Source organism: Calliphora vicina, chromosome 4 (genome assembly GCF_958450345.1).
Source record: "Calliphora vicina chromosome 4, idCalVici1.1, whole genome shotgun sequence".
NCBI classification, from domain to species: Eukaryota; Metazoa; Arthropoda; class Insecta; order Diptera; family Calliphoridae; genus Calliphora; species Calliphora vicina.
In genome coordinates, this window is record NC_088783.1 from 91,363,102 (window position 1) to 91,435,190 (window position 72,089).

The window sequence follows — 72,089 nt, forward strand, 5'->3', positions numbered from 1 at the left end:
GAGCAACAAGTTCCTACGTATAGCAATAATATAGCTCCTGCGCGAAATCTTCCGCCTAGCAATTCCAATATTCCAACCCCTTACGTGAATCCACGCTTACATTCTCAAAGTACTCAGTTTATGAACCAAACTCGACCACCAATGGCTAGCGACCAATGGAATCAGCATTCTTTTCAGACAAACAGTTTTCAAAATAGATTTCCCAACCATGCCTTCGACTTCTCTAAAGGAATTGAAAAGTGGGGTTTAGAATTTGACGGCACGACAAGAACACCTAGCGTAGAAGACTTTGTATTTAGAGTTGAAACATTACAGTCCTTTTTTAGAGTTTCATGGACGGACGTACTAAGAAACATGCATCACTTTCTGAAAACAACTGCTCACGACTGGTTGGGGGATTTTAGAAGAATGAACCCTAACATAAATGATTGGACGATTTTCAAGAAAGCCCTAGTGTCATATTTTCACCGATTTGAGAGTGATTTCGATATACAACGAACAATTTTAGACAGACGACAACTAGAAAATGAAACCTTTGACGAATTCTATAATGCAGTCGTACATCTGAGAAACCAACAAACTTATCCTATTAAGGAACAGGACTTAGTGGAAATAATGAAAGGAAATCTCAAACAATCTATGATACAACTATTATTTGCTGTTAGACCAGTAGGATTAGATCAATTTAAGACATGTTACGGGACCTTAACTGCACTTGTATGATATCTCCGACTAGCTCTTATGATTTCAGAGACATTTACGGGTCTGGTTCTCAACCCTCATCCAAGCCTAGGGACCTGTACCAATTTTATAAATACAAAAAAACTGTCTCTAATCTTAAATGAACACCTCATACTAGGGAAAAGAGATGAATCTCCCAATCGCCCGAATCCCTACCATGGTCATTTATGTATCCCATAAGTCTGCAAATGACCCCTTTCATTGCATACACACACACATTTACCTACCTTATGGTCCTCTACCCCTTAAGAAGAAAGTTACTCAGACATAATGGCCCATAATCATAGTCAAACACTAAAGTCGGTTCTTTTTAGAAACAACTTTAAAATAAAAACCTGCTTTTAATTATTTTGCAACTATAGTCAGAATTAAAGTATGTTTTAAATTGAACCGACTTTAACTGGGTGCCACCGCAAATGTAGAAAATTTTTTCATACAATATACAACAAAATACAGACAAGTGGCAACGCTGAACAGCTGACATACAAAATTAAAAAAAAAAACTAAAACGGTAAACAATAAAAGTAACTGGGACAACTAAAGAAAAAAAGTTGTTTGTTGTGGAAAAATAAAATATATAAGATGAATATCATAATTAGAATATTTTGGTACTAATTTTATTGATAACTGTTCAATAATTGCAAAATCTCTACCAATATCTTGTAACTTAAACATTTTTTACTTTCTGCGGAACTTTTTTACTTGGTGAAGAACAGCTGATGCTGTTGTTAAACGAGTTAATAACAGCTTCAGCTAGTTTTATATTTAAAGTCGACTTCAACGTCAGAAGCATACTTTAACTTGTCTATGATAGACCTAAAGTCCACTCTAGAGTAAAGTCGAGTTTAATTCTCTTAAAGTATTCTTTATTTCTGACTATGATTATGGGCCAATGATTTTTAATTCTTATCATAATTTACATTTTTTATTGACTTAATTCGCATATTAAAGACACTAAAACTATACAAAATTCATGATTATCTAGACTTATTTTTACAAAGAAAACTTATAATTAACAATAAAACAAACTTCCCTTGACAAAACAAATCTGTTATAATTACTATTATATTACTAATAATCATTTACGCATTTATTCACACTCCCTAGATAATTAGATCTTCACTTCACTGCGTGATAATTGCCTATTCATTTATCTGCCTCTAAGGTATCATTAAATGTCTGCAACTATATTCTTTCGCAACTAAAAGCTTTCCAATATATAAGGAGGTTTGAAATATACTATTTTACTAATTATTTGATTCTATATTTCACACATTTATTCTCTCAACCAAGCAAACAAATATTTTCTTACACTAACTTATAAATATACTAGTAATTAAATTTTAATAATACATTAATAACATGAATACACAAAATTTATTTAATTATTTATATTTATAAAACAAAATGTTCTTATATTTGTAGATTTGTGATTTTTCCTCTACGACTTCTTCTTGGCTGGCTTACAAAACAATTTCTTCACTGGGACTATGTTGGATTTGACGACATCTCAAGGTCGAACTGTTCAGCACTTGCAACAAGTTTTAAATCGAATGACGAGCACGCTCAATTTTACTTGCGACAAAAATCAATTTTATTTTCAATTAAAATTTTTGATTTGAATTTTATACTTTAAGTTCTTATTATTCGTATTATATTGTTTATATTATTAAGACTTTATTTTTATTTATTTTTCTTGTTCATAAATTTTAACTTTTACACTTTTGATTTTGCTAGTTGCTTGTGGTTGTTTTAGTTGCCTTTCTTTAAGAATTTTCAATATGTATGTTCATATATTTAGTCTTTTTATACACCATAATTCATCAGTTATAATTCACTTAATATGTTATTAATAAATATTTTTAATGTTAATATTGCAACTTATTCTCTTTATTTAACCATTTTCTTCATAGGTCTAATTTTATTAATTTTGTAAAAAGTTATTAATAAGCAAGTTTTAACATTTTTGTTTCAAAAAAATTCTTCTGCGCAGCCGTCGCGGTTTCAACTCAAAAGCCTCTCGTTACCTCTTTTCTTTCACCTTTTATAATCTCGTTTTCTTTCCAAATTCTAGATTTATTCCAAGTACCTAATGTATGTATACTGAGATTGCCCCTTAAATTTCTTTACTCCGTCCACCATCTTTATTAAATTCCCTCCCAAATTATACATAATATTCCATTATGGCTCCTACCCAGTCCTATCCCATTCCTCCATATTGTCCTGTATTATAATTTAACAGGAGCTCATAAAAATTAAATAGTAATTTTGATCCATTCAAAAACACAAATAAAACCGTAAAATTTGAATATTACTATACAGTACCAACAACAAACGTCCCTGTATTTTACGCAACTTCATTGCGTTGCCAACCCTACTACTACTTCATTCATTAAACGTACCACATACATTGAATCGAACAGCTGAAAAATTGTAAACAAAACAATCATACACATGTAGGTAAGTGCAACAAGCAAGTTTTAATTTGTTTTAATTATTATTTATTTTTTTATTTACTTTCTTTTCAGGATATCTTCATGGAACTTATGGACAATCTGGTAAAGGTAATGTATCGTTCCTCACTATTTTAATATCATATTAACATATTTCTTTTTTCAGATAAAAAAATTGACCATCGCAAAAAATTCGGTCATGCTCAGCCGCCAACATAATAAATTGGCCGTAACATGGTTCCACTGCGGAAGGCCTCCCGCATGCACAAGGTGGACCATATAGTAATAAATAAAATAACACTCTAATACAAACAAAACTAACATACTAACAACTAACTATAAAAAAATATAATTTGAACTGGGACTTGGGCTGGAGAGTGGTTCCTCCAAGTGGTAAAAGGCCCCTCACCAATTAATATATGAGGGACTCGAGGCAATAGGTGTTTTAGTCCTCCTCCCGGCGGTTCACCTAAGGGGACGCTACGCAAAATTTTTACTGACCTCGACTTAGAAAAAATTCGTAGAACACCGCAACAAAACACCAGGTATGGCACGTAGGAGACATAATTGGTGTGCGTGGGCTTTACTTATGGACCATTCCACACGTGGGGAACTCCCACACCCTGAGTCATAAGCCGGGCATTATTGTTACAATATGTAAAGTTAAAAAAAAATTATTTCTTTTCTTATACATTTGTATGTAATGATTAATACAATAATTTTTTTCTTTTCAGATTACAATTTGGGGATGTTAATAAAGGAATCAAATTATAATAGGACTAGATATTGCACAGGAAACGGGTAAGTGTTATTGCCATGTTTTATTATATATTAATATAAAGAGAATCGTAGAAAAATCAGGTACTTTAAATAATATTAGGACGGCACAAACAAATATCTTAAACTAGCTAGCGTATAAATCTTTTTAATAATTAAGTTTGTGTTTCTTATCCTAATATTGCACATTGTTCCGATTTTATCACATATTCAACGTTTATATTGCACTTTTTTACATTTTTATATCTTTGGCATGAAAAACACCTATAGTCTTTCCCTGTAAGTCCTCTAGTTCATACATATTATTACCAATAGGTCTCAGTATACGACATTTTAAAAATTTTCTACAGAACATTGCATTTCTATTCTTTTCAGAATTGCTTAGTATCATGTTCCTTCGATAGACTTCCTGACCAGGTACAAATTTTATGTTTCTAGCTCGTTTATTGTAACGTTCTGCTGAACGAGTATAAGCTTCATGCATATTATGTCGTATTTTCTCTCTGATTAAGAAAAGTTTATCGTTATTAGGTAGGCTATCAATTTCATGTTCAGATATTGAAAGCAGTTTTCTTGCTAGTTTATAATCTGTTCCACTAGTGAACATATGGTATCCAAACAAAGCAAAGAATGGCGTGACACCAGTTGCCGAATGTACAGAATTTCTTAAGGCGCATTCTATTTCCGAAATATAAAGGTCCCAATTACGGTGATCATCCTCCAAATAGGCTCTTATCGCTGCGAGAACTGACTGGTTAACTCGTTCTGATGCGTTAGCCTGTGGAGAATACACAGCGGTTCTCATATGTTTTATTTTATATATTTCAATCATATTTGAAAAAGTCTTGAAGACAAATTGTGAACCGTTGTCACTATGAATTATTTCAGGGACACCAAATTTATGAAAGATTTCATGAATTAAAAATTGGACAACATTATTTGTAGTCGCTTCGCGCATTGCTTTTAAAAAAGTGAATTTTGAAAAGTGATCTACCACTATAAATATGTAGCTATTTCCACTTTTAGACCTTGGGTATTTACCTAAGAAATCAATGTATAATTTTTGGAATGGTCTTTCGGTAACTACTTCCTGGCCTATACTTGGCATTAAATTTTGATTCGCTGGTTTTGTTTCCTTACATACTTTACAGTTCCTAATATATTCCCTTATCTGTATCGTCATTCGTGGCCAATAATATAATCTTTTTAACTTTTCAATGGTCTTTGTAATTCCACAGTGGGCCGAGATATTATCTCAATGTGCCTTTTCAATCAATCTTTTCGTTAAATTTGATGGTACCCATAATTTCCACTTAATATTTTCCTCTGCATCCTGTTCAAAGCATAATTTCTTAAAAATCAAGCCATCTTGGACTTTCAAATCAGGTAATTCAGTTTGATTTTCGGTAATTTGTTTCTTCAACTCAGAGTATTCGTTGTTATCAAACTCTCCTGTTTCATTATCCAGTAATTGCTCCAACTCTAACTCATTGACTGTATTATCTGATGGGCACCGGGACAACATGTCTGCGACAACATTTTCCGAACCTTTTCGGTGTTCGATATTGAAATTATAGGCCTGCAATTGCAGAGACCAACGAGCAAGTCTCCCAGTAAGATCTTTCAAATTCATCAGCCACTTCAGACTGGCGTGGTCAGTAATTACAGTAAATGGCTTTAATTCAACGTAGGGCCTAAACTTTTTCACTGCCATTACTGCTGCCAAACACTCTTTTTCCGTAACACTATAGTTTTTCTGACATGAATTTAACTTTTGCGAATATTGAAATAAAACTGCGCCAATCCCATAATCTGAGCGTCGCATTGTATATAGAAATGTTTCGAAAAATCAGCATGTTTTAGCACAGGTGGAGAAGTTAGAGCCTTTTTAAGTTGCTCAAATGCATGAATAGCCTCGGGTGTTATTATACATTTTTTTGATTTTTTTAAGGTATCTGTAAGCGGGGCAGATATTGTTGCCTATACCATCCGGCAGTTCCTAGAAAACTGCGAACTTCTCGCGTAGTTTTAGGTAGTTTTATGTTTTTAATGGCCTCAATTTTGTCAGGATCGGTTTTTAAAACACCACTTCCTATAATAAATCCTAAATACTTCAACTCTTGGAAGCAAAATTGGGATTTCTTAAGACCTATGGTCAAATTTGCTTGTTTCAAGCATTCCGCAACTTCACGTAATAACCTCATGTGCTCATCAAACTCACTTGATATTACTAGGAGGTCATCCAAATAAACAAACACATTAGTTTTTAACCTATTCGGAACCACTCTATCCATTAACCTACATAAACGTTGAGCGGCGTTGCAAAGGCGAAAGGCATAACACGGAATTGATATAGAGGCCTGACAGCTACAGTAAATGCAATATAAGGTTTGCTCTATTCATCGAGTTCTATCTGCCAGAAGGCATATTTCAAATCCACACTGCTTATGTAGTGTGTTTCATCTATCCGGCTGAGGATTCCATTTATGTTTTTGAGTGGATAGGCATCTTTTATGGTCAAAGCATTAAATTTTCGGCCATCTAAGCAAAAACGATTCTTCCCTGGTTTTCTAACTACTGTTGTGCGATTGCTCCATGGACTTTCACTTTCCTCAATTACTCCTAGTTTCAGCATATTATCTATTTCATGATAGGTTATTTCTTGAACTGCAGGCGAAATAGGGTAATATTTATCCTTAACCGGGACCGCTCCTTCAACTTATTTTATAGTGTGTTTCTGTTTTGGTACACCCTAATACCTTTTCCTCAAACGTATCAAACATTTTTATTACTTCTTCTAACTGTTTTTGTTGATTTTCTTCTAACGCATGTGGTTTTAATCTATGTTATTTTCCCTTATAATTAAAATCTTGTTGAATTTTCTCTATATTTACTTCTGCCAGTTCCATAACTTGTGGAGATAATTCAAATAGTTTAAAAAATCTACTCCCAAATACAGATCTTGTTCTAAATCTGGGCATAAATATAAAAGCAATTCATGTTCTTGCCCTTTAAATTTTACTATTGTGTTTATTTTGCCTAAAATCCTATACTGTTCACCGCCAGCGGTTTTTATTGAGGTCCACATTGGAATAATATTAATATTTGCATCCTGAACAAATTCGCTACAGTTCTTTCCCAGTATACTCACTGTTGCACCTGTTTTTCAGCTTCTATAAAAATTCTAGGATCATCCTTATTCTCATGGGCTCTATTAATAGATTCAATAATAAATCTTCTTCTTTTTCGACGTTCTGAAAATTGTAACTTTATCATAATTTTGTTTTCTTATTTCTATTGGCAAATAATGTCTTAATTGTGGATTATATTCATTAATATTATTAACTTTTGAAACAATATTTCTAATATTGAGCTTATCACTTCCGGTTTTACTATTTTGATCTAATTTCTCGGGTCTTGTGAGTGACCGTCATTCCCATGCCTCTCCTGTGGTTTCCCTGGTTTCAATCGGTACATTTTGGAGTGATAACATTTGGCCTCCCACATCGGTAGCAAAACAATTTTCGCTCTAATGATTCGCACTCTCTGAAACCATGACCAACTGATTGACAGTTCCAACAAATGATCGCTTGTCTTTGTTGATTTTCTCTTATAGCAGCTATTTCTTCTAAAGATTGAATATTATGAATTTCTGGGTTTTCTGCATTTTCAAAATATACCTCATTTACTGCCCTAATAGGTCTTTGCATTCTAGGGTTCCTACGCGGGAAAAATTTCCCGGGAATATTTATGTGTTAATTTTCGGGAAATGTTTGTCGGGAATTTTCGGGAATTTCTTCATAAGTTTTCTTCTAAAAGTTACTATATTCAGATACGTTTTAATGGCCAAATTTTTTGATAATTGAATTATTCTATTATATCCATAGATTTTTTCGGTTCTAACAACAGATAGTCAGTTGGCAAAGAAGTATTACTTTTGAAATAACGGAATTTTTTCATTCAATTCAAGCCACAGCAGAAAAATTTGGTTATTAAGAATGAATAAAATTTAAAATTGATGCTCATAAACGAATTATTAAGATGCCTGACATTACATCTTTTAGGGATATTCAATGATTATTATTCATATTTAGAGAAACTAATAACAATAGTGGTTAAAATTTGTTTATCTACAATCAGGTTTGAAAAATGTCTCTAACTACGCATGTTTTGTAGATTTAACATGGTCGAAATTCTTAAGTTTTTTAATTAAACAATAAATTTATTGATTTCATACTGACTAAAACTATGACTGTGGCAATACCGATCAAATGTCACTATTAAATCAGAAACCCTTATAGAGGCTGGACCTACATTTGGTTGTTATTTATACTTCTTTTAAAACCCTGGTAAAATTATAGGTCAAATTATTCGAAAAAATTTTCTGGTAAAAAATACCCGGGAATTCCCGGGAATGAAACGATTTTTTAATTTCCTCCCGGGAAAGAAAAAAGTCCGGGAAATTAGGAACCCTATTGCATTCCCATCGGATTTCTTATTTCCTTTCTAGGAAAGTTTCGCTCGGCTTCGAGGCATTCCATTCGAAGCTGCTCTACTGATGATACTGAAATATACTATCCTCTTTTATATTTCTTTTCATTATTTTAATCATGTCGAACTCTGGGATGGGCTGCACTAGCTTGGAACGTAATTTGTTCATGATGTAAAAGAATTATCGATTGTCTCATTGTTTCCTCTCTACTAAATCGCGCATAATTTCAAATTTCGAAGTATTGGTTCTATATTGGTTCAGTAGTTCGCATCGAAGTGTTGGCCACTTCATTCCACCATGCGTACGGATAATTAGCCAATACCAGTCCTTTGCGGGGCCAGTTACCAGCATATGAAAATATCTAAGGATTTCATCCCAAAGTACATCATAATGGGACAGTAAATGTTCCAGTCGGAATATGAAATCCTCTACACTCAGGTGAGCATTGTTACCGTCAAATATCAAACCCCATTTATCAACACTTATTACTATTTTCTCAACAGGACGAGTATTATGAAAACCATTTGCTTAATTTTGAGCTATTACCGGCGTATCAACGCTTCGAATTATGGTCGTAGCAGAACTAACAGCAACTGGTTCTGTTGGAAATTGTGATCCAGCGTTTAATCTGTTATTTGGTAAGATATTGCTACTTTCAAAAATTAATGGACGTCTTGAATTTTGGTTGTACCAATTTGTATCCTGTGGTCTTGTAGGTGCATGAAAAGCAAAACGATTACTTCCATTGCCCCTATTCCCATTCACCTCGCCACCAACATTCGATTGAGGTTTTACTTTTGCTAAATCTCTTACAGCTGTGGTTAATTCCCCCACCACTTTTCTTATGTCCCTCATTTTATCCTGAATCATATTCTTCATTCTCACTTCTAATGCTCTCTGCACACTTAATGTCTCATCGACTACTAAGTCCCTAACTTCCGGATCTATACCCGCTGTAGAACCTGTAGCTACACCCTCTTATCCTTGAATAATCCCTGGTACGTTACCAGATGTACTTGTCTGTTGTGTACGCATATTGGTGGTGTCAGACATATCAATAAAGTTTGGATCAGTACTATTTTTCGACATTTTTAGAGCACTAACTTTCCTTTGTTTCGGAGGAATTCGATAGGATAAACTAGTGTTAATGTCAGATTGTGGTTGCCTCTCTAGTTTCCTACTTGCTGATTTTAATCTAGTCTCTCTGTTCATCACTTTTCGACCAGAAATTATTATTTTTACTATTATAGTATAGAAATCATAGATTTGAATAAACGACGAACAAGCAAAACCAAAACTGTTAAAATTAAATAAATACGCAATGAAAAAAATTTGACAATAATAACTAAATTTACAAACGAATAAATAATTATAATAAATAATCAAATATAATAATAAACAGACATAAACTAAATAATCAAATATAACTAATAATAAAACAAAAACTAAATAATCACATATAATAAATAATAACATATAATAATAATCAAACATAAACTAAATATTCAACCGATATAAATAATAGTAAAAATAAAAAAATAAATAATCAAACATAAACTAAATAATCACATATAACAAATAATAAAATATAATAAATAATCAAATATAATAAATCTTGAATAACAGATATTTAATAATTCAAATACAATTACTATTTGTTCGAAATAACCTGAATCATAATAAATATTTTCTAAATCCCTTGTTTTCTTTTCGGGGTTTTGTTGACGCTTTCGGTGGTGTTTTTTTTTTGTTTTTTTAGTTGTGACAATAATATACTAATACATATTGTATTAGTATTAATTATGTTATGTTGATGTATTGACTTTTGTAACTGCACGTTACAGTTGTTTAACTTTTGATTCTCCTTTTAAAGGAGCTAATATGTAAGTGTTCTAATCATCTAACGAAAAAAATTTAATGTGGTGGATTCGTCCGTACGATTATAATAACTGTCTCACAAAATTGAGACAAGTAGGTAGTACAATTAGATCAGCCTTCTTCATTTCTCTAAGGACTTTTCCTACATTCTCATTGAATAATTTGTTCATAATATCTAACATACTCTAAACACCAAGGCAAGTACTCGTACATCGGACTTCCAGTTAATTTCTGAAACGGTTACGAAACATGAAAGGTTCTTTGTAATTAGGTTAAGATATCGTTAGGTCTATTTCTGTCATTTAATATTCTATTGCATGGTATTTTGATGTTTTACACTAATATCTATTATTAATATCCATGTATTTACATGGACTTATTTTCCGTTGGGCGCCATATTGTTACGGGACTTTATCAGCACTTGGATGATATCTCCGACTAGCTCTCATGATTTCAGAGACATTTACGGGTCTGGTTCTCAACCCTCATCCAAGCCTAGGGACCTGTACCAATTTTATAAATACAAAAAAAAACTGTCTCTAATCTTAAATGAACACCTCATACTAGGGGAAAGAGATGAATCTCCCAATCGCCCGAATCCCTACCATGGTCATTTATGTATCCCATAAGTCTGCAAATGACCCCTTTCATTGTATACACACACACATTTACCTACCTTATGGTCCTCTACCCCTTAACAAGAAAGTTACTCAGACATAATGATTTTTAATTCTTATCATAATTTACATTTTTTATTGACTTAATTCGCATATTAAAGACACTAAAACTATACAAAATTCATGATTATCTAGACTTATTTTTACAAAGAAAACTTATAATTAACAATAAAACAAACTTCCCTTGACAAAACAAATCTGTTATAATTACTATTATATTACTAATAATCATTTACGCATTTATTCACACTCCCTAGATAATTAGATCTTCACTTCATTGCGTGATAATTGCCTATTCATTTATCTGCCTGAAGGAGCTCCCTAAGGTATCATTAAATGTCTGCAACTATATTCTTTCGCAACTAAAAGCTTTCCAATATATAAGGAGATTTGAAATATACTATTTTTTTACTAATTATTTGATTCTATATTTCACACATTTATTCTCTCAACCAAGCAAACAAATATTTTCTTACACTAACTTATAAATATACTAGTAATTAAATTTTAATAATACATTAACAACATGAATACACAAAATTTATTTAATTATTTATATTTATAAAAAAAATGTTTTTATCTTATATTTGTAGATTTGTGATTTTTCCTCTACGACTTCTTCTTGGCTGGCTTACAAAACAATTTCTTCACAGGGACTATGTTGGATTTGACGACATCTCAAGGTCGAACTGTTCAGCACTTGCAACAAGTTTTAAATCGAATGACGAGCACGCTCAATTTTACTTGCGACAAAAATCAATTTTATTTTCAATTAAAATTTTTGATTTGAATTTTATACTTTAAGTTCTTATTATTCGTATTATATTGTTTATATTATTAAGACTTTATTTTTATTTATTTTTCTTGTTCATAAATTTTAACTTTTACACTTTTGATTTTGCTAGTTGCTTGTGGTTGTTTTAGTTGCCTTTCTTTAAGAATTTTCAATATGTATGTTCATATATTTAGTCTTTTTATACACCATAATTCATCAGTTATAATTCACTTAATATGTTATTAATAAATATTTTTAATGTTAATATTGCAACTTATTCTCTTTATTTAACCATTTTCTTCATAGGTCTAATTTTATTAATTTTGTAAAAAGTTATTAATAAGCAAGTTTTAACATTTTTGTTTCAAAAAAATTCTTCTGCGCAGCCGTCGCGGTTTCAACTCAAAAGCCTCTCGTTACCTCTTTTCTTTCACCTTTTATAATCTCGTTTTCTTTCCAAATTCTAGATTTATTCCAAGTACCTAATGTATGTATACTGAGATTGCCCCTTAAATTTCTTTACTCCGTCCACCATCTTTATTAAATTCCCTCCCAAATTATACATAATATTCCATTATGGCTCCTACCCAGTCCTATCCCATTCCTCCATATTGTCCTGTATTATAATTTAACAGGAGCTCATAAAAATTAAATAGTAATTTTGATCCATTCAAAAACACAAATAAAACCGTAAAATTTGAATATTACTATACAGTACCAACAACAAACGTCCCTGTATTTTACGCAACTTCATTGCGTTGCCAACCCTACTACTACTTCATTCATTAAACGTACCACATACATTGAATCGAACAGCTGAAAAATTGTAAACAAAACAATCATACACATGTAGGTAAGTGCAACAAGCAAGTTTTAATTTGTTTTAATTATTATTTATTTTTTTATTTACTTTCTTTTCAGGATATCTTCATGGAACTTATGGACAATCTGGTAAAGGTAATGTATCGTTCCTCACTATTTTAATATCATATTAACATATTTCTCTTTTCAGATAAAAAAATTGACCATCGCAAAAAATTCGGTCATGCTCAGCCGCCAACATAATAAATTGGCCGTAACATGGTTCCACTGCGGAAGGCCTCCCGCATGCACAAGGTGGACCATATAGTAATAAATAAAATAACACTCTAATACAAACAAAACTAACATACTAACAACTAACTATAAAAAAATATAATTTGAACTGGGACTTGGGCTGGAGAGTGGTTCCTCCAAGTGGTAAAAGGCCCCTCACCAATTAATATATGAGGGACTCGAGGCAATAGGTGTTTTAGTCCTCCTCCCGGCGGTTCACCTAAGGGGACGCTACGCAAAATTTTTTTCTGACCTCGACTTAGAAAAAATTCGTAGCACACCGCAACAGACAGATGCTAGAAGAGAGGAAAATATACTTAATAACCAAAAGGCATTTCAAACGCGGTATGTCAGGAGACAGGTCAATGAGCTAACATTTGAATCTGAAGCTACGGAGGAAATTAGTGCCATTATGACAAAGAATAAGATAGTATGTTGAAACTGTAGGGAAGACGATGGACTGCCCATCTGAGAGAAGAAGATTATTTTGTTACAAATGTGGTCACGACAACACTGTTACGCCTAGATGTCCGACATGCCAGGGAAACCAAGTTTCGAACGTGCCTCGTCTGGGGTCAGAAGCTCGTTCGAGGAATCTGTCGACCCACAACCAGATAACTCCCCAATAACAGCTGTCAATGATTGGTTCACCGATTTATCTTCTTTGAATAATAATGCTTTAATGAATACTGAATTACTAAGCACGTTTGATGGAATTTCCGGAAAAGTCACAATACAGAAAAAGAAGCAACCAACAATAATAGAAGAGACATCTTGTGAACCTAGAACAATTAAACCTTGGACGGAGAGAATGGAAGAATATCTTGAAGCACGAGAAAGAATCCTCGGACAACCAAACAAAAGAATTTTAAAAACGAGAGAACGTTATAAGAACAGAAAGCAAAAACGATTGGAGATAGCTGCCGCCAAGATAAGCGAAGGTCCAGATTCAAGAATTTACACCACAATTAACATTCCGTGCGCGGAATGTTGGACAGCGGTGCAACAGTGTCCTGTCTAGGTAAAGATTCTTTATATTTAGTAGAGAAAGCTAAATTAGTAATACATTCATCATACTCTCAGATTAGCACAGCTGATGGCCGCCGTAATCAAATTATTAACCTTTTGAGATTGGATATTTGCAGTTTGAGTACCAATAACACAATTTTAGACGTAGTTAACGAAAAAGAGTATCCGCGTATGCACGAATTAAGCGATCGACAAGAGGAAGACTTGAATCAGGTCATAACTTTATTTCCCTGTTTTACTAGGAAAGGTTTAGGTAAAACCCATCTGGAGGTTCACGTGATTGATACCGGAGATGCAGTGCCTTTTAAAAAACGTCATACCCAGTTTCGCCTGCAGTGCAGAAGCTCATGTATGCGGAATTGGATAGGATGCTTTCACTTGGCGTTATTGAGCCGAAAGTCCTTGGAACAGTAGGGCCACCGTAGTACAAAAAGGGGAGAAGGTAAGGCTATACCTAGACGCTCGCCGGCTCAATGACGTTACAGTGAAAGACGCCTATCCCCTTCCGCGTATAGAGGGACTTCTTAGTTGGTTAGGTGACACACATTACATCTCCAGTATCGATCTGAAGGACGCGTTTAGGCACATACCACTAGCAGGTCCAAGTAGAGAAAAGACGGCTTTTACGGTACCTGGAAGGACTTTATACCATTTTACCGTCATGCCTTTTGGGTTGTGCAACGCAGCCCAATGGTTATGTCGGTTAATGGATAAAGTCATTCCAGCACGCCTTCGAGAACGTGTTTTTGTCTACTTGGACGATCTATTAGTGGTATCGCCAACCTTGTCCGAGCATCTGCAGATGCTCACTGTTTGGACAACGCAGGCTTGACAATTAACGTTTCGAAATCTAAATTTTGCTGTAAGGAACTCAAATATTTAGGATACATCGTAGGGGAAGGCAAAAAGTTCCTATTCACAGAAGAAGCAATAATAGCATTTGATAAATTAAAAGCTTGTTTAAGCTCTAGTCCGGTATTGAGCCACCCTCAGTTTTCGAAAAACTTTTACGTGCAGTGCGACGCATCAGACGTAGGGATCGGGGCGGTACTGTTCCAAAAGGATTTGGATGGAGGCGAACATCGGTCCATATACAAGATCGAAACACGGCAACATATATATTTTTATTGTCCTTGATTATTTTACAAAACTTGTTTTGCTCAAAGCCATGTCAAAGGCGACTTCGAAAAATGTAAACAAACTTTCTAAACCAAGAAGTATTTTATAAATTTGGGTGCCCTGAAACTCTGATTTCGGATAATGGGAAACAATTCATCAGTAAGGAATTCGTCAGTCTGATGCAAAACTTCGGTATAAACCATCTAAAGACAGGAGTCTATGCCCCTCAAGCAAACGCCTCAGAGCGTGTCAACCAATCTATACTAAACGCAATACGATCGTGCATAGAAGACAGCCACCAAGATCAGCATATATGTGAAATCGAGTGCGCGTTAAGATCATCAGTTCACTCCGCTATTGGAATGACGCCGTATTTTGCTCTGTTCGGTACGAACATGATAACACATGCATCAACTTATAAATTAGCAAGAAAACTCGATCTTGTGGAGGATCCTGAAAACAGATTTGAAAACCGACCAGCATTTTTAGAGACCGAAAGAACCCACATGAATGTTATCAGAACAACGCTAAAAGATATAATCAAAGAGTAAGAAATACCAGATTTTTTGTAGGACAAGAGTTGTTTCGTAGAAATTTTCAACAGTCCGATTTCGCAAAACAAATCTCTTCAAAGTTATGTTATGTCGCAAATAAATTTGCGAATATGATAAACACAAATCACCGACGAAAGGGTGTGTGTAAGGTGTAGAATATTTAACAATGGAAAAATAAACAAATTTTAGTTCAAACCAAATTTTGTTAAGTGTATCGAATTGGCAACGCAAACTGCAAGTGCAACCTTGCCAAATGCAACCGTGCAAAAATTGGCATCGTAAGGAGCAGAATTGGCTGCAGTTTGTTTGACAGATAAATTTTTTAGTCACAAAGGAAAAAACGCATTTCCGCGTCTTTTTGATTTTGGTAGTAGTGGCGAGCAGACGTGGTTTAAAGTGCGTAAAAAGAAAAAAAAACGAAGAACGCGTGCGTTGTCACGTCTGCTACACGCCAGCAACATTCAGCCCGAGATAATTAACACCGGTATATAAAAACACCATAACGACCCGCCAGCATCACCGGCCGATAAAATAAAAACACCATAACGACCATTGCCTCGTGGCTTCAACACGTCAACATCACCGGCCGATATAAAAACAAACACCTTAACGACAATTTCATCGTGGCTTCAACACGCCAGCATCACCGGCCGATATATAAAAACACCATAACGACCATTGCATCGTGGCTTCAACACGCCAGCATCACCGGCCGATATAAAAACAAATACCTTAACGACCATTGCCTCGTGGCAGCAACTCGCCAGCAACAACGGCCGATATAAAAACCACTTAACGATCATTGCCTCGTGGCAATCTTTAAATCTTAAGCTTTAAACACCCGTTGTCAAACTAGAAACCCGCCTTATAGACGATGTCAAACTTGAAACCAGCTTTATACCAGATGGTAAATATATTAACCAATATTTAATAGAATTCACCCCGGCACTAGTTAGTACAAACGCTGCGATAAGTGAAAATAATCAACATCATTGTCCTTACCGGCGAGAACCAACGACAAACACGACAAAAAGTGAAAAATATCAACATAGTATGACTCGATTATTCTCACCGGCTAATCCGAACTAGAAACCAACTTCACACCCGATGCAACAACTTTTTATCAGATTTACCTCACCGGCGTGAACCAACAACAAACACGACGAAAAGTGACATCATATTACTAGATTATTCTCACCGGCTAGAAACCAACTTCACACCCGATGCAACAACTTTTTATCAGATTTACCTCACCGGCTTGAACCAACAAAAAACATGACGAAAAGTGACATCATATTACTAGATTATTCTCACCGGCTTGAACTAATCCGAACTAGAATCAACTTCACACCAGATGCAACATCTTCTTATCAGATTTTCCTAACTGGCTTAAACCAAAACAATCACAATAAATATCAACAACCAGTTTTCTTCACCAGTCTGAAATAAAGTCAGCGTCACTGCCAGCAACATCACCTTATCCACAACCATTTACACCAGCACGAGTTATCCATTTCCCACGAAGAGGGACCACCAACAACAACAATAGCCCGGATAAGTATTTTTAATAAGATATTTTTTTATTATTTTAGAATTTATTATATTTAGATTTAGAGAGTAAATTAAGGTTTTTAACAAATTGGAAAGGTATTTAACATTCAATTAGGTTCTATTTGATTAAATTACCCTATGTCAGGACGTAGAGTGAATTAAATAGCGCTATTTTTTTTCCTCTCGTTGCCCCTTTGTTTTTAAACTATAAGAAAATTTATTCATGTACACTTACATTATATATTTACCGGTTAAGTATTGAAGTTATGAATTAATTGAATTAAGTTTTGATATCATAAATATAATGTTTGAAAATGAAATGAAAAGAAGAATTTAATAATAATGAAGAGCTAAAATGACATAAGGGTAAGGTATTGGTATGCTGAGAAGGAGTGGATTTAGGGGTGACATTATCACTGAATAAATTGTTCACCATGGACTTAGTCTAAGTTTGGCTAGAAGAGGGAGGGATACACCGTGGTCTTACGACAGCTAAAAGCCACTAAAGTTCACAAAAACGTTGAATGAAAACTCGAACCCCTTTAATTTTGGTATTTTTTTTAATAATCTTTTGGTAGCACTGACACACTTTAACTCTCGAACGCGAATTGCCATAGCCGTCCGAAATAACAAGTTGTTAGTGTGGCAGGCAACATTTCGCACCAGATGAACATGACAACTACTATACAGAAACTGAAGCGATAGTACTCAGGATTCAGGGAAGGTATTCTTCAGGGGATGGATCATCAGAAGAAGATGCCTATATCAACGCCAGTGAATTTCTTAAGGAAATCTCGGCCCAGCCTATGAATGCAACAAATATATTCATGAAACAGAACGATTTCTAAGAAGTGTGTATGAATTTAAATCATTTTTGGAAGAAATCATGATTGATGATTCTGACTATCCAGATATTTTGTTAAAAGAGGTAGAATTCAGGTTCAATGATATACAGATGGATTTCAATGCAAACGTGGCCCAAAACGTGAAGGCTATGCAAGAAAATAATAGAATAACCGCACTTTATTTTAACACGCTTAGACGATTAAAGCGGATATTACAAAAGGTGAAAAACAACTTCCCAAAGAGTGGGAAGAAAACCAGTATGTGGATATACTGTTTGAAAAGGTTTCACACTTGAGTAGTGGAGCCACCTCTGCCACAAATAAAGAACTTCCCAAAGAGTGGGAAGAAAATCAGTACGAGGATATTCTGTTTGAAAAGGTTTCACAAAGAAGTAGTGGAGCCACCGCTGCCACAAATAAAGAACTTCCCAAAGAGTGGGAAGAAAATCAGTACGATGATATACTATTTAAAACGGGTTCACACTTGAGTAGTGGAGATACCGCAAATAAACAAACTTCCCAAAGAGTGGGAAGAAAACCAGTATGAGGATATACTGTTAGAAAAGGTTTCACACTTGAGTAGTGGAGCCACCTCAGCCGCAATTAAAGAACTTCCCAAAGAGTGGGAAGTAACACAGTATGATGATATACTGTTTGGTGTACCCGATGACGCTAATTCACCTATGCACTTGAGTTGTTGTGACACTATGCCACCAATATACACAAAATCTCAGACAGCAGCTTTAGACATTCCGACGGATGTAAATGCCAGCTTGAAGTCGACCTACAACAATTTTTCACAAAATCATATTTTTTTTTTCTTGGACCAGCACTCAGGGGATGACCCCTACTCATGCAAAGCATTGTGTTGGAACTAGGAAAATAGGTTATGGGAGGGAGGATAGAGGGAGTAGTGTTTGTGGACATTTGATTTGAATTTTCCTATATTGAAAGTGACAGGAAATACTTCAGGAGGAAGCTTATTCCACATACGGACAGTACGGCTAAAGAACGAATTTTCCCTGTAATGTGTTGTGCGATCTACTGTCCAGTCGACAACGAATTGATGTGCCCTTGCCGAAGAGCGTGTGTTGCGTAAAGATCTACGGGTTTCGGGAACAAGTTCCCTAATTTCAGCAGAGCACATACCATTGTAGTATTGGTAGAACAGTGAAACACAACCCACATTGCGACGATGTTCAAGTGAGTCAATAGAGCTGGATACCCTACTGTCACCGATAAGCATCTTCGCCCTCTCCTGTACGCGGTCGAGTAACTCCAAAATAGACTTCGAAGCACCGGCCTACACATGAGAGTTGTATTTCATTTTAGGTCGGATATAAGTGGTGTAAATAGTAAGAAGATCAGATGGAGTGAAGTATTTCTTACACCGTTTTAGAAAACCAAGGCACTTGAATGCTTCTTTCGACACTCGAAAAATGTGTTTTGTCCAGCGGACATCGCACTGAATACTCATGCCTAGAACATCAAGAGCTTCTGATTCCTTAATATTTACACCACCCATAAAAACAGATGGAGCAACATGATCTGTTGTGCGTTTGTGGGTTAACATACAACATTGAGTCTTGTGCGCATTAAAATCGACTCTATTCGCACAACCCCATTCAGAGATTGTCACGAGATCTTGGTTTATATATTGTTACGTTTTAACCTTTTCAAAACGTTAGTTTAGTTCCTTTAAAGAAACCGGATACTTTTGATTGCAAATAAAAGCCGTTTAGTAGTTTATAAATTGTAACAACTCTTTATTTATTCAAAATGTAGAACAACCACAGAATTAAATAGCCACTCAATGTTTTTTTATACACGTTTATAAATTCTCAGAAATACAGACACAATTTATAATGTACACGAATTTACTTGAAAAACACAACACATTTTAAGGCACTCAGTTGATGTTTATTCGAAAAGCGTCTCTGATAAACTCACTCACGACTGCAACCTCTGCCACTATTTATAACACTGCATAACCATCTAGAAAGCTCTATTTCTACAATGTTCTTTAACTGAAAATTCGAGTTCGAATACAACGTTGCCAACTTACGATCAATGGTCAACTGAAAGCTTTTATTTAATAATGCCCACAGATATGTTACAGTTTGCTATTACAGCACTGTTATTTGAAAGCATTATGCTACTTTTAAATCAGCCCTTAAAATCGTTATATTTGAATTCAAGTACAATTTCGTAACACTGCCCCCCGCTTAAGCCAGTTCGTCCCGAATAGGCATAGATTCACTTCTCCCATAGGCAGCTAGTAGTTTCAGATGTTCAACTTTAATTCCCGATATCGATCTTCCACTACCCTATGTAGTCCTTTGCAGTGATTCCTTAATTTGGATGACAAACCCTTATTACGTTGTGAGCTATATCTGGTTTTCATTTGGTCATTTGTCATTTTAATTCGTCTCAGAACGAGTTCATGCATTTCTTTTTCTGCTGAAGCACCTTCACCCATCTTGGAACCTGGACTGATGATCTTTTCTCTGCGGGACAGACCAAGCACTCCAACAGGAACCATTCTGTCGTTGCACTGTTCAACGAGGGCCTCCATTGTTACATGGCCATTTCTCACATCCGCTGGTTCCAACACCAACAAACCATTGTCTATACAATCCTCCACTTCCTCACGGGCCCATACCAAATCCTCTGACTCAGTGCTAGCTCTTTTTAAAGGTGACTCCTGTTGATGATTCGCCAGCTGGTTATTTCTTGATGGTGAAACATATCTGGTTCGCTTTCTTGGTGCTCTACAGTTTCGCTGAATATGACCAATTTTACCACAGTTATAACATTTAATTTTGGCTTTACATTGTTTCTCATTTAAAGCCTCTAAAACTGCCTTTTTTGACATTGAACATTATTCAAGTCCGACTCCTTTTTATCGATGCCATCCACTCTGTTGTTCATAACATCAGACACTTTCTGAATTTTCTTATCTGTGGCTCTAGAAGATTCTTGAACTTTTGTTAGAAGTTTATCGTTGTTTACTCTGAAAGTTTCTTTAACTTCAGCTAACAGCTTCTCGTTGTTTACTCGAAGTGTAGCTAGAAGCTTCTCGTAATTTACTTTATAAGTTTCTTGAAGTTTCATTTGCATTCCTTCCATCTTTTCCATAATAGCCGCAAACATCGTGCTTAAATCCATGCTGCTTGTTGCTGAACGTGTAGAAACTTCCATTTCTTCCTTATACTCGAATTCGTAAGCTCCAATGTCAATATCACGCCGCTTGAATTCGTCTATCAGGGTATTCAGCAATTCTGCCTTGTTACCTGCTGTTGGTAGCTCCAACTTACTCAATTCCTTCTTGAGTTGTTCAATTTTTAGTTCCTCAAACTTCATGCTTATTAATTTGCAATCCCACTTCTGACACCAATTGTTACGCTTTAACCTTTTCAAAACGTTTGGTTTATTTTCTTTAAATAAACCGGATACTTTTGATTGCAAATAAAAGCCGTTTAGTAGTTTAACAATTGTAACAACTCTTTATTTATTCAAAATGTACAACAACCACAAAATTAAATAGCCACTCAATGTTTTTTTATATACGTTTATAAATTCTCAGAAATACAGACACAATTTATAATGTACACGAATTTACTTGAAAAACACAACACACTTTAAGGCACTCAGTTGATGTTTATTCGAAAAGCGTCTCTGATAAACTCACTCACGACTGCAACCTCTGCCACTATTTATAACACTGCATAACCATCTAGAAAGCTCTATTTCTACAATGTTCTTTAACTGAATATTCGAGTTCGAATACAGCGTTGCCAACTTACGATCAATGGTCAACTGAAAGCTTTTATTTAATAATAACCACAGATATGTTACAGTTTGCTATTACAGCACTGTTATTTGAAAGTATTATGCTACTTTTAAATCAGCCCTTAAAATCGTTATATTTGAATTCAAGTACAATTTCGTAACAATACATTGAATTTAACCTTTAAAGTAGCAAAAAATAAGCTTGGTATGAGAATGATGTTTTTTATTGTGTGTTTTTTAATTATGAAGAATTTTGTTTCACAATCAATGTTTTAGCAAACGCATTGTCCGCCAAGTTGCACCTTTTCTCAGTCAACAAAATACGCAAAGCAGAAAATGCTCTTTCCACAGATAGCCGTTTAGCCGGCAGTGCATAGACAATATGAACCAATTTATTTAAAAATTGCAAAAGTATCCTTTTTCTCTTAGCTATAGCTGCTAATAACTCTCGCGATGTATTGCCTTTGTCATCTTCAGAAAATCGGATATTGGTTGAAGTGGAGGTACTTCAGGTGAAGTGAAATCGAAAATAAAAGTTATGAGTAACGAAAAAAGATATTTATTATAAATAACTCTTATTAGGCAACGTAAAAAAATATAAATCGAAAATAAAAGTTATGAGTAACGTAAAAAAATATTTATTATGAATAACTCTTATAAGGCAACGTAAAAACATAAAAATCAAAAATAAAAGTTATGAGGAACGAAAAAAAATATTTATTATGAATAACACTTATTGAAAAGCAAAACTTATTTTCATTGAGAATAACTATTATTTAAAGAAACAAAAATTGATTTCTATAATATAACAGTTATGGCTTAATTTTTTTTTAGATATTTCTTATAACAGTTATTTCTCTGTTTTCATTACTACTATCGTCTATATCGCTTTCATCTGAAGTTGATGTATCGCAGGTTGGCACAAAAAATTCCGATATCTCCTGTGGAAGCTGGTTTATATTTTGTTTGAGACTGTTATGTTATTACAGGATCTGAGTTTATGAGAAGAAAGTTAAATATATCGTTTATGTTTTCTTTTCTCCCACATCTTTTTGCGTTAGTTTAAAAGTTAAACTTAAAACTTTTGATAAACGTTTTTGAATAAAGGCCTAAAATTTTAAAAATTTGATAAAATCGAAAACCGCAAAAATCGGCAAAATGTTAAAATATAATATATTTGTATACATTCCCTTCTTTAATCATCATAAAATAGTTATGGGCATTTTTGCGCATTTATGCATTTACTTTTTTACTTCCAAAGATCTTGTAGCGATGCGAGGGCTTATATATACTCTGTGGTCAAGACCCCCTTTGTGGTTGAGCATGTTCTTCTGGCACTTTCACAAAGGAGGTCGCGACTTTAAGGGAGTGTATTAACTAAAGGTTACTCATCTTGTCAAGATATTGGGGCGATAGTGTGTTCCATAGCTGTCGCGTCAAATATTATGACATATATCCTCTCGTGATATCCACACTTGTGTTCGCCACTTGTACAGTAGAGGCTTTACCGGGGGTACCACGAAAAAGATACACTTAAAGGTCAAAGAGTGGAAGCAGTGCCGAGGACCTGGATGGTTAGTTATTGTAGAAATATACTAGCTGCTAACAGCTCCCCTCAGCGTCAGGGTAATACGCTGTTGTAGTTGCCTAGTCCACGTACACCGTCACTGCGTGGATGGTCCGTTGTTTTTATGTGCCTACTCGTGGGAACAAAATTGAGCGAAATATAAATTTAAATCTTACAACTACTAAGGAGACTTCCGATTTCAGGGATATTAAGGAATCGGAAGGGGGGGGGGAGTATCGGACAAAAAATGGCACCAGGAAATCTCTAGCCTTCCTGGCAAAGATGGGAAAGAGGAATCCTGGGTCATTAACTGCAAAGGAGAAGTACCTTCTCAAGAAACACAGACAGGACGTCGCCAGATTTGAAAGAATCTACGGAGGGGGCTCTTCCACTATCCTACAAATTGGTGCCTCGGCTAGATCTGTGGATAGTGGCAAGAAAGCACCCATAAAGGTGTCAGGTGCGAAGGGAGTGAAGAATCCTCCGGCCGATCCCCCTAAGGGTGCCCGTATGGGTAACATTAAGGGAAACGGATCCGGTGGTCCTCAACCCTCGTCATCAAAGGCACCAGGAAACAGCAAGGTTACGGGAAATGCTGGTGTAACCCCATCTAGCACTCTTAAGGCCACCCAAAAGGAAACCATTAAGAGGGCTAGATCTGGTGACGACCAGCCTACCTCGTCAACAAGGAAGGTTAAGAAGTCCTTGAGTCAGGATGTATATCTTCAGGCAGCCATAATTGATCGGAATGATCCGGATGGGAAGATCAGTACCGACCAATGGCAGCTGCTTCAAGCTAGACTCCTTGACGAGATGGCCTTCTATAGTGGTAGCTCTGAAGACGTATCTTTCAAAGGTACTGACTGGGCTAAGGGAGTCAAGGTCATAAACTGCGGAAATAAAAAGATACGCGCTTCGGAGCTACCATTAAGGTCAATAGTGACAGTATGGATTCCTCCACCCGTAAGACCGGTGGAAACCATACTGGCATTATTAAAAAAACAGAACTTTGACCTCCCTATAAACCAATGGAAGGCTGTAGCCTCGATGGTGTGCAAGGAGAACAACGGGAGGGATTTTCGGTTTGCAGTGGATCGCAAATCCCTCGATATTCTGGATAAGGTGAAAGGGGTTGTCAATTTTGGATTTGGCACTGTCAGATTTCGGTACTCGAAACATGACACTACCAAAGAGGCTTTTAGTGGTGCAGATAAAATTGCATCATTGTGAAGCGGCCTCGACAGAATTGACAAACTTTCTCACCAAATCCCAAACCGACGTGGCCCTGATCCAAGAACCTTGGATCAATCAAAATAAGGTTTGCGGGTTGGGGATAGCGGGATACACGTTATTTATCCCGTCCACTGAGGACAAGGTAAGAACGTGTATCCTGGCAAGGAGAGAATTTAAACTAATAATTTCTCATTATTTTAGGTACGGTGACATCACTGTCGTCAACAGAGAAACCAGGGGTGAGCGGACGCTGACATTGGCTTCGGTGTATATGCCGTATGAGGTAGCAGATCCACCAGGCAACGAAAAGGAGAGGTGCTATCCTGGTGATGGGATGTGATGGAAATGCTCATCACAGCCAGTAAATTAATAAAAGAGGTGAGTGCGTCTATGATTTCATAACTGTCAATAATCTAGTTATTTGTAACAAAGGCAACATGCCCACGTTTAGGACCAAGGATAGGCAGGCGGTTATAGATATTACATTGACGAACCATAATGATAATCTCGTTAGGGATTGGTGGGTATCCACGGACTGTTCCTTTTCGGATCATAGTAGGATTACCTTCGCCTTGGACTTTAACTCGTCTGCAAGGGTACCATTTAGGGATCCTAGGCGGTCAAATTGGGGAACCTTTTATGATAAGGTTCGTATTGGGTTGGAACAGTCTACTTCATGTGAATTGATACCATCCAATTTGGAATATATGGTGAACAACAATTTCACTCGTTTACTAAATGAGAGCTATGAATCATCATGCCCAATAAAATTTCCCGGGAGGCGTAAACAGCCAAAATGGTGGACTAAGGAACTTCGAGTTCAGAGGTCGACGGTTAGGAAATCTTTTAATAGGGCGAAGCTCACTGGATTACAGGGAGACTGGAACAACTACAAGGTGTGCTTCAATAAATACAAGGGAGATCTGAAAAGAGCGAAGCGGAGTTCATGGAGGAATTATTGTGAATCTGTTGATAGCGTAAATGAGCTGTCAAAGTTTCGGAGAATTTTATCCAAAGACCCAAAGTTCATAGTGTACATTCAAAGAGCTGACAACTCATGGACGGAATCCAGCTCGGAAACACTCTCCCAGCTTATGGAAACGCACTTTCCTGGTTGGGAAGGTATAGGCACTAGGGCTGACGATCATTGGGTTAATATGCCAGAGGGTACTAGTCATGACTCTATACAAATTGAGGAAATAGTCACTAGGAAAAAACTAGCCTGGGCCGTACAAATCACCGTGTCCGGATGGAGTATTTCCGGCGATGCTATTTAACATACCGGACACAGCACTATTCCTTTTGGCAGGTATCTTCAAGAGTTGTCTCAGTAGGAAGTATCTGCCGTGCGGGTGGAGGGAGGTCAAGGTTGTCTTCATACCTATGGCCGGTAAGGCCAGCCACTCGAAACCGAAGGATTTTAGACCTATTAGCCTATCGTCTTTTCTTCTGAAGACATTAGAACGACTGATAGATCTACATCTAAGGAGCAATGTAGATACTCACATCATAAGCAATGCTCAGCATGCCTACCTCAAGGGTAAGTCTGTTGAGAGTGCGCTTTATGAGGTGGTCGGTTGTATAGAGCACAGTCTGAAGCATAGGGAATATACTTTAGCTGCGTTTCCTGATATAGAAGGCGCCTTTAATAACATTAGGGCAGATGCAATTAGGGACTCGTTAGTAGAACTTAGGGTTAACGACTTCCTAGTGAGTTGGATAATCTTAATGCAGAATTGCAGAATTATCAACTCAACCCTAGGGGACGATGTGATTAGAAAACGGGTTACCAGAGGAACACCACAAGGTGGAGTGCTTTCTCCTCTTTTGTGGTTACTGGCGGTTAATTCTATTCTAAGGACCTTCGAATCTAAGGGTAGGAAGACCGCCTATGCGGATGATGTGGTGATCCTGATCAAGGAAAAATTTCTCTCAACTATCAGTGACATCATGCAGGAATCGCTTGGCGATCTCTCGTCTGGGTGAAAACTAACGGGCTGGGGGTAAACCCAACAAAGACAGAATTGGTGTTATTTACTAGGAAGTACAAGGTAGAGAGCTTCAATTTGCCGAAATTAGATGGTGTTGAGTTGAGTTTATCAGGGGGAGCCAAGTAAATAAATACGCAGGAGAGATAAAAAAAGGGCCTCAATGCCTATTATACATGCAGGAACTCAATTGTTAAGAACTGGGTCTTACGACCTAGTATGGTAAGTTGGATCTACACTTCTGTTGTTAGACCTATTATTACTTATGGTTGCACAGTGTGGTGGGAGGCAATGAGGAAACGTAGCTACAGGGCTATATGTTATAAGTGAATACCCGTAATATGTATATAATATTACATATCACATTATAAATATATTACTTGCCAACAACATTGTAACGACACGATTCCGCTGTAACCTGGGGTAGGCTCAGCGGTGTCCAGGGTCGAATAAGAAAACACGTAGTTTTTTACAAAACGTTACAATCTTTATTACGTAATACACTATAGTACTATACAGGTTCGATACTGTGTGGTTAGTCTCGCGACTGGAGAGCGTAGGGGCAGCACGCGGAAACCACGCGCACTGACCACAAACTACGGGAGTCACCAAGAAATTGTTAGTGTCAGCAGAGAAGCCTGCTGCCAATACTCCCAATTCCTCCACACTAGTACTTTAGTAGCCAGTAATTTAAATTCTACTAAAGATGTGAAGCCACTGTCTCTAGTAGCTCTTACCTTACTGGCCGCTACGAACCAACTGAACGATGTCGACTAAAGGCTCGCCTTTTTTATACCTTTTCTGTTTTGTGTACCATCATCTACACACATGTGTTTTACATACTATCATGTAGATGCATACGTTAAGTATACACACACACCCACACATGCATGGTACACACAACATTTTATAATCATATATTTTGTACTCGACACCACTCAGTGGTTTTAATAAAATTGTCTACTTAGCACTAGGTGGAGTTACAATTCACAAAAATATACGTTATATTTAAACTATAATTAAGCATAAGGACTTAAACTAATAACACAATTTAATATTTCAGTCTATCTCGCTACTCCATAATAAACAAGTAAGAGTCTATATTCGGCTACGCCGAATCTTATATACCCTTCACCTTTGTTGTGGATGCATTATTATTTTTTATAATTAGTATATATGTATGTACATTGCCCACTTTCAGCGTACAGCATCCTAAATTTATCAAGAACATAAAAAACAACAACGCCAAACGAAACAAAACACCAAAAGAAAAAACAAAATACGCAAGCCAATGAAACCAACACACATCCAAACATACGTTTAATTGTATAAAAAACAACAACGCCAAAAGAAACAAAACAGAAAAGAAAACAAAATACGCAAAGCATGCACATCCAAACATACGATTTGTTGCTGTTTTGTCAAAAAAACCAACACACAACCAAACAAACGTTTAGTTGTATAAAAAACAACAACAACGCCAAAAGAAACAAAACACAAAAAAAAACAAAATACGCAAAGCATGCACATCCAAAAACATACGTTTTGTTGCTTTTGTGTCAAAGCATGCAATACATTGTGTTTTTTGATGAAATTTTCAGAGGTTGTCTCGGATTTTTGCTCATATCTCCGTTATTTATGGACGGATTTTGCTGATTTTAAATAGCAAAATTCTCGAAAGTATGTCTGACAGAATTGTTGAAGATTTGGATCCCGGAGATATCTGGGGCCTTCAGAAAATTGATTTCAACAGACAGACAGACGGACAGACAGACAGACAGACAGACAAACAGACAGACAGACAGACAGACAGACAGACAAACAGACAGACAGACAGACAGACAGACAGACAGACAGACAGACAGACAGACAGACGGATGGCTTAATCGATTCCGCTATCTATAAGAATCCAGAATATATATACTTTATAGGGTCGGAAATGAAAAATGTAGAAATTACAAACGGAATGACAAACTTATATATACCCTTCTCACGAAGCTGAAGGGTATAAAAACAATATCCATGTAATTAAAATAACTTAACAAATACATTCTAAATATTAAATATTGGCAGCAAAACGAATAATGAAGACTTTGCTCGTCACAACATTATATTTCTTTGTTAAAATTCTTTGTTGTCAAGCTTTACATATTCAGTTCTAGTTCAGTTCGGACGTGTTTATTTTTACACCGAGTTAACTCGTTATTTTAATGTATCTATCGGAAAATAAATATAAATATCACCTGTTTAATATTTACGCAAAAGGACGCTTTTATTTTAATAATATTATTAAATAAAAAAATCAAAACAACAACTAAAAGACAAATAAGTAAAAAAAATTCTATATATTTTTTTTTTAACCTTTTTTGTGCATTGACTATTAAATAAAGATCAAGAGTGTTAACGAAAGTAATTACAAAAACTCTTAAGGTTAAGTGTAAACGGCAGAAATGCATACGTTACAGTTAATGTAGACGAAAAAAATATAAACAAAACAAACAGAAGAATAGATGACAACTTGTTTTTAACCGCCAAACCTGTTAATCGCGCTCGTTCTTGTTCCCCCGCATTGACAACAACTAATGATTGTCAAACAAAAGATAATTCAATTCAATCAGAAAATAAAAATATTTTATCTATGCCTGAAAGTATGCTAGCTATATCAGCTTCAGATACGAAATCCACCACACTAACTACAAATAAAATTAACCCATTAAGCGGCGCTATACCCAAGATTAGTCAACCATTTTTTTTTTTTTTAACGCTTTATTGATTTATTGAATCTGTCTATTTTGACCTTACAATAAGTATTTAAATCTTATAACTAAAATTAAAACTATTTGCTCTTCAGCAAGAGAGCCATAATGGTAAATTGTCACTCATCTTAGCGGGGTGGTAGATCTGCTCTACGGAGCCTGGATCGGGTTTGGGTCTGCACAAGTTGTTTTGCAAGCGTATTGGGATGGTTTCGCAGCTTCACAATATATTTCTCACGGACTTTCTTGAACTCTTCCTTTACCAATGTCACTTCTAGGTCTCTGTGGATGTTTTCATTTCTTATGTACCATGGTGCTCCCGTCATGGTCCTAAGAATTTTAGATTGGGCCCTCTGTATAAGATCAATACTGGTGGTGCTAGCCATTCGCCATAATTGAATTCCATATGTCCAAATTGGTTTTAAAACGGTCTTATACAGGATGACTTTATATTCAAGGCTTAATTTTGATTGGTCACTGATTAACCAATGAAAGCTAGAGACTTTTAACTTCATGTGAAGTCTCTTGGTTTCTATGTGTCGGCACCAAGTAAGCCGTCTATCTAGATGAATACCAAGGTAGGTGACATAATCAGACTGCGGTATATTAACGTTGTTGAGTGTGACAGGTGGGCAATTTCCTCTCCTTAGAGCGAACGTAACATGTTTACTTTTCAGCTCATTTACCTTTATTCGCCAGTTTTTCAACCATGACTCCACACGTACGAGGTAATTCTATAGTTGACTAGATGCCATGAGTGGGTTTTCGTCTGAGCTAATAATGGCGGTATCATCAGCAAATGTTGAAATTGTTAGTTTATCGCACGTAGGGAGGTCGGAGGTGTAAATCAAATATAGCGTAGGTCCTAGTACACTTCTCTGTGGAACGCCAGCTCCAATCTTGTATTCTCTCGTCATATAATCATTGTACTTAACTCTGAAAAGTCTATTCGATAAATAAGACTCCAGCAATTTATGAGTACATAGTGGTAGTAAACATTTGATTTTATGTACTAGACCCTTATGCCATACCTTGTCAAAAGCCTGAGCAACATCTAAAAAGACGGCAGAACAACATTTCTTTAATTCAAAAGATTTTCTAATCTCTCCAGTTAAACGATTGACCTGTTCAATGGTGCCATGATGTTCACGGAAACCAAATTGGTGCACTGGGATAATGTTTCCATCATTCAAAAAAGGTATTATCTTTTCCTGGAATATTTTCTCGAATATCTTCGACAAACAAGGGAGTAGGCTAATAGGTCTATAAGAAGATGGCAGGTTTAAATCTTTACCCGGTTTAGGTATCATTATCCAATTTTTTGGATAAATTCTTAGTTTCAAGATCGCATTAAACAATATAGATAGCACAATTATTGCCACATTTGGTAGGTTCTTAATCATTGATGGCGTTATTAAATCATATCCCGGTGATTTTTTCAAGTCTAATTTATTTTTAATTACTCTATTAACATCCTCAGTAGTGCGATTCACTATGCTTTTTAAACCACAATTGTTTCGTTTAAAAATGTTAACCACAAAATTAACCATTTTGCTATTCACTAACACTTTAAACGATATCTGCTGGCGTTTAAAGCCAGCTGTTTCAGTCAGCTGTTATTTTTAGCAAAACAAATTGTGGTTTATTAACACCAGCATTTTTGGTGTGGTTTAATCTGTTTAGAAAAGTGTATATCGTTATAATCGTGTAATATAATGGCTTTGGAGTATTTAGCCTACAATTTATTTGATAATGAGCCAGTTGATAGTGCTCCTTCAGTCAACCAGGTGATCTTCGTGATTCGGATAATCCTTTTGAGTTGGCAGCAACAGAATTTAAAAAACTCTACCGTTTAAGTCCGGAATTGGCTGAAGAAATTATTTTCCAACTTGATGATCTTTTAAAAGGTTCTAGGATCACTGGAATATCGTCTGAAAAACAGGTATATATGTACATAGTCAAATATTATTATAGAAAAAAAAATAAAAATATTCGTTGCAGGTGCTAGCGACTTTACGTTTCTATGCAACTTGATGTTACCAACGGCCTGTAGGAGAGCAATGGGGTATATCGTCAGTAAGCCGTTGTATACATAGAGTAACTGATGCAATTAACAATACGATGTTTTGTGCAAAGATAAAGTTCCCAATGACTCGGGAAGAACGTCAAACTGCAAAAGCAATTTTTGCATCAGCTTCTTCACCTTTTGTTGCGGGTACAATCGGTGCAATTGATTGCACACATGTAGCAATATTAGCCCCAAAAAGTCATGAAGAAGCTTACGTCAATCACCATAGCTACCACTCAATTAATGTTCAAATGGTAAGTAAAACTTTAAAACAAAAAAAAAACAATAAAATTGTTTTTATTGACATACGTGCAGATATGTGATCCAAATTTGAAGATTTTAAATGTTAATGCTAAATACCCAGGAGCACGACATGATTCTTACATATGGAGCTCCTCTGCTGTTCGAAGAGTCATGCAGCGAAGTTTCGAAAATGGAAACCACAATATGTTTTTAATTGGTATGTATAATTAAGAAACACAGAATTAAAAACACATAAAAATCTAAAGGAGATTCTGGATACCCTTTGGAGCCATGGTTAATGACTCCTCTACCAAACCAATTAGAAGGAAGTTCTAAATTTCGTTACAATGAGGCCTTGTGTAAGGCTCGTAGTCCTGTTTATTTATTTATTATTTATTAGCCTATGGAAAATTATCCTTACAGGCAATTAACAATTATTTGTATAAATGTAATTAAAAAAACTTATTATAAAAATTATGAATTCAAATAAGCAATAATGTTGTTTTTAATTATATTGTTACTTAATGAAAAATCAATTAACATGTAAAATTTATTAAATTCCATACACATTCTCCTTATTGGATAAGCATTGGCAAAGTTCGCTCTAATAAATTTCACTGATAATGAAACAAAATGACGTGATGGTCGTTGAGGCACATTAAATGAGATATTTTGGATTAAAAAACCGGAACTTACACTACCATTGATTATGTTGCAAATAAATGAAATGTTTAACATTGATCTTCGGCTCTTCAGGGTTGGAAGTTTAATTAAACCAATCTTGCAGAATATGAAGGTAGATTTATTGGGTTGAAATTTAATCCACGAAGACAAAAGAGTAGGAACTGTTTTTGTACAGATTCAATAGCATCAGAATGCTTTTTATATATAGGGTCCCATATTACGGATCCGTATTCCAGGATAGGTCTTACCAGGGATGTGTATAGAGATTTAGTGGCATAAGGGTCATTGAACTCCCTAGCCCAACGTTTCATAAATCCTAGTACACCTCTGGCTTTATTTGCTGTCATTGTTATATGTGAAATAAAATTTAGCTTGGAATCCAGTAAAATTCCCAGATCTAAAAATTTATCGACCATTTCAAGCTGATGTAGTTCAAAAACATAGTGTGCCGGTATTGGATTCTTTCTAACAAATCGCATATATTTGCACTTTTTTAGGTTTAATTCCATATGATTTTCTTTACATCATGAATAAAACGAATTTAAATCATCTTGAAGAAGTTGCTGATCAAGAACTTGACGATAGCTTAAAAATATTTTAAAGTCGTCTGCATACATTAAGACATTGGAACCACGAATAACTTGAGGAAGGTCATTTATAAACAGTGAGAAAATAAGAGGGCCAAGATGACTGCCCTGTGGTACACCAGATGATACCTTTATATTTTTAGAACGAATATTCTTAAAAAGTACAGTTTGTATTCTATTTGTTAAATACGAGAAAATCCACTGTAATGTACTGTTGGAAAACCCTAATAAACAAAGTTTCTTTCTCAAAAGCATGTGATTGACTTTGTCAAAAGCTTTGCTGAAGTCTGTATATATCACATCTATTTGCTGATGTTGAAGAAATCCGTGATAAATTTCGGATGTTAGGTGAAGAAGATTTGTTGTAGTTGACAATCCTTTCTGAAAGCCATGTTGATAAGGAGATATTAAAGTTGAGACTTGATAGCATAATTGTTCAGTTATGATTTTCTCGAATAATTTGGGTATTATACTTAATTTAGCAATACCTCGGTAGTTTTTAATATCAGACTTATTTCCTGATTTAAATAATGGAACAATAAAAGAATCCTTCCAGACGTTAGGAAAATTACAACTCTTTATTGATTTGTTAAATAAATACGTAAGAGGGATAGCAATATTGTCAGCACAATTGATTAAAATACTGCTGGGGATTTTATCAGGACCAAAATTATGCGAAAATTTTAGTTTCATTAATTCCATGGTTATATTACAAACATCGATAAAGTGTATAGATACTGATTGATTTGAAGATATCGTATATGGGTAGTCAGCAGAATCATTATAAGTTGCATTTGAATAAGTTGTTGAGAAAAAATCCGCAAATAGATTGCTTATAACTGCATCATCACTAGATTCATTTTGGTTAAACTTCATAGATGAGGGGAAGCCAGTTGATTTTCTTTTGGAGTTGACAAATTTGAAAAACGATTTAGGATTACGTTTAAAATTGTATTTTACTTTGTTTATATAATTATTGTAACACGATTTACTGAGCAGAGTGTACTCAGCTCGACAAACGGAGTACTTGAGGTAAAAAAGATGAGAACCAGTTTGTTTAAATTTTTTGTAAAATTTATTTTTCTTATTTTTAACTTGAACCAGCTGTTTATTATTCCACGGTGGACCAGACAGATTTGTATATATTTGTTTTGGAACACATAAATCCAAGAATGAATTTAATTTATTGTAAAAAGCTTCAGTCATTTGCTCAACATCTGTATAGTACGAAAATATATTGTACCAGTTTGTATTGTTAAGGAGTTCATTCAACATGTTATATTTGGTACGATTGAACGAAAAAACCTTTTTACTTTCATCAGGTGAAGTCAAGAGCGATTTACAGTGGTGGCCACCAATTTAAGACAAATACTTGAATTTTTTTCATCAACTGAATTTTAAGTGCGATAGAGCCAAAATAAAAGGACTTCTAAGGGTATGAAATTTATTATTAATGTTTCTAGTTTCTGAAAAATGTTTGGAAAAATCGGTAAAACATATATGGGCAAAGATATGTGGAAATACGTTGACCCACCTCAGCGAACATCCGCTGTTAATAACATGATATGACCGAAACTAATGGAACTAAAAATACGAAATTTGGTCCGAATATTTTATAATAATAAAATTATAATGATATAAATGTGAGAAAATATGTTTATTTAAAAAAAAAAATTTTTTGGTCAAGTTGTAGAAAATTTTTATGTGTTCATGGTGAATATGTATGAATTGACACAGTCGAATAAAACACACTTGTGTGTTAAAACAGTCCTCATGCATACATATTTGTGGAAATATTTGAAAAAATAATTGACAATTACATGGAATTTAGCAAACAATTTTTGTCTTAAATTCCTGGCCCCCACTGTATATATTATTGGCGTTCTTAGCTCAATTGTAGGATGGTAGCAATCTTCTGGAGTTGTAATTGGGGATGAGCGATTGATGAATGAATTAGTCACATCGTTTACGAATATTAGGTCCAACGTTTTTGAATATTTATTTGTAATGCCATTAATTTGAAATAGACTTGAGTCATATAATATATTAAAAAACTCATCAAACTTCGAATTTTGCCTTGTTTGGACAAAATATTTATCATCTGGCAAATAATTCCAAGCTACTGATGGCAGATTAAAGTCTCCAAAGACAAAAATAGCGTCGTTATTATGAAGGGAGCGGCCAATAGAACTAATAATTTCAGCATGTTTGATGTATGTTATTTGTGGAGAAGATGGCGGAATGTAGGAACATGTAATAAATATTTTATATCCATTTACTTTTACTGATACTGATATAAATTCTATGTCTTGCGGAAATTCGAAATCTACAAGTTTAGATGAAAAATTAGAAGAAACTGCGATAAGGACACCACCACCTGTGGACTTGCTGCCACGATCACGACGAAAAATATTAAATTTGTTACAAAGTATTTCGGTATTTAAAAAATTTTCATTGAGATATGTTTCTGTTAATACTAAAATATGTTGATCAATGTTAAAGCTTTCTCTATAAAGGGATGATAGTTTTGTTCTCAAACCACGAACATTTTGATAAACGATAGACATGAAGTCATTAGTTGGAATTAGTTTTTTGGAGCAACAAATTCACGTTGTGGAAGTACCGCGATATTTTGTGGCCTAGGTCTGTAAATATATTCACGAACAAGTGTATTTATAGGCCAGAAATTCGGATCAACTAAGGTTTTAAAAATATCAATGGAAACAGTAATTTTAAATGATGAGATAGATCTGGGTTGGGGAAAGTTAAACTTTTGTATTGAAATATCAGCTTCATTTCCAATTATATTTTTCACGTAGTAGTCAACAGATTCAGTTGTAGTATCGTTTGCCAAGCGGGAAATAAATATTGTTTTTTAGGAGGTATTGCTCGTAGAGGAATACGGACGTTTTCATTATTTTGCAGTTGTGGAGGATTGTAAGAAGTATTATTGTTTATATTAGCAGTATTTAAAACAGCATCTGCATAACTTAATTGTAAATTATTACAATTTAATTTGGGAGCATTCGAGGATGGGAAATTGCAATCAGTTGGTACAGATGGATCGGAATTACTAGGTACAGATGGATCAGAATTACTAGGCGGTCCAGAAACAGAAGTAGAAGGTTGCTCATCACGTTTTTCCTTATTTGCGTTTCTCGACTCTGATAGAGATTGGATGTGTTCTATTTTTTACTCCGATTTAATTCGTTATCCTAATGTTTTTATCGGGAAATAAATATAAATTACACCTGTTTTTTATTAACGCGAAAGGACGCTTATATTTTAATAATATTAAATAAAAAAAAAACCAAAACATAAACTAAAAGACAAATAAGTAAAGAAAATTCTTTATTTCATTTTTGAACCTTTTTTGTACATTAACATTAAATAAAGATCAAGAGTGTTAACTAATTTATTTACAACTACTCTTAAATGAGTCTCTTAAACGAAAACAGTGAGCGAAGGTTGAGTGTAAACGGCAGAAATGCATACGTAACAGTTAATGCAGATGAAAAAAATATAAATAAAACAAACAGAAGAATAGATGACAGCTTGTTTTTAACCGCCAAGTCTGTTAACCGTGCTCGTTCTTGTTCCCCCGCATTGTCAACAACTAATGATTGTCAAACAAAAGAAAACCCAACAGCTGTTAATCTGGAGTTACCAAAAATAGAAATACTTTATTTACGCCTGAAAGTATGCTAGCAATATCAGCTTCAGAAACGAAATCCACCACACCGACTACAATTAAAATTAACCCATTAAGCGGCGCAATACCCAAGATTAGTCAACCATTAAATAAAGATAGTAAATCACAAATACAGGTTGGAATGGACCGGTATGTTACAGTACTAAAAAGGGCACGAAGTCCCAAGTCTTCGAAAGCGGCACCCTTGGCTAAATTATATAAGGATAGTGAACCTAATAGACTTAATGATGAAAATCGTTTTTCTATACTGGAATGTGAAACAGATGAACCAGTAAATAAAATTACCTCTATAAAACCACTCCCAATTTACTTGAGAGAAAATAATTCAAACTCACTGGTTCAGAGCCTGATATCATTAATAAGTGAGAACTCTTTTTACGTTATCCCAATCAAGAAAGGCACGATTCATGAAACTAAAATACAGGTCAATAGTGAAAACGATTATAGAAAGGTTGTAACAGATTTTGAAACTCAAAAGAAAAGTTTTTACACTTATCAGCTGAAAGGAAGCAAGGGTCTACAAGTTGTAATAAAGGGTATTGACTGTAATGTTGAACCACTCGAAATAAATCAAAGCTTAGAAGATAAAGGTTTTAAGACAAAAAATGTGATAAACATTAGAAATCGCGAAAAAAAAAACCCAACCACTCTTCCGTGTTGAACTTGAACCCGGTGACATAAGCCTGAAAAAAAATTAAACACATCCCATATATAACCTGAAGTACTTATTGCATCGTAAAATTACGGTAGAAGAACCACATAAACGATTTGGCCCCGTCCAATGTATGAATTTCCAAGAATATGGACACACCAAGGCATATTGCAAATTGCCACCCGTATGTGTTATTTGTGGAGAGTTGCATAACACATCCCAATGTAACAAATCCAAGGATGATCGTAAAATGAAAAAATGCAGCAATTGCGGAGGTAACCACACAGCGAACTACAGGGGCTGTCCTGTCTACTCAATTGTTAAAAAATCACAAAGCCTTAAACCGAAGATTTTCCCCGCTCACATAACATCAATTTTAACTACCCCCCGTTGCAACAGACATATGACAACAAAGAAACATATGCAAATATACTAAGAAACAACCAAACTCAAACGCAAGTCCGTCAACCACAAAACCAAAATATGAACCCAGAGGTAAGAGAGCAAACGCCAATTTTAAATTTTACCAGACTAGAATCTACAATAGAAACTCTTGTGCAATCGGTAAATAACTTTACAAACTCAATGAGTAACATGATGCAAGAAATGCTTAAGATGCAATCAATGTTATTGCAGGCTGTGCTAAACAGACCATGAACTGCCTAAGAATATGTTTTTGGAACGCAAACGGCATTCGCCAACATAAAAACGAACTCGAGTATTTTCTAAAAAGTCATGAAGTTGATATGTTATATGTGATGTTAGTTTCGGAAACCCATTTGACGTCTAGAAGTTTATTTAAGATAAATGGATATGTTTTTTATGGCACAAATGATCCAAGAGATAGAGCATGTGGAGGCTCTGGAATTTTAATTAAAACCCGTATCAAACACCATTCAATGTGTGATATTTGTGAAGATTATCTTCAAGCTACGACAATCTGTTTGGATGATTGCTACAGAAACCTATTAATTTCGTCGATATATTCACCTCCAAGGTTTTCGATTACTGAAAACAAATATGAAAATTTTTACGAATCACTAGGACCCAGATTCCTGGCAGCTGGCGATTATAATGCTAAGCATACTCACTGGGGATCAAGACTTGTAACCCCGAAAGGTCGCGCTTTGTTTAATGCAATTTCTAAATTGAATTTGAATGTGCTGTCGAGCGGAGAACCAACATACTGGCCTACTGACCCAAGCAAAATACCCGATGTCATTGATTTTGCAGTTACAAAAAATTTACCAATGGAACTAATGCAGGTTAAATCTTCATTAGAATTATCCTCGGATCACTCACCCACCTTCGTTACTCTATTGAACCCCCTAGAAATAGTATCCCCGAATGGTCACTCTGCAATATCAAGCACGAAAATAAATTGGTTGAAATATAGAAAATATATTAGCACACACAGTACAGAAAATATATCTCTAAGAACACCAGAAGATATCGATATCTCACTCAAAAATGTTGAACAAAACTTAAAACTTGCTGTTGAACACGCCACTCAAATAACCCAACAAATAAGATACAATAGACTCTATTCTGCAGACATTGAACAGTTATTAGCTGAAAAAAGAAGAGTTCGTCGAGAGTGGCAACACTATAGATCCCCTCAACTTAAAACGGAGCTTAGAAAATGTCGCAAACGCCTCAGTATGCTTCTTCTCAAACGCAAAACTGAATCGATTAATAAATATCTGGAGAACTTAGATGCCACCCAGTACTCAAACTACTCTCTATGGCGAGCTACAAAAAAATTAAAAAGACCTGTTATGAGCAGACCTCCTCTACGTAATTCTAGTGGAGGCTGGGCGAGAAACGATACTGAAAAAGGAAACCTGTTTGTTAGTCATCTAAAGAATGTATTTTCCCCAAACGAGTCAAACGACATAATAGAGTTACCACCTACATTACCCCATATTACTGCAGCTGAACCACTTCGTTTTGAGATTTCAGAGATTAATAAGGCTATTGTTGATTTATACTCCAAAAAATCACCTGGTATTGATAAAATCAGTAACAAGATGCTCCTCGAGCTACCCCAAATTGCATTAAGAATAATCCTATTTATTTTTAATGCTATATTACGCCTTGAATATTATCCACCAGAATGGAAGGTTTCTTTAGTTACAATGATACCTAAGCCGGGAAAAGATCACAGTAAAGTAGAATCATATAGACCCATTAGCCTATTGTCAATTATATCAAAGCTATTCGAAAAACTGTTAATGCACAAGTTAAAGCCGATAGTGAATCATTTTGATTGTATTCCAACTCATCAATTCGGATTTCGAGAAAAACATAAAACCATAGAACAAACTCACAGGTTGGTAGAAATCATATCCAAGACATTTGAAGGAAAAAAATATTGTTCTGCACTCTTCATCGACGTTTCGCAAGCCTTCGACAAAGTATGGCATGAAGGATTATCGATAAAAATAAAACAATATTTACCAGTGAACACACAGCTTCTAGAAAGTTATTTAAGTCATCGAAAGTTCGTTCTTAAAGAGGGAGACTTCATAAGTTCACCACAGCCTATTGAAGCAGGCGTACCCCAAGGAAGTATACTGGGTCCCTTCCTATATTTGCTATATACTTGTGATATGCCTACAAACAGTCGAACCCACATATCTACTTTTGCTGATGACACAGCTATACTAGCCATTCATGAAAACCAAGAAGCATCTGTAGTGTTACAAGACCATATACTCGACATAGAAAGGTGGTTAAAACAATGGAGAATAAAAGTAAACGAGCAAAAATGTATACATCTTACATTCACATTGCGTAGAGAATCGTGCCCTCCAATCCTAATAAATAATCATATAATACCTCAACAAACTGAAGTTAAATATCTAGGTCTGCATCTAGACCGACGTCTTACCTGTAAAAAGCATATAGATACGAAATTGACTCAAATGAAGTTAAAATTACTACAAATTTACTGGCTAATTGGTAAAAACTCGAGATTGAGTTTAGATTGCAAACTTTTGCTGTACAGCTCAATAATAAAACCCATATGGTGCTATGGAATTCAATTATGGGGCACGGCCTCAGCTTCTAATATTGAAAAAATTCAAAGATTCCAAAATAAAATATTACGAATGATAACAGCAGCGCCTTGGTATGTGAGAAATATTAACATTCATAAGGACCTAGCTGTCTCCCTGGTGAAAAATGAAATAAAAAAACAAGCGGAGTCATATTTTAAAAAGTTAGAAGTTCACCCAAACCCACTTGCACGAACATTAATGGGAAGTAATGGCTACATCCGACTAAGAAGAAGGAATCCAACAGACCTGCGCTAATGATAGGATCTATAAATTAAACAAAATTTTTCGTCCAACTGTGGTGGGACGTAAATAAAAAAATAATATTTAGATTTAAGATTTGAACAAATTATTGATAGTTCACATTATTTTGTGAAGATACAATAAATAAATTTTGTTAATAAAAAAAAAAAAATTTGCGTTTCTTGCGGATTTGCGGCGTTTAGGAGAAGATTGAGGCGGGGACTTAAAATTATCTAATGATTTATAATCATCAAACAAATTGCCATATTCTGATATACGATCATTTAACTTATTAGCATCGTCTTGAACGACTGTTTGGCGTCCTAAAAGGAACTTGGCGATGCTTATCTAAGCAAAGAATCCTTTTATATGATCCAGGCTTTGCCGGAAAAGTTGTTAACGTCTGCGCAACGTTACATAATATAAATTTACATGACCAAAGCTATGAAACAGAGTTTGAGACTTCAGTGACTCATACAAGTCGCGATTTGGTAGATCAAAATCTACCATCCTCAATAGCGAAACGTGTCCAAGACCGCTTAATTGCAAATTATTTTACATAGGCAATATTAATATACATATGTACATATTATGTATATGTATTGTTTTTATACCCTACACCACCATAGTGCGGAGGGTATATTGGGTTTTTGCAGATGTTTGTAATGTGTAAAAATATTGTGTCACCACCCATATTAAAGCCGATCGGTATAGATATCTACACAAATTTTGCTCAAAAAAAGTTTTATATATACGGAATTCAAATCACCAAATTTTATTATGATCGGTCCATAAATACTCATAGCTCCCATATAAGGCCTTCTTCCGAAAATCACTTTAATGAGCATAAATCTCTTAAAAATGTTGGTATACACATAAAATTCAACAATCGGTCCATAATTAGTCATAGCTCCAATATAAGGCCCTCTACCGAAAATCATTCACGAAAATAAATTACTGAAATTTTAAAAGAAAAATATTTTTGTTCATTAACTTAGTGTAGGGTATTACATGGTCGGTCTTGACCGACCATACTTTCTTACTTGTTATGTGTATGTTTGCCTATTTTATTAAATAAAACCATTTTTTTTTAAATAAAAGTAAAACGACTTTATTCAATTATTTATTTATTATATTGAAAAAAAATTGTGCTATTGGCACATTGGCAGTGGGTACTATTAATAAATAAATAAAAAGATTAATTAAACATGCAATGAAATATAACAAAAATTTTATAAAAAAAAAAACATTAAAAATAAGTACAAAGAAAACAATTCAAGTGACAAACAACTAAAATTAATAAAAAGCAACTAAAATTAAATAACAAAAACAAAAAACATATAGAATAAAAAGCTATTAAAAAAAACTGTATTGGCACATAAGCAGTGGGTTATTTAAAATGTTAAATAAAAAATAAATAAAAAGATAAATTAAACACCATTCAAAGAAATAAATAAAACAAAAATTTTATAAAAAAAACATTAAAAATAATAAAGCAAACAATTCATGAGACAAACAAAACGAATACAAAGCAATAAAAATAAATAACAAAAATGAAAAATATATACAGGAAAATTATTTACTCTTTAAGTCTGAAACAAAAAATCAAGGATAGTTATTAAAAAGGCCTTATTCATAATCAATTTTTATATTTATTACAGGTTTATAAAACAAATAAAATTAAACATCTATTATGAATAAGGGGGTAAACCTCTGATAAATTATTATGAATAAGACTCATAGTATAGCCACTCGATAATGGCACTATTACATTAACGTTTTACTTGTTTATTGTAATTAAAAATGAGAGCCTTAACCATAATAGTTTTTTAAAAGGTTTATAAAAAGCTTAAGATAAAAAAATTTAAATGCTCAGTGTTACTTACATTTTGCTTATTACATTGCCTAAATTGGTAATCGCAGTGGCAGTTTGTTTAAGGCCTTCCGCCATTGATTTTATGGCATCGGCCATAATTTTGTTAGTGGCTACGTTGGAAGCGCAACATTCGGATAGCATCTATAAAAAAAATAAAAAAGCAAAAACAAATAAAGATTCATTCTAATTGATAATTAAACGTTAATTACTACCTTTAAAGCATAAAGAATTTGCTGTAGCTAATCATACATATTGGGTGTGTTCGTAAATGCAGTATGATTGCATTACTGCTGCAAATTAAAAGTTTAGTGTTCGAAAAAGCATATTTGCCATTATTGCTTTACGTCAAATGTTTTTAATGCAAATTGTTGGCAGTGATCCCGCAAATTTGTGCAACCAATGCATCATTAAGTTATATGTTGCAAAAGTTTGCAGGTCGTGGCATCAGTGATGCACAAATTTACTGCATTTACGAACGCACCCATTAACTTCACTATAATTTACCTCTTCCATTGGAACATTTTCGGCAACGGATTCGTGGCCCTCTATGTAGTCATTTCCGATGACAGCAACTACCCGCCTTTCCATATCACTTAAGGCCTCCTGTGTCAATGGCCTATTTCCTGTTAGCGCTTGTTGCCTTTTTCGATCTCGTACTTTGGTACTGGTTCGACTTTTTAATTCTTTCCAAACCTTTGTAAATACGAACAATTTTAAAATTTTTTATATTTATTCTAGTTTATTTACTTACCGCCTGCCACTGGTTGACCGCTTTAACCGCCCCGCCAAGACAATTAAGGGTTTCCGACAATTCGGCCCACTTCTTGTCACACTCCAATTTTCCGTGCATCTTTTTAAATTTTCCGCCAGCAAGTCCCGGGTTGTTTACCATGAAGTCAACCATTTGACTTAGCTGCTCGGCAGACGCACGGCTTCTTTTTGTAGAAGTACTAGCCATTCTAAAATAAAAAAAATGATTAATAAAATAACAAAAAATTGTTGTGTTTACTTACCTTGCACAAAACTTTACAAATAAAAGGAATTTGTTTTGTTTTTTTTGTATTCTTCTTTGTTCTTTTCTCCTATTTTGACAGTTCGCTTGGCAGAGTTGCCACGTAATATCAATTTTAAAACACAGAAATATAAAACTGTTTACCGTGGTTAAAAATAAGTTAGTGAATCACAAAGTGGTTAGTGCAAACATCAGAATGTGTGGTTAAAGTTAACACCTGCTAAAGTGTTATAAGTTAGTGAATCGCACTACAGGACTAATATCGAATTGGGCTGCATTAGCCATTGTTGAAGCTGGCAGTTCCTCTAGTTCAAACTCATTTGCCGTGGAGTTGGGTTGAAATACTTCACTTAAATGTTCAGCAAATACTGAGGCTTTTTCTATAGCACTTCGTGCCCAGGTTCCGTCAGCTTTTCTTAAAGCGCTTTGTGCCTCTACCGGTGGCTTAGTGTTCTTAGTTGCCTTCCAAAGAGAGAAATTTGTGTATTTTGTACTCGTCAAACTTTTAATATAATTTTCGTTTATGCGATCCTCTTCTAAATGAAGGGCTCTTTTCAGTTTTCGTACTGCTGCGGACAGCCTCTGCTTTGCAGCAGGTGATCTATTATGTTGACATTCTCTTCTGAGTCTTCTCTTTTCGAGAAGAAGTCTTTCAATATCCGAACTTGAAATAGGATCTGGCACCTAGAGTGTTCCAGAGCTAAAACAATCAATGACGTGAAGTCATTGACGGTCCTATCTATGTCTTCCTCACACTGTAAATTAGGATTTGTGTGGATATGACTGCTGATATATTTCCTATATTTTATCCAATTTGTCTTAAAATACAAAGAGTCCTTAGGAAATCTTGGGATGCTGGGTCTCTCACAATAATTAATAATTACGAAGTCTATTAGATCAGGAATTTTTCTAGGATCAGTTGGCCAATAAGTTGGGTGTCCAGGAGACACAAAATCTAAGCAATTTTTGCGATCAACTAGAGCTTTATACAGCTGTCTACCTCTGGGATTTACCAATCGCGAACCCCAATATGTATGTTTGGCATTGTAGTCTCCACATGCCAGAAACCGATCTCCTAGTGTTATAAAGAATTCTTCAAATTTCTCCTTGGTCATCGAAAAACGTGGTGGGCAATATATAGAGCTCAGAGTTAAGTCTCCAGCTGGGTATTCAAGGCGCATAGATGTCGCTTGCTTATAACCCTTTGAAAACGCATCTAGGACATAGTGTCTCAATCGGTTTCTAATTATGATACCGGTACCGCCATGTGCCTTACCATCCGGATGGTTTGTATAATAAAATGAGTATCCTGATATATTTATATCTATTTGTAAGATGTGTCTCCGAAATTAACATCACAGCGATGCTTTTATTTAACATAAAATGGGAAATTTCCGATTTGTGCTGGTTTAAACCATTTGCATTCCAGAAACATATCTTCAAAAAATGCATTTTCTTGTTAATAGAATTTGAATCATTTGGTTCTGTGCTCTCAGAAGCTCTTGTATTGTGTTTTGCATGGATGACATGAAGTTAGTCATATTTTGATTAAGAGAGGAAATATTCTCAGTAAGTGTTTGCATAAGGTTTTCCAACCCTCCCATATTTTGGGGGACTTTTGGCTTTTGATAACCCGTTTTTAAAATACTGGCGTATGAGCTGGCTCCAGCATTAATTGTTGCACCCTGGCCATTTTCCTGTGATACTGGATGAGCCGCATTTATTTTATCATTTGAAAGATCTACTCCAGAGCTTAGTGTTCTAGATGTAGATACCGAATTTGTAGGTGTTGATTCAACTATTTTACCTCTCAACAGCTTTTGCCTCTCTCTTAATCTTTTTAGTAACTCCTTGTAGACTGGGCATCCGCGATAATTAGCGGAATGATCTCCATCGCAGTTACCACATTTCCTACTGATACCATTCTCAACTATATCACATTGTGACGAAGAGTGCAGGCCTCCGCATGCAACACAAACTGTGCGTAGGGTACAATAATTACGTGTATGTCCAAATTCCTGACAATTGCTACACTGAACTGGACGACTACGCTTAAGAGGTTCCTCTATATTTACTCTACGATTTAACAAATATCTTAGAGTGTATATAGGGTGAGTTTCATTCTTTTTTAATTTCCCATCATCAGGCTCTAACTCTATTAAAGATATTGACTACATTCTTTGTCTGATAGCCCAATTCTTCCAGGGCCTCCTTGATTTCTTTTGTATCTACACTGGACTCTATACCTTTTATGACTACTATCAAGCCCTTGCAACTCTTAAGTTGATATGTATAAAAGTTTTTCTTACTGTCATTTAGGTGTTGAGAGATTTTTCTATAACAATCCTCAGTGTATACAACTATTTTTGTCTCTTGCACACCTCCTTTTCTTATTGGAACAATATGAAAATTATTTTTTCCAATGAGTACAATAAATGATTTCACTAAGCTATTAGAGCTAGTTTCACGAAGGAATATTGGTGGTGGTTTTAATGGTTTACGGATGGATTTTTCATAATTTTTTTGATGATTAGAATCTTCCTCACTCAAGAGAGCAAAACGGTTACTTTTCAAGGGGTTATCAGTAATTTTTTGCTTTTTCTCAGAAGGCAGACTTTTCTGGGGACTTAAATTTCGCTTATTAATTCTTATATATCTAAGCATACCTGTTTGAACTGGAGATTTAGTTTTACTTATCTTATTTCCAATCTTAGGTATAGCACCCCTTGATGTACCATTATCTTCCATCACGGTATTTTCAGTGTTAAATACATTAAAACTCTCACTAGGTGTTGTTAGTGGATTATCATAAGCTTGTGTATTTATCATTGTCGACTCTGTTATATCTACTGCAGTATTTGTTGTTGTACCAGAACACTTTTTATTTTCTTTTATGCTTTGTTCTAAACAAGCATTACTAGGTGATGATGTGTGTGCATTATTGTTCTCATGTATTTGTATCACGGGGGAACAAGAGCGCGCTCTCTCAATCGGATTGGCGGTTAAATAATTTTTGTTAAAGTCTGGATCTCTTATATTTTTGTTAACACTTCTATTTTCACCCTCCCCGTTCAAAAATATGTAGGCATTTCTACCGTTTAAACTGAGTCTACTCTCATTATGAGAGTTCATATGCTCACAGTAATTTAACGAAATTTGAAAAAAGAAAATAAACAAAGCACTTTTAAACAAATTTCTATTTTTTTGTTATATTGTATAATTTTTTTTTGTTTATATTAAACACTTAGAGAAATATTTATTTTTTTTGCGTCCAATCGCTAAATTTTTAATTTTTATTTAAATTTTCACTGAAACCACTTAAATCGCGGAGCGAACAAAAAACACGTCTGCTTCTCATAAGAATTGCAGAAACCATTAAATAATGATAATAAATCCCAAATACAGGTTGGAATGGACCGGTATATTACAGTATTAAAACGGGCACGAAGTCCCAAATCCTCGAAAGCGGCACCCTTGGCCAAATTATATAAGGATAGTGAACCTGATAGACTAAACAATGAAAATCGTTTTTCTATTCTGGAATGTGAAACTAATGAACCAGTACTTTTACTTTACTTGAGAGAAAATAATTCGAATCCACTGGTTCAGAGCCTGATCTCATTAATAGGAGAGAACTCTTTTTACGTAATCCCAATCAAGAAAGGCACGATTCATGAAACTAAAATACAGGTCAATAGTGAAAACGATTATAGAAAGGTTGAACCATATTTTGAAACTCAAAAGAAAAGTTTTTACACTTATCAGCTATACCCTTTATTACAAGTTGTAATAAAGGGTATTGACTGTAATGTTGAACCACTCGAAATAAAGCAAAGCTTAGAAGATAAAGGCTATAAGACAAAAAATGTGATAAATATTAGAAATCGCGAAAAAAAATACCCCAACCACTCTTCCGTGTTGAACTTGAACCCGGTGACATAAACCTGAAAAAAAATGAAACACATCCCATATATAACTTGAAGTACTTATTGCATCGTACAATTACGGTAGAAGAACCACACAAACGATTTGGCCCCGTCCAATGTATGAATTGCCAAGAATATGGACACACCAAGGCATATTGCAAATTGCCACCAGTATGTGTCATTTGCGGGGAGTTGCATAACACATCCCAATGTAACAAATCTAAAGATGATCCTAAAATAAAAAAAATGCAGCAATTGCGGAGGTAACCACACAGCAAACTACAGGGGTTGTTCTGTCTACTCAATTGTTAAAAAATCACAAAGCCAGAAACCAAAGATTTTCCCCGCTCAGCCATTAATTAACATCAATTTGAACTACCCCCCGTTGCAACAGACATATGACAACAAAGTAACATATGCAAATGTACTTAGAAACAACCAAACTCAGCCGCAAGTCCGTCAACTCCAAAACGAAAATATGAACCCAGAGGTAAGAGAGCAAACGCCAATTTTCAATTTTACCCGACTAGAATCTACAATAGAAACTCTTGTGCAATCGGTAAATAACTTTACAAACTCAATGAGTAACATGATGCAAGAAATGCTTAAGATGCAATCAATGTTATTGCAGGCTGTGCATAACAGACCAAGAACTTCCTAAGAATATGTTTTTGTAATGCAAACGGCATACGCCAACACAAAAACGAACTCGAATATTTTTTAAGAAACCAACAAATTGATGTAATGCTGGTTTCTGAAACTCATTTGACGTCCAGAAGTTCATTTCGAATAAATGGATATGTAATATATGACACCAAAGATCCCAGAGGTAGAGCATGCGGAGGCTCGGCAATTTTAATAAAAGCTCAAATAAAACACTACTTAATGTGTGATTTTTGCGAAGATTATCTTCAAGCTACTACAATCTGTCTTGAAAATTTTCATCGAAACTTAGTGATTTCATCGATATACTCACCCCCAAGATTCTCAATTACAGAAAGTCAATATAATAGATTTTTAAAATCACTAGGCCCCCGTTTCCTGGCTGCTGGCGATTATAATGCTAAGAACACATTCTGGGGATCACGACTGATTACCCCTAAAGGTCGTGTTTTGTTCGACTCAATTTCTAAAATGGGTTTGCATGTGCTTTCGAGCGGCCAACCTACTTACTGGCCTACTGACCCACGAAAAATACCGGATGTTATTGATTTTAGCGTGATGAAAAATATCCCTAGAGAAATGATTCAAATTGAATCCTCGCTGGAACTATCTTCAGATCACTCACCCACTATTATTACTTTATTGAGCCCCCTAGAAATTGTATCCCCGACTGGTAATTTAGCGATGGCAGGCACAAGAATAAATTGGCTCAAATATAAAAAATACCTCAGTACACATTGCTCGGAAAACATACCGCTAAGAACACCAGAAAACATCGATCACTCTCTTATCAATTTCGATAAAAATCTCAAACTGGCTGCTCAACATGCTACCCAAACCCCCCGACAATTCAGATATAATAGAATTAATTTTGCAGATGTCGAACGGCTCTTAAATGAAAAAAGACTTCGAAGAATGGAATCATTGAATAAATATTTAGAAAGCCTGGACGCAACCCCGCAATCGGATTACTCATTATGGCAAGCGACAAAAAGTCTTAAAAGACCCGTTATATGTAAGTCCCCCTTGCAAAATTCAAGTGGTGGTTGGGCAAGAAATGATACTGAAAAAGGAAATCTGTTTGTTAATCATTTAAAAAAAGTATTTACACCGAACACATCAAACGAAGCAATTGAGTTGCCACCTGTTGCACCCCATTTTGGAGCACCTACGTTTTGAGATTCGAGAGATCGAAAATGCTATTGTTGATTTAAATCTCAAGAAAGCGCCTGGTATGGACAAGATCAGCAACAAGATGCTTATGGAACTACCCCGGATAGCAATAAAAATAATTATTTTTATTTTTAATGCTATATTACGACTTGAATATTATCCTCCAGAATGGAAGGTTTCACTGGTTACCATGATACCCAAGCCGGGAAAAGATCACACAAAAGTAGAATCATACAGACCCATCAGCGTATTGTCTAATATATCAAAGCTATTTGAGAAGATACTTATGAACAAGTTGTACCCGATGTTAACTGAAAACAATTGTATTCCGAATCATCAATTTGGATTTAGAAGAAAACACAGTACTATCGAACAAACCCATAGACTTGTAAATATGGTGAGAAAAGCGTTTGAAGAAAAGAAATACTGTTCCGCAATCTTCATCGACATCTCTCAAGCGTTTGATAAGGTATGGCATGCTGGATTAATATACAAATTGAGTCAAAATTTACCTGCAAACACACATAAGCTGTTGGAAAGCTATTTAACTGGTCGAACATTTAAGGTTAAAGAGGGAAACTTTTTAAGTACTGCACAACACATTGAAGCTGGAGTCCCCCAAGGCAGTATCCTGGGACCTTTTTTATATTTGATGTATTCGTCTGATATGCCAACTAACAATCGCACTCATACATCAACATTTGCTGATGATACTGCTATTCTAAGCATTCATGAAAACCCTCAAGAAGCGTCTCGTTACTTACAAAACCACATATTTGAATTAGAAAAATGGTTAAAACAATGGAAAATTAAAGTCAACGAGCAAAAATGTACACACATTACATTTACATTGCGTAGAGAATCATGCCCCCCTATTCATATCAATAACCAAACAATAATTCCTCGGAATACATCTCGATCGTCGCCTTACATGGAAAAGTCATATAGATGCAAAGTTGACTCAAATGAAATTGAAATCAATTCAAATTAATTGGCTTATTGGCAGAAACTCCACGCTTAATTTAGATTGTAAACTTCTACTTTATAACATGATCATAAAACCGATATCGTGTTATGGCATACAGTTATGGGGCACGGCCTCAGCGTAAAATGTAGAAAAGATCCAAAGACGCCAAAACAAGTTTCTAAGAATGATCACAGTTGCCCCCTGGTATATCAAAAACGCGAATATACACAAAGATCTAAACGTGCCCATTGTAAAAACTGAAATCTCGAAAAATGTACAAAAATATTTTTAAAAAACTTGAAGTTCACCCAAACCCGCTGGCCCGCAACATATTAGATAACCGTGGCCACACTCGATTAAGAAGGAGGGACACAGCAGACCTAATCTAGAAGGAAGAATGCCAATTTAACCAAAACAACCATGAACACAAAATTTTTTCGTCCGCACTGGCTGGACTAATTAAATAATAATATTAGATATAAGATTTGAACCACTTATTGTTAGTTCATTAAATAATGAAGATTCAATAAATAAATGATGAAAAAAAAAAGCTTTACATACATATTTTATTTTAAATCAATAACATATATTCAATCATCTTTACTTATTTATTAATTCAATAAATCTGTTAAGTGTGAGAGATCATAAAAATAATTTCTGCATGCTCTATTACATACTATCAATGCGTATGAAGAAGAGAGAAAGAGCAGAACATAAAAAAGATCAATGAATGATTTTGTTATTTACTTTAATTATCACTTTTCTTTTTTATGATTGTTATTACTGATATGCTAATTGTAATTATTAACAAATTAAAACAATTATTAATATAAACACTAAAAATAAAAATTATACAATAAAGAAAATTATTTTTCCAAAGCAAACTTTATTATTTGTTTTAATTTATTATTAAAAAAAAAGGAATCGAACCAAAACTGGCGCAGTCGGTAGGATGCCCGGGTATCCTTATTAAAGTTTTTCTTAAAAGTGATATTAATTAATTTAATACAAAAAAAAAGAAAGAAGTAAATAAACAAATACAGAAAATGTTGGATTGCAAAATAATTAGACCATCAAATTCTCCATACTCCGCTCCTATATGGATAGTTTCTAAAAAAGACGAATGAAGTAGTGGCGAATCGTAATTGATTATAGGAAACTAAACGAAAAAACTATCGATGACCGTTTTCCCATACCAAATATTGAATAAATATTAGACAAACTTGGTAGGAGCATGTATTTTACAACTTTAGATCTAGCACAGGGATTTCACCAAGTTGAAATAGATGAAAGGGACACCCATAAAACAGCGTTTTCAGTAGAGGGTGGTTACTACGAATTTTTAAGAATGCCCTTTGGACTGAAAACAGCGCCTTCCACATTTCAAAGGCTCATGAACAACATTTTAGGTGATTTGGTAAACAAATGCTGTTTAGTGTACTTAGAGGACATCATTGTTTACTCAACTTCCCTTCAAGAACACATCAACTCCCTACGGCTAGTACTTGACAGACTTTCAGAGGCCAACCTAAAAATTCAAGCAGACAAGTGTTCGAGTTCGACGAGTTCTTGAAAATTGAAACTGAGTTTTTAGGGCACGTTATTACTCAACAGGGTATAAAACCGAATCCTAAAAAGGTTGAATGTGTATCCAACTATCCCCTGCCGGTAACAGCAAAGCAAATCAAACAGTTTTTAAGACTCAGCGGGTATTATAGGAAATTTATCAAGGACTATTCGAGAATAGCAAAGCCTATGACCAAATATTTAAAGAAAAATTCAAAAATAGATATTAAAGACCCGGAATATATAGAGAGTTTTAGAACCTTAAAATTGCTACATATAAATGACCCAATTTTAGTTTACCCGAATTTTAATAAACAATTAACGAACATGAGATAAATTACAGCATAGTTGAAAAGGAATTGTTGGCTGTAGTTTGGGCCGTTAAATAATTTCGTCCGTATCTTTTTGGTAGGAAATTCATTATAAAAACAGATCATCAGCCACTACAATGGTTATTTTCCATCAAATAACCAAATTCTAAATTAGTTCGATGGAGACTGCAGTTAGAGGAATACGACTATGAAATGGAAACGCGGATGCATTATCTCGTTTAGAACCCCAAGTTAATTTGATTGAGCGTTCTGCTCTTAACATTATTTTTCAAAGTAATTCTCCTTTAAATGTGTATAGATATCAAATCATTTTCGAAACAAACTCAAATACAAACTCTCAAAATAGTCTATACAAAAATATTTAATAATGAAAGAAAAACAATTACTTCTAATAGTTTTGATGAAAGCGATATGTTATCAATATTAACAAATTATTTCCACCCAACAAAAGTAAACGCAATTTTCATAAATGATGACAGTCTCTACGATTTGTTTAAAAGAACTGTTTTAAAATATCAAGAAAATTCAAACTTAAAAATTGCTAGATGTAATAAATTGTATGAAGATATTTTGGATGAAAATATTCTCCACGATCACATTCAAAATGAACACCTCAAAAATAATCATCGTGGTATTAGCGAAAACTTTGAACCACTAAAAACTAGAATTTATCATCCAAAATTAAAACTTAGAATACAACAATACATAAACAATTGTCATATCTGCAATATTGAAAAATATGACCGAAACCCAGTTAAACAACGATTTAAAATTACAGAAACGCCTGATAGGCCAGGGCAAATAGTACACATCGATGTCTTTTATAGTTTACAGAAAACATTATTTCTTACTATAATTGATAAGTTTTCGAAGTTTGCGCAAGCAATCAAGATACAAAATAGGTCCAGGATTGAATTTAAAAAAGCTCTTTAGGTTTAGGTTTAGGTTACGTGGGTTGCTCGCAAGTTAGCGAGTTCACTCGGAGGCCTTGCGGCCCATTGTGGTACCCTTAGAAGTACTATTCCCTTATGCTGAAAATGTCATACATAAAGTGAGAATAGTTTCCCTCCCTAGTTTCGTCTATTATGTGATTTCTGTGGTCCCTATGGGAACCAGCCGGTACTTCTAATAAACCCAATCAAATTCACTAGTGACACATCTCTGAGACAGTCCAGATCATGGAAAAGAGCTCTACCAAGATGTAGTAGTCTATGCTCTTGTAAGGCTGGGCATTCACATAGAAGGTGCTGTACCCATTCCTCCTCCTCTTCATCTAAACAACTTCTACAATAGCCATAACGTGGGTAACGCATACGTTCCGACATATGTCCAATCATGCACTGCCCAGTAATTATACCCGTGAGAAGTCTAATCGAATTCCTACTAAGAGACAAAAGAGTCTTAGTTCTATCCTCTGTCAGATTGGGCCAGAGCATTCTGGATATTCTACAAGTGATGATATTTGACCACCTGAGTTCCGTCTCGCTCAAAGCCCATTCATCTATCAATTTTGATACTGTCACCAAGGGAGTGTTAATATCCCTTTGCGCAAGAGATACGTCCAGGGACGACCCGTTGGTTGCGCACTCATCAGATACTTCATTTCCCCGGATGCCCGCATGTCCTGGAACCCATATCAACTCCACGTGATGTTGTGTCAGTTGTGCCAGTGATTTGATACAATTGAGAAGACATTTCGACCTAATCACGTTGGAGTTAAGAGCCTTGATTGATGCCAGGCTGTCCAAGTAGATATGTATGGTCGAATTTTCGAGATTCAGTTCCCGGATTCTTCTCGCGGCTGTATCAATAGCATAAATCTCTGCCTGGAAAACCGTGCAGGTATCGGGTAATCGAAGAGACATCAAAAGGTCCAGCTCATCTGAGAAGATTCCCGAGCCCGTGCCTCTTTCTGTCTTTAAACCATCAGTATAGATTGAGATCACGTCATCTCTTAGGACAGAGTTCGCGGCCCAATCATCCCTTGTCGGTATTCTGATCCTAAATGTTCTATCAAAATTCGGTGTGGGTATTATATAATCCGTTTCCCTCCCTATGATTGGCCTGCCTATCTTTTGTAGGATGGTGCCATGACCAATACGATCATGCTTCAGTCCGCTCGACTGTTCGAGTCGTAGAGCAGACTTAGCAGAAATGCATTTGATATATATATCAAGGGGAGTTATATTTAGCATCGTCTCTAGACTGGCCTGAGGTGTGGAATTCATAGAGCCAGTAATTGCAAGACATGCTAATCTTTGTACCTTGTTTAGAATAGAGAGGTGAGTCTTAGTGTCCACCACTCTCCACCAAACAAGAGCCCCATAGGTCAAAATAGGTCTTATGACCGCGGTGTACATCCAGTGTACAATGTATGGTTTAAGACCCCATCTCTTCCCAAAGGTTTTCTTGCATATATAGAAGGCACATAATGCCTTCTTCATTCGACTCTCAGCATTACGTTTCCACGAGAGCTTAGAGTCCAAAATTACGCCAAGATATTTGGCTTCGCTTGAAAACTTCAGAAAAGTACCATCCAGTCGTGGAGGTTTAAATTCTGGAGTTTTATATCTCCTGGTGAAAAGAACCAGTTCGGTCTTGGCAGGGTTAACACCCAAACCGTTTTCCTTGGCCCATGATAGCAGAACGCTGAGCGCTGATTCCATGAGTTCACTTATTGTGGGAAGAAACTTCCCTTGAATAAGAAGCACAACGTCGTCAGCATATGCTACTACTTTGGTACCTATCCTACTGAGCCTGAAAAGGATTTTATTTACGACAAGATTCCACAGAAGTGGAGAGATGACCCCACCTTGTGGTGTGCCTCTTGTCACAACTTTCCTTGTCCTACCGATACCCATATTAGAGTTAATGGCCCTGCTCCTAAGCATATTTTCTGTCCAATTCCTTATCCGCTGATCAACACATAAGTCACCCAGTGCATCAACTATTGCGGATATGTTCACATTATTAAACGCACCCTCTATATCCAAGAAAGATGCCATAACATATTCCTTCTTGTCAAGTGTCCCCTCTATAGTTCCGACAACGTCATGCAAGGCTGTCTCCACCGACCTGCCTTTAAGGTATGCGTGCTGTGCCCTACAGAAATAATCAGGGGAGAGGATGTTCCTGACGTGGATATCGACCAATCTTTCCAGTGTTTTCAATAAAAACGATGACAGACTGATCGGTCTATAGTCCTTTGCGGTACTGTGGTTTACCTTTCCCGCTTTGGGGATAAATACCACTGTAACCTCTCTCCATTCTTTAGGAATGTATCCTGTTTCCAGGCTGTACCTAAATATCATTATAAGCCATGGCATGATGGTTGAAATCGATTTTTGGAGTAACGCTGGGAATATGCCATCTGGCCCTGGTGATTTATAGGGCTTAAAAGATGACACCGCCCACGAGATTTTCTCCACGCTAACAATGGATCTAACTAATTCACTTATGTGGATTTGAGAAGCTGCAAGATGCTCCGAAGCGGATACCTCATTTTCATTATCCCTGCAACCCGGAAAGTGTGTCTCCATTAGCAGTTCCAAAGTTTCGATACTACTTTCAGTAAAGTTACCATCCGGTTTCATCAGGAATCCAGGCGTACCAGGATCCTTGGATAGTACCTTTCGTAGACGCGATGCCTCCGTGGTATTCTCCAGTTCCCCACAGAAACGCTCCCAAGATTCCCTCTTTGCCCGTCTGGTTTCCCTCTTGAAAGTGTTGAAGCTTTGACGATAATCGTCCCAGCTTAACAAGTCTTGGTCCCTCTTCGCCTTATTAAAAAGTTTTCTACATTCCTTTCTTAGCTGCATTAGTCTAGGACTCCACCATGGTTGCCGGAATTTCCTAGGTCCCTGCCGCTCCCTACACGAAGCATAGTAGGCTTCCCTTAATGACCTGTATAGAAAATCCACCGAGTCGTCCAAGTCCCGTGTACCATTTAATCTATCCATTGCTGGATGTGGTATGGTGTCACTAAGATTACAGAAATTGACCCAGTCGATTTTCCTAGGATTTCTAAAGGGTTTTTCCCTATCCAGTGTAAGCTGTATCGTAAACACTATCCTGTGGTGATCGGAGAATGAGCACTCGAGTGAAACTCTCCAATCAAGAATTCTAACTGAGTCAGTGTTCCCTACCAAAGTAATATCAATGACCTGCTCCCTGATCCTATTGAAGAACGTTGGTATATTACCCCTATTGCAAACACTTAGGTTAGTAGATAGAAGGTATTGAAGTAAACACTCACCCCTGTCATTTATATCCGAGCTCCCCCACAGAGTATGATGGGCATTAGCATCACATCCTATGATGAGATCATGGCCCCTTGTGTTACACCAGTCTACAAGTGTGCGTACGGCACGTGAGGGCGGATTAGCTTCGTCGTATGGTAGGTACGCAGATGATATGATTAGGGTTGGTAACCCTTGTCGCTCTAGTGCAACTACCGTTAAATCACCAGAACTGTAATTAGATAGAAGGAAAACCTTAATGTCTTTCCTGACCAAAATACAGCTCCTTACTTTACCTTCAGGGTTCGGAGAAAGGAGCACATAGTTTCGTGACCGGACGCCTCGAACTTTACTGGCTACAAGCCAGGGTTCTTGGATTAAGGCCACGTGGATAGCTTCCTTCTCCATGAAGCGCAGCAAATCGTCCGATGCTGCTTCGGAGTGGTGCAGATTAATCTGTACCACTCTCAGGCCGCTTGGGTTCATCATTGCGCTTCACCGCGGGCAAGATCAACCGGAGTTGGTTTAGCCCGTACTTGATGACGCCTTGCGAAGAACGCAGGAGTCGGAGGGATTCTGAACCAATTTTGATCCAAAGATCCTTGCCTTCTCCTTTGTCCCTAGAGCGTCCTCGTTCAATCGTCCAGTCCTCTGTACCAAGTTCCTTGTTCTGACGCTTTATAAGTGTTAGCGTGGCTTCGTCCTCCAAAAGGGGAGGAGGGACCCACACTCTCACCGTCGTACGAAAAGGTACTTGATCCAGTGGGACGATTTCGATTCTTGCGTTGGGCCAGAGTTCGCCAACTCCTCGGATACAGTTACTGAGAAAGCCTAGAGCCTTCTCGTTACCGCACCCGATGATCTTGACACCCTTTAACCATTTGGCGCCATCGAATGCAGTGAAGGAATCATCCTCACTGCATGCGAGTTCGTCCACTAGTGCCCGCAAGATCTTCTCCTCCAGAAGCAGCCATCTGTCCGTAGTCATTTTTCCATCAGGTTGACTACGATCTATGATGGCTACTTGTAGCTCAGGTGCTGATGTTAAGCTAGTTGATGGTTTCAGCCGCTTACCCTCAGACACCTGCGTTTCACCTGACCTTTGCCGCTTAATACTAGGCCTGCTTGCTGTACCTTTGGAAGCCGTCGCGGTTCCTCGAGTAGAGGAGATTGCGGACAGCACCTTGGGTGTTGTGCTAGCAGACTTCGTCGTGCCGCATTGGTCATCACCTCTCTTTGGCCCCGACGTGGCCGTCTTTGATGTAGATGGGCGTACGTCAAGATCCTCCGAGACGGTGATCGTGTTCGGTCCAGTGCTGGCATGGGGCACATGTTTAGATGTGATCACCTGCCTGCTCTGGTTTGGTTCGGTCGTAGTCTTGGCTGGCCTTACCTCCACAACAGTAGTATTTAGCATGGCCTCATACTTCTGTATGTGGTAGGTATGTTTACGCCGCAAACGCTTTTCCCTGGTGGTCAAAGACGCGGGATCTCGCGAGTCCAACGTCCTGACATACCGGAGAGAGCGTTTGTAGCCCGCCAACCTTTTCCGTTCGTCCTGTTTCCTGTTTTTCTGTTTTGTGTCTCCCTTTGCAGGGTCATGGGCCTCCGGATGTACGTCTTCATTCGCTTTTAGCGGCTCGGAGGACACCATGAGTAAGTCCTCCTCGTCAGTCTCATAAAGGTTTAACCCTTTCAGACCTGAGAGGTTGTCGTCGCTGTCGTCCAAAGTCACTCTTTCCTGTCTAGTCAAAAAACTATTCGTTTTATTTACCCCAGTAGCATCACCGACTACCAGACCCGGGGTATTCGTCTGATTCGTCGCAGTCACAGTAGCTCCAGTGGCACTCAGACCTGTGGCTTCCGCCTGAGTACTCACGTTACCCTTGGAGATTTTAGCACCCTCGACCAAGGACATAGGGCCGTCGTTTGAAACTGACATTTCATGGGGGGGGCTTTTGGCAGTTTATACCTCTACCATAGGTAAGAAAAAGACACTGCCGCTCCACTGGAGTCAGACGCAGACCAGGATGCCGCTCAATGTGAGACAGACGCATCCTGGATTTGAGTTTTTACCAAAAACATTCGGACTGACAGAACCAGATTGTAAATTCCAGCCGCCCTTAACATAGGGAACAGACGCTAGAAGGTACGGTTATGTTGCCTAGGTAACCCAAACCACAGTCCCGGACCGACATCAGAAAATGCAGACAGAGGAAATTGGTAGCCGCCCTAACTAAGGGAACAGGCGCTACCAAGTTGAGGTCGTGATCGCTAGGCGACCGAAGATGGTCATTTACCCCACAGCCGCTCTTAACATAGAGGACAGACGCTGTGAGGTATGGGGAGGGTAGTTCTTAGACCACATCCTTAGGATGCTTAAGCCCCTGCACCGTGCCCGAAGACTCAAGGTGACTACCCGCAGCAGGGGTAAAAAAAGCTCTTACTCAATACATAAGTATTGTAGGAAATATAGAAAAAATTGTAACAGATAATGAGTTAGGCTTTAAGGCACTGCCCCTAATGGAATTTTTAAGAGAAAGGAACATTGAGATACATTTTACATCCAACAATAACATACATCAAATGCGGACGTGGAACGTTTACACAATAACATGAATGAACATATTCGTCTTCTAAGGCATGATCCAGAAAAGGATACTGATACAGTAGAAGAAAAAATTTATAAGGTAATCACATTCTACAATAATTCTATCCATTCAACCACAAAGTACAAACCTTTTGATTTCCACAATGGCAACATAACAATAAAAAATTACCAGATGATAAAAGATAACATTATTAAATCAAAGGAAAGATCCATATCTAAATTAAATCAAAAACGCGAGGACTGTGAAATACAAGCTGGAAAAGTATATTTAAAACATGACAGAGGTGGGAAAAATAATGCCAAGTTTATGAAAATTGAAGTCGATAGGTTAGATGATGACCACGTCATAACTCAAACAACACTCAAATATTATAAATCGCATGTAAAAAGAAAGAAACATTTGCAAAGTAATGAATAACTCATTTTTTTATTTTTCAAAGTAATTCTCCTTTAAATGTGTATAGATATCAAATCATTTTCGAAACAAACTCAAATACAAACTCTCAAAATAGTCTATACAAAAATATTTAATAATGAAAGAAAAACAATTACTTCTAATAGTTTTGATGAAAGCGATATGTTATCAATATTAACAAATTATTTCCACCCAACAAAAGTAAACGCAATTTTCATAAATGATGACAGTCTCTACGATTTGTTTAAAAGAACTGTTTTAAAATATCAAGAAAATTCAAACTTAAAAATTGCTAGATGTAATAAATTGTATGAAGATATTTTGGATGAAAATATTCTCCACGATCACATTCAAAATGAACACCTCAAAAATAATCATCGTGGTATTAGCGAAAACTTTGAACAACTAAAAACTAGAATTTATCATCCAAAATTAAAACTTAGAATACAACAATACATAAACAATTGTCATATCTGCAATATTGAAAAATATGACCGAAACCCAGTTAAACAACGATTTAAAATTACAGAAACGCCTGATAGGCCAGGGCAAATAGTACACATCGATGTCTTTTATAGTTTACAGAAAACATTATTTCTTACTATAATTGATAAGTTTTCGAATTTTGCGCAAGCAATCAAGATACAAAATAGGTCCAGGATTGAATTTAAAAAAGCTCTTACTCAATACATAAGTATTGTAGGAAATATAGAAAAAATTGTAACAGATAATGAGTTAGGCTTTAAGGCACTGCCCCTAATGGAATTTTTAAGAGAAAGGAACATTGAGATACATTTTACATCCAACAATAACATACATCAAATGCGGACGTGGAACGTTTACACAATAACATGAATGAACATATTCGTCTTCTAAGGCATGATCCAGAAAAGGATACTGATACAGTAGAAGAAAAAATTTATAAGGTAATCACATTCTACAATAATTCTATCCATTCAACCACAAAGTACAAACCTTTTGATTTCCACAATGGCAACATAACAATAAAAAATTACCAGATGATAAAAGATAACATTATTAAATCAAAGGAAAGATCCATATCTAAATTAAATCAAAAACGCGAGGACTGTGAAATACAAGCTGGAAAAGTATATTTAAAACATGACAGAGGTGGGAAAAATAATGCCAAGTTTATGAAAATTGAAGTCGATAGGTTAGATGATGACCACGTCATAACTCAAACAAGACTCAAATATTATAAATCGCATGTAAAAAGAAAGAAACATTTGCAAAGTAATGAATAACTCATTTTTTTTAAAAGAACCTTTTATTTAAAATTGCAAAATTATAAAATTTGTTATAGAAAACTTTTGATTAAAAAAATATAAAATAAAATTTTTGTAAATAAAAAGATATTTAAAAATTAAAGAAAATGTATAAGATAACACAAAACCAATTTTTGACGAAGGCTATTAAATAAAAGCAAACATGAATTTATGAATTTCACGATATACTATTAAATGTATTTTCAAAATATAAATGGAAATTGTAATTTACAAAGATTAATTCTCATATTACAAAAACTGATACAAATTAAAATACAATTGCAAAATATTATAAATTAACAAACTATTGAAAAAAAAGTAAATTAAAATTCCAAATTAAACAAAAAAAATATATTAAAAATATGAATGAAAATCATAATGAAAATAATTTCAACAAACTAAATTTATCAAACTAAAATTATATTAACTAATTATTTTTTTTTATTCTATAAAGAAAACAAAAGTAAAAAAAATCAAACAAAAGTTTGTAATACTTAATACAAAAACAGAATTTAAATTTCTTTTGGTTTTGTAAAAATCATTTAATGTAATTAATACAAATGAAAAATTTTTCGCAGGAGTCTCAATCAAACGGTGGGGATGTTATAAGTGAATACCCATAATATGTATATAATATTGTAATATTATATACATATTATGGATCACATTATAAATATATTGTAATTGAATTCCAATTCAGTGTTTGGCCTTCTCCAAACTGTTACCCTGCTGTCCGATTAAAAAATATTATTGAAAAATATTATCTAAGAATAATATTACGTTCCAGAAATCTTCAGATTTATTTTTGTAAGATTGTTTGTAAATATTTTTCAATCGGACGACAGAGTAAGAGTTAGGAGAAGGCCAAACACTGAATTGGAAAATAACAATGTAGTAAACACTGTCAAACATGGTGGATAAGGGGTCATGTTGTGGGGTTGTATGGCTGCATCTGGTGTAGGAAACTTAGTTTTCATCGACGGATCAATGGACAAAACAGTGTACCTTAATATTTTAAAAGAAAACCTTCTACAATGTGCTCTAAAGTTAAAGCTTGGGAATATTTCTGTTATCAACAGTACAATGACCCCAAACACACAGCCCATGACGTCCGAATATGGGTAGTGCATCATGTTCCCCACATTCTCCCGACTCATCCGTAATCACCAGACATGAATTCCATAGAACATTTGTGGGATAAATTGGCCGAACGTGTAGGAAAGCACCATATTATTAGTAAGACTCAACTTAAAGAAGTCCTGTTACAAGAATGGCAAAATATTGGAGCTGACGTCACCAACAATTGGTCGATTCAATGCCAAGACGATTAAAATAAGTCATTAAAAAGATAGGCTACTCCACAAAATATTAAACTATTAAAAAAAAACTATATTCCTATTAAATATTAGAAACTGTGTGAATATTTTTGTCCCCTTAAAATCGAACTTCGAAACATTAGTTAAATTTTTTTTCTGAAATGTTCCAACTTATGTTTAGTTTTTCAATATATTTCAATAAGTTATAGGTAAATAAATATGTTTTTGAAACCAGTACGAAAGTTGTGGCCTTCGTTTAAAAAATATTTAAGTATCAAAAAAAATTTTTTTTTTTTTAAATTTTCATTTTGTAATTTATTTTATATATAATATTTATATTTACATGTTGGTGTTTTTTTATTTAAGTTTTACGTTGCTGTTTTTATTGTTGTTGAGGGGGAGGTGTTATTTTTTTTCTTCTTCCTTATGTGTGGAATTTTATCTCTTCTTAAACTTGTTTTCTGCAAGGTAATTTTCTCATATAGCTTTTGCCTTTGCTGTGTACACGTCTACTTGTTTGAATGGACAGCTTTGAAATTTATTTATTTGTTTCTTCATTATATAAATTTTACACTCAAAATTTATTTCTTTGTTGTTCTTGTAATATTTTTTTTTATTTAAATTCAACATAAATTTTCTATTTAGTTCAATACTAAAGTTTTAAAATTTATACACAAAAATTCATACTTGTTGTTCTTGTATTCAACATAAATTTTCTATTTAGTTCAATAGTAAAGTTTTATAATTTTACACAAAACAAATTAATAATTGTATGGAACTGGACATCCGAGTGCCAGCGATCGTTTGACAAATTCAAGGAAATTTCAAAGTGAGGAAACCACGTTTGCTTTGGGCTTCATCACCGACGTACGAATCCTTTTGGCCCATACCAACCATTACACCTTGATGACGTGGGCGACCCACAATTGAGGGGAAGACGGCACGGGGAGCATCATCACCAGCGAAACCGGCTTTGCACATACCGGAACCGTTATCAACAACTAAGGCAGCAACTTCTTTGTCGCACATTTTGTTAGCTTTTACTTTTTAAAAATTCCTTTTCCTTTTGCTATGACATTTATAAAAACAGTGTGATATTCAAAACAAGTGATATTCAATGATAGTACATATAATATACACGCTACAATATTACTTGCCAACAACATTATATTTCTTTGTTAAAATTCTTTGTTGTCAAGCTTTACATACATATTTTATTTTAAATCAATAACATACATTCAATCATCTTAATTAAAACAATTATTAATATAAACACTAAAAATAAAAATTATACAATAAAGAAAATTATTTTTCCAAAGCAAACTTTATTATTTGTTTTAATTTATTATTAAAAAAAGGAATCGAACCAAAACTGCTATACTCAATAAAGCTCAAAGGTGTGCATGTCTGGGCATTACAGGTGCCTTAGATAGCACCCCGCATGCGGCCTTGGATATAATCCTAAACCTACTACCCATTGAGAAATATGTTGAGAGTGTGGCAGCAAGGAATCTACTCAGACTATTAGAGTCTTCTTTGGTAAAACCCTTCCGGATATTGTATGAGACAGGTCTTATTGGTCATGACATTATTCCTTCTGGAATCTCTGACTATAAGATCGCGACCTTTAGCTTCAGTGCCAAGCTGGACGGTTCCAAGATGGACTCTGGTACAGGGGCCGGGGTATATTTGGTCGACTATGATATCAAGCGCTTATATAGACTCTCTAATGAGTGTAGTGTCTTCCAGGCGGAGATCTTCTCGATCTGGAAAGCCACAGAGTTGATAAAGGTACACGTCAATAGAGGGGCTGCAGTGACAATATACGTAGACAGTCAGGCTGCACTAAAGGCTCTGGAGTGTCATCTCCAGACCTAGTGGGGGACTGTAGGAGAGCTCTAGAGGAGCTATTGGTACACTACTCAGTAAGATTGTATTGGGTACCAGGGCACTGTGATATACAGAGAAATGAGGTAGCAGATGAACTGGCTAGACATGGTTCTGATCTGGACCATGATACTAGGGAACGGAATGTTAAACCACCCATTTGTTACTACTATAGGTTAATTTACGAAAAATTCCGTGACTATAAAAATCAATCCTGGGGCAGTAGGTAAGATTGCAAAGTGTCCAGGGCCTTATGACCAAGACTGAATGCGGGCGCGACTGGGATACTGATAGAGTTGGATAGGTATAATCTCAGGATTCTAGTAGGAGTGTTAAAAGGCCACTGCTCAATTGGGACCTTTAAGGGTAAATGGGATAATTGTACACAGGACTTCTGTAGAGTGTGTGGGGATGCAGAGGAGCTAGAGACAGTAGATCACATTATGTCACAGACTTAGATGGCTAGGAAATAGATTTCTGGACGAACTTGGTAGTGTTGCTGGCTGCAAACTAAGCAACATACTAGGTTTCATTAGGGGAATAGGGTGGCTATTTAAGGGACGTTCTACAGAGAGTCCAAATCCGTGAAAAGATCTATCATTCTTTCTTTCTCTTTTCAACAGACGGTACTTTGGTCACTTCTATTACTCTACGGCTATCCTCTTTGTCTACCTATTTGAAGGGAATCACAATGGACCTTAAGGTCTCCGAGTGGAAGTGCTCATAGTGCACACCCCTTCCTAACCTAACCTACATCTTAATATTCCATTTTTAATAGATATTACATACTTATAGTATTTTTCCTTACGTTTGGACTGTTAAACCAAAAGCTCTAAAAACTCTTAAACCAAAGCTTTGAAAAAAATTTTCTGAACAAACTATATGTTGAAAAGTATCCTCTTTCCAATTACATATCATTTGTTTTGTAAAACGCATTTTTCATTTATCGCCACAAGTCACCATATAGCTGCCCCATCGTGGATTGTTAAAAAATAATTAAATTTCAACAGTATAAACTAAAACTAAATATGTACACAATAACACAAACAAACTAATATTATGCAATTTGGACTTTCAACACAAACATTTTTACAAAAAAACTAAAAGTTTTTAGACATATCGTATATGCTTGAATTTAACAGATTGCAGTAGCATGTTTTCTTCAATGTGTTTAATGCATATTGCATTAAACAGGTACATAATTAATTATAACCATATACTTATATATTTTTACTCAAAATAATTGCTTAAATCTTATTTACTTACTGGAATCATTATACCCTTCACCTTCGTGAGAAGGGTATATAAAGTTTGTCATTCCGTTTGTAATTTCCACAATATAATTTTCCGACCCTATAAAGTATATATTAGAGTGACAATCAGTTGTATGGAAAAAAATTTTTGTTAAAATTTTGAAGAGTGCCGGGTGGAATATTGTGACACTAGGCCTAAATGTTAAGTGCTGAAAATTTGAGCCAAATCGGGCAACGATTTCTGGACGCGCATCGAGGTCAAAGTTCAGATATATGCAAAATTTTACTGTTAATATGGAATAAATAGGTGAAACTCGTTAACTTTCTGCATTGTTTTCTAGAAATATGTAGATTTATTTATATTAATGAATATTACATTAAAAAAAAAGTTTTGGAAATTAACCCTGTATCTCCTTTGGTTCAAAATGACCCAATACTGTATTATCGCCAAAATTAGAGAAAAATGCAAATTTTTCAGTTTTTGAAAAAATGTTGCTACTAAATAAATACTTTTGCAATTGAATGCAAAAGAATCGAAATATGTACGTAATTATCGTTGTAATGAAATATAAATGACAAAATTTGATTAAAAAATGTTAAAGTTATTACAAATTCGCCAGACCATTACCGTGTTTCAGGCCAATTGAACAAAAAATTTAGAAAAAAAATTAATATATTTCGAGAAAAATTAAAATAAAAGCTCATTTTTACTTAAAATATGTCCATATTTACTTGTATATAAGTTTTTGTCTTCGTAGGATACCGTTAACCTATTCGCAGGTATGGCCAAAAAAAATAATTTTTTTTAAAGGCTGTTTCAAAACTCCATTTTCAAATTTTTAAAAATTTTGTTAAACAAATTTCAGATTTTTTCGATCATCACATTGGGGTTTATTGAGATCAAAATAGGGAATAAAAATATGAAAAAATTATGTCAATACCTCTTACAGTTTTTCCGTACCTGCGATTGAAATTTTGCGTTTTTCAAGAAAAACTAATTTTTTGTCCATATTTAGGCGAATGAGTCCAATTTCCTTACTGTTATAAATTTTAAGTAAAACCTATTCATAATATTATAGTCCTTATAATTTTAAATATGTTCTGAAAGTTTTACTAAAATCGGAAAACGATTACCTTTGAATCGTGAAGGTCAAAGGTCAAATTTTTCAATATTTGGAATTTCTATTGAAAAGATAGCGAAATGTTACATATTTTTGGGCCGATTTTCATGAAACTTGAGGAAAATATAACATAAAGTCCAGAATTTAAAATAACAGCACAAAAATGGAAATTAACCCTTAGCAGCACTTGGGGTCCAAATTATTCTCAACTTTTAAAATCAAGAAAAACACAACCATTTTGACCCCAAGTCCTCTTAAAGGTCAAAATTCATTTTTGCACTGTTGTTGTAAATGCTAGACCCCAATATATATTTTCCTCAAGTTTCATGAAAATCGGCCCAAAAATATGTAACATTTCGCTATCTTTTCATTAGAAATTCCAAATATTGAAAAATTTGACCTTTGACCTTCACGATTCAAAGGTAATCGTTTTCCGATTTTAGTAAAACTTTCAGAACATATTTAAAATTATAAGGACTATAATATTATGAATAGGTTTTGCTTAAAATTTATAACAGTAAGGAAATTGGACTCATTCGCCTAAATATGGACAAAAAATTAGTTTTTCTTGAAAAACGCAAAATTTCAATCGCAGGTACTGAAAAACTGTAAGAGGTATTGACATAATTTTTTCATATTTTTATTCCCTATTTTGATCTCAATAAACCCCAATGTGATGATCGAAAAAATCTGAAATTTGTTTAACAAAATTTTTAAAAATTTGAAAATGGAGTATTGAAACAGCCGTTAAAAAAAATTATTTTTTTTGGCCATACCTGCGAATAGGTTAACGGTATCCTACGAAGACAAAAACTTATATACAAGTAAATATGGACATATTTTAAATAAAAATGAGCTTTTATTTTAATTTTTCTCGAAATATATTAATTTTTTTCCCTAAATTTTTTGTTCAAGTGGCCTGAAACACGTTAATGGTTTGGCGAATTTGTAATAACTTTAACATTTTTTAACCAAATTTTGTCACTTATTTCTCAATACAACGATAATTACGTACATATTTCGATTCTTTTGCATTCAATTGCAAAAGTATTTATTTAGTAGCAAAATTTTTAAAATATCTGAAAAATTTGCATTTTTTCCGAATTTTGGCGATAATACAGTTTTTGGGTCATTTTGACACAAAGGAGATGCAGGGTTAACTTCCAAAAAAAATTTTTTAATGTAATATTCATTAATATAAATAAATCTACACATTTCTAGAAAACAATGCAGAAATTTAACGAGTTTCACCTATTTATCCCATATAAATTGTATAATTTTGCATATATCTGAACTTTGACCTCGATGCGCGTCCAGAAATCGTTGCCCGATTTGGCTCAAATTTTCAGCACTTAACATTTAGGCCTAGTGTCACAATATTCCACCCGGCACTCTTTGAAATCTAAAAAAAAAAATCGGCTGTCACTCTAGTATATGGGGCATTTCATGTCAAGTGAACCAACTTTTGAAATCGATGTCTTCCGATCGGGATGAAATTTGCACCAAGGTTAGCTCTATTGGATAGTAACTCAGACACAATTTTTCAACAACATCGGTCGAGAACTCTCTGAGTTATAGGGGGTAAAATTTTGACAATTTGGTCAAACAGGGGTTTTTTCTTATCCATGTAACTTATTACCTATTGTTCTTAGCAAAATGTGTCCCAAATAGTATAGATAGCTATTTCTTCGATCTTTCGAAAAAAAATATTTAAAAAAAAAAATAAAAAATTTTTAATATTTTTTTTCCGAAATCAAAAACTTTTTTGACTTTTTTTTTAAATTTTTTCTCTTTTTTTTTTTTTTTTTTTTCTTAAAATAAAGTTTAGATATTTTCCTTGAACACCTACTTGGTCGCTTAGTGGGATGCGAGTGGGATATCTATCAAAATAAATATTTTGTAACTCAAAACATAAAATTTTTGACTTTTTTTGCAAAATCAAAAACTTTGTTGACTTTTTTTTTTTCAAAATGGACCATTTTTTAATCTTTTTTTTTAGGTCAAACAAAAGCTTAGATATTATCCTTGAAGACCCTTTTGGTCGCTTAGTGGGATGCGAGTGGGATATCTATCAAAATAAATATTTTTTAACTCAAGACTTACAATTTTTGACTTTTTTTTTTGCAAATACGATTTTTTTTCCAAATGGGCCCTTTTTTTAAAATTTTTTTTGTAGTCAAAAGAAAGCTTAGGTCCATTCCTTTAAGATATTTTTAGTCCCTTAGTGGGATGCGAGTGGGATATCTATCAAAATAAATATTTTGTAACGCAAGACATACAATTTTTTAATTTTTTTTTGCAAAATCAAAATTTTTTTCCAATATGGGCCCTTTTTTAATTTTTTTTTTTTGCTCAAAAGAAAGCCTAGGTCCATTCCTTTAAGATATTTTTAGTCCCTTAGTGGGATGCGAGTGGGATATCTATCAAAATAAATATTTTGTAACAATTTTTTAATTTTTTTTTGCAAAATCAAAATTTTTTTCCAATATGGGACTTTTTTTTAAAAATTTTTTTTTGCTCAAAAGAAAGCTTAGGTCTTTTCCTTTAAGACCTATTTTGTCACTTAGGAAGATGTGAGTAGGATATCTATTAAAATAAAAATGTTGTAACTCAAGACATTCAATTATTGACTTTTTTTTTGCAAATTCGAATTTTTTTTCAAAATGGGCCCTTTTTTAAAAATTTTTTTTTAGTCAAAAGAAAGCTTAGGTCCATTCCTTTAAGATATTTTAGGTCCTTTAGTGGGATACGAGTGGGATATCTATCAAAATAAATATTTTGTAACTCAAGATATACAATTTTTGATTTTTTGGCAAAATCAAAAACTTTTTTGACTTTTTTTTAAAATGGGCCCTTTTTGTAATTTTTTTTTTTTGCTATAAAGAAAGCTTAGGCCTATTCCTTTAAGATGGTTTTGATCGCTTAGTGGGATGCGAGTGGGATATATATCAAAATAAATGTTTTGTAACTCAAGACATACAATTTTTGTGTTAAAACATTTATTTTGATAGATATCCCACTCGCATCCCACTAAGGGACTAAAAATATCTTAAAGGAATGGACCTAGGCTTTCTTTTGAGCAAAAAAAAAAAAATTAAAAAAGGGCCCATATTGGAAAAAAATTTTGATTTTGCAAAAAAAAATTAAAAAATTGTATGTCTTGCCTTACAAAATATTTATTTTGATAGATATCCCACTCGCATCCCACTAAGGGACTAAAAATATCTTAAAGGAATGGACCTAAGCTTTCTTTTGACTACAAAAAAAATTTTAAAAAAGGGCCCATTTGGAAAAAAAATCGTATTTGCAAAAAAAAAAGTCAAAAATTGTAAGTCTTGAGTTAAAAAATATTTATTTTGATAGATATCCCACTCGCATCCCACTAAGCGACCAAAAGGGTCTTCAAGGATAATATCTAAGCTTTTGTTTGACCTAAAAAAAAAGATTAAAAAAGGGTCCATTTTGAAAAAAAAAAGTCAACAAAGTTTTTGATTTTGCAAAAAAAGTCAAAAAATTTAAGTTTTGAGTTACAAAATATTTATTTTGATAGATATCCCACTCGCATCCCACTAAGCGACCAAGTAGGTGTTTAAGGAAAATATCTAAACTTTATTTTAAGAAAAAAAAAAAAAAAAAAAAAAAAAGAGAAAAAAATTTAAAAAAAAAAGTCAAAAAAGTTTTTGATTTCGGAAAAAAAATATTAAAAATTTTTTATTTTTTTTTTTAAATATTTTTTTTCGAAAGATCGAAGAAATAGCTATCTATACTATTTGGGACACATTTTGCTAAGAACAATAGGTAATAAGTTACATGGATAAGAAAAAACCCCTGTTTGACCAAATTGTCAAAATTTTACCCCCTATAACTCAGAGAGTTCTCGACCGATGTTGTTGAAAAATTGTGTCTGAGTTACTATCCAATAGAGCTAACCTTGGTGCAAATTTCATCCCGATCGATTTCAAAAGTTGGTTCACTTGACATGAAATTCCCCATATATATTCTGGTTCTTTATATATAGCGGAGTCGTTTAAGCCATGTCCGTCTGTCTGTTGAAATCAATTTTCTGAAGACCCCAGATATCTTCGGGATCCAAATCTTCAATAATTCTGTCAGATATGCTTTCGATAAATAACGGAGATATGAGCAAAAATCCGAGACAACCTCTGAAAATTTCATAAAAAAAAGACAATTTGTTGCTTTGACAAAAAAGCAACAAAACGTATGTTTGGCTGTGTGTTGGTTTCATTGCTTTGCGTATTTTGATTTTTTTTTGTGTTTTTTTTGGTGTTTTGTTTGACGTTGTTGTTGTATTTTATACAACAAAACGTATGTTTGGATGTGTGTTGGTTTTATTGCTTTGCGTATTTTGTTTTTTTTTTTGGTGTTTTGTTTCGTTTGTGACTTCTGACAAAAAAGCAACAATACGTATGTTTGGATGTGTATTGGTTTCATTGCTTTGCGTATTTTGTTTTGTTTGTCGTTGTTGTTGTTTTTTTTACAACAAAACGTATGTTTGGATGTGTGTTGTTTTTATTGCTTTGCGTATTTTGTTTTTTGGTGTTTTGTTTCCTTCAAGGCGAATTCATACAAGGTGCAGTCAGTCAAACAGCTGATAACATTTTTTTCGCGTTTTGGTTCTAACAATTGTCAAAGCTTGTTTTAATATTTAAATATCTACATATTCTAAGCTTATTAACAAAATATTTATTTTTTACATAAATAAGTAAAGCCCTCACTATTCAATTATCTACACTATAATAATATACACAGCAACAATACGTATGTTTGGACGTGTGTTGGTTTTATTGTTTTGCGTATTTTGTTTTTTGGTGTTTTGTTTCGTTTGTAACTTCTACAATTTTTAAAAGTGTTCTTGATATATTTGGGATGCTATACGCTGAAAGTGGGCAATATACAATATAAGACCAAAAAATTGTGCTACTTCACCAGGATGAGTCCATAAATCCATAGGACGTAATGAAGTAGGGTTGGCTGAACAGTTAAATATGTGGAGGGTGCCATGAGGACCCTGACCACAAGCTGGGCATAAGTCTAGGACGGCACGGTCTATGCGGGGGATGAAAAGGCATTAAGTCTGTTGCTCCATCCTGATCTAATTTGTGGTAGTTCGTGCAGTCGTGTAGCCTGCTGTCTTCAATAAGTTTAATTCATTATCGCACAATGAAGGGTATCCAAATTAAAATGTTTATTGTATTATTTCATATCGTTACCTTAATATAGAAACGCCCTATCTCGTTTTTTTTCCAAAATTTAGTTTTTTGCATACTTCGATAGATAATCCCGTAATAATGGTGTATTACGGGATTATCTAAAATTAAATGTCACAACATTAAATTGGTTGAAGACCTTCATAAAAGACTGTTTTAAAAAAAATACCAACTACAGAACTTTAAGTTTTATTAAGTTGTTTCCTTCTCCTCTAAAGTAATGAGAATGTTAGTTAGGGTCTTTCTATTACTACGTTTATACGCACGTCTTATTCGCAAATAAAAATATTGCATTTAGAAAAATTTGCCGCATAAACAGTGAATTAATTTTTTATTTGCGAATAGCTAACTCACGAAAACAATTCCTGGTTAACGACACTATTTGCAAATTAGATTTTATGTATTGCCATATGTTTTAACGTTTTTAGTTTATTAAGACGTTTTTAAAATATTTCATTGTGTTTTTGCATTACTTGGATTGCAAAACAAATATGAATTTTAGATTCTATCACTGCGTTTACATGATGATTTTTACAACGTTGCTTTTGCAACGTCTCTTTTTGTTTGTTGGAGAGCGGTGTACAGAAGCTTGGGGGGTAAACAAATAGACTCGATTTGTGTTTTTCGTATCTTTTTTCAGATTTCTCTT

General features: G+C 34.9%; 2 protein-coding genes and 1 pseudogene across 2 annotated transcripts; 2 read left to right on the plus strand and 1 right to left on the minus strand.

Moving 5' to 3' along the window:
* Nucleotides 1-25,015: 25,015 nt before the first annotated feature.
* LOC135958554 (uncharacterized) lies at nt 25,016-25,855 on the plus strand. Its single transcript, XM_065509457.1, has one exon. It carries the CDS (start codon nt 25,016-25,018, stop codon nt 25,853-25,855), a length of 840 nt encoding a protein of 279 aa, XP_065365529.1.
* Nucleotides 25,856-25,961: 106 nt separating this feature from the next.
* Nucleotides 25,962-41,133, plus strand: LOC135958555 (putative nuclease HARBI1; annotated as a pseudogene).
* A 15,000-nt stretch (nt 41,134-56,133) lies between these two features.
* On the minus strand, nt 56,134-58,241 carry LOC135958557 (uncharacterized). Its single transcript, XM_065509458.1, has 2 exons — nt 56,620-58,241; nt 56,134-56,555 (listed from the first exon to the last, which is right to left on the minus strand). Exon 1 carries the CDS (start codon nt 58,239-58,241, stop codon nt 56,775-56,777), a length of 1,467 nt encoding a protein of 488 aa, XP_065365530.1. The 3' UTR covers nt 56,134-56,555; nt 56,620-56,774.
* Between the last annotated feature and the right edge of the window lie 13,848 nt (nt 58,242-72,089).

Bases quoted from the DNA above. Each gene is read 5' to 3' on its own strand.
- LOC135958557 (XM_065509458.1), bottom strand. From the start codon at position 58,241: ATGTCCTTGGTCGAGGGTGCTAAAATCTCCAAGGGTAACGTGAGTACT.
- LOC135958554 (XM_065509457.1), top strand. From the start codon at position 25,016: ATGCCCACGTTTAGGACCAAGGATAGGCAGGCGGTTATAGATATTACA.